General features: G+C 33.4%; 7 protein-coding genes across 8 annotated transcripts in view; 3 read left to right on the forward strand and 4 right to left on the reverse strand.

The window, feature by feature from the left end:
• Window positions 1-8,706: 8,706 nt before the first annotated feature.
• LOC108323098 (uncharacterized) lies at window positions 8,707-9,515 on the reverse strand. The gene is made up of 2 exons (XM_017555444.2): window positions 9,260-9,515; window positions 8,707-9,126 (listed from the first exon to the last, which is right to left on the reverse strand). The coding sequence occupies exons 1-2, from the start codon at window positions 9,370-9,372 to the stop codon at window positions 8,877-8,879; spliced, it is 363 nt and encodes a 120-aa protein (XP_017410933.1). The 5' UTR covers window positions 9,373-9,515; the 3' UTR covers window positions 8,707-8,876.
• Window positions 9,516-11,956: 2,441 nt separating this feature from the next.
• Window positions 11,957-15,398, forward strand: LOC108323082 (uncharacterized). The gene is made up of 7 exons (XM_017555424.2): window positions 11,957-12,208; window positions 12,279-12,388; window positions 12,902-13,116; window positions 13,211-13,302; window positions 14,420-14,522; window positions 14,650-14,792; window positions 15,074-15,398. Exons 1-7 carry the CDS (start codon window positions 11,996-11,998, stop codon window positions 15,182-15,184), a joined length of 987 nt encoding a protein of 328 aa, XP_017410913.1. The 5' UTR covers window positions 11,957-11,995; the 3' UTR covers window positions 15,185-15,398.
• Window positions 15,399-33,283: 17,885 nt separating this feature from the next.
• LOC108323093 (AT-hook motif nuclear-localized protein 20) lies at window positions 33,284-34,586 on the reverse strand. Its single transcript, XM_017555439.2, has one exon. The coding sequence runs from the start codon at window positions 34,379-34,381 to the stop codon at window positions 33,548-33,550; it is 834 nt and encodes a 277-aa protein (XP_017410928.1). The 5' UTR covers window positions 34,382-34,586; the 3' UTR covers window positions 33,284-33,547.
• Window positions 34,587-47,765: 13,179 nt separating this feature from the next.
• Window positions 47,766-51,053, forward strand: LOC108323070 (uncharacterized). Of its 2 annotated transcripts, XM_017555402.2 has the most exons (5): window positions 47,768-48,049; window positions 48,857-49,146; window positions 49,256-49,345; window positions 50,174-50,523; window positions 50,602-51,053. In XM_017555402.2, exons 1-5 carry the CDS (start codon window positions 47,854-47,856, stop codon window positions 50,864-50,866), a joined length of 1,191 nt encoding a protein of 396 aa, XP_017410891.1. In that variant the 5' UTR covers window positions 47,768-47,853; the 3' UTR covers window positions 50,867-51,053. The 2 variants fall into 2 exon arrangements, with proteins under 2 accessions (XP_017410893.1, XP_017410891.1); XM_017555404.2 differs by lacking the exon at window positions 49,256-49,345 and having other exon boundaries at window positions 47,766-48,049.
• A 2,257-nt stretch (window positions 51,054-53,310) lies between these two features.
• LOC108323083 (rubisco accumulation factor 1.1, chloroplastic) lies at window positions 53,311-54,945 on the reverse strand. Its single transcript, XM_017555426.2, has one exon. The coding sequence runs from the start codon at window positions 54,808-54,810 to the stop codon at window positions 53,470-53,472; it is 1,341 nt and encodes a 446-aa protein (XP_017410915.1). The 5' UTR covers window positions 54,811-54,945; the 3' UTR covers window positions 53,311-53,469.
• A 3,340-nt stretch (window positions 54,946-58,285) lies between these two features.
• On the forward strand, window positions 58,286-60,153 carry LOC108323077 (uncharacterized). The gene is made up of 2 exons (XM_017555419.2): window positions 58,286-58,767; window positions 58,953-60,153. Exons 1-2 carry the CDS (start codon window positions 58,286-58,288, stop codon window positions 60,151-60,153), a joined length of 1,683 nt encoding a protein of 560 aa, XP_017410908.2.
• An 11,064-nt stretch (window positions 60,154-71,217) lies between these two features.
• The window catches only part of LOC108323081 (uncharacterized), a 2,881-nt gene continuing 2,009 nt past the window's right edge, over window positions 71,218-72,089 (reverse strand). The window contains exon 7 of the mRNA XM_017555423.2: window positions 71,218-71,516. Within this exon, the coding sequence (XP_017410912.1) occupies window positions 71,481-71,516 (36 nt within the window). The 3' untranslated portion in view covers window positions 71,218-71,480. The remainder of the gene's footprint in view (window positions 71,517-72,089) is intronic.

Here is a 72,089-nt window from a genome sequence, read left to right on the forward strand (position 1 = left end):
TAACATCATAGGCTCAAGGTGAACGAAAGAAATCAAGGCTCAAAGAGGGTTTGCAAATGTAGCACAGTGTCTCAAGGTTGGCTATCTGGCTAAGTAGCTGTATAATCAATAACAAAGAGGGTCTTTCTCATCCTTAACCAAAAAGTGTGTGTATGTACGTAGAATCAAAATCATGCAAAAGCCAATTTCATGTCTAGACAACTCAATATCTCTCAATCAATATATGCTCTCAACACTCACAGATTTGGTCATATTCATACACACAGATAAAAATTTTGAAGCACAACAATCACAAACATACATTTCATCATTCTCAAGAATCACATAACTTAATCAGATACTGCATAATCATTAAATCAAAACACAATTGTCTTTATAACCACAAACATAAATCAACTAAACAAAGTTCCACATAATAACAACTGAACTAAAAAAAACAACATGACACTAAACAAAAAATAAGAACAGTCTTTGTCCATCTGCTCTACCAAGACCCATCTAGTCTTGATCTCCATTAGCTCTCGTGTGTATGGTAACTCTATTGTGTCCATATGGGATCTGGCTCCTCTTCCTCCTCATCACCATTGCCTGCCATCATGTCCTCATGCTGCTCTAGCTCTGACTCTGGTGTTGCTGGGTAAGCACTCCCCCACCTAGACTCTAGCCTGCCCTCAGGCCATGGAATATGTGCTGCAAACTGGGCCCCAATCATCGGGTATCGGCAGGGAAGTCAAGGATGCCAAGTGATAGGTTATATGTGCTCTTCTGTAATGACACCTGACCCTGCCTCATACTGGTGCACCAGTCACGGATGTCGTCCTGTCTAGCCAGACTCTGGTGCATGTAACTAATGAACATGTCTGGTGAAGGAACTGAGGGAGCTGAGGGCTGTCTGGCGGCTCTAACATTTTTGCGTGGAGGGGGAACTAGAGGATGGGCATTCATAGCAGACAACTCCCTCCTATTGGTGCAATTCCTATCAAAAAATTTCTTTTTGAGAGGGGTTGTAGTTTCAAAGTTATATCGAATACCCCAGCTACTCCACTTGCCTTACACAAGGCTTTCACCAGAGCAGGAATCTCCTGGGAGATATAAGCTCCCACATCCATATCAATCCCTGCCATAATACCCTACCATATACGACCATTTCAGGTTGATGTCGGAAGTGTGAGAGTTGGGATTGATGTTTGTGAAGGTGAAGGTGCTCTAGATGGTTGCCAGTGAATTCAGATGTTTTCTTAAAATTCTCACTAGCGTCCCACTAGTCCCTAGCTGATAACCATATCTGGGGAGGCACAAGGTGGATGCAATCAGGTCATGATCAGGATAGCCGGACATGATCAAGACTAGGAAAATTACAAAAAGTTCTATCAAGTCTTCTATTAATACGATGTATACCTCTCTAAAAGTTTTACCAAGTGTAGTAAGATCTAGAAGATGGAGCTACATTGAGCTCATTAGAATTGATCATAATAACAAATGAAATAAACTGACTAGTAATATCGATAATATCAAATGAGAAGTCATTTTTACCCAATAACCACAATTTATAAACCTTGGTAGAAAAATCAAAGGCAACCAACAACTTAAACTTCAAACTATAAAATAATAGCATGATAAGAACTAAAAGAAGTCATTGGTTCATGTAAGAAAAAAAAATTGGGTTGGTGCTCATTAATCAAATTTCATAGCATATTAAGAGTTTTATCATTAACCAACCCTCTTAAATTCCAAAAAATGCCTTTAAAACTCATGACTATCTTTTAGAATTCCTTGCTTTGGAGGATTTAACTTGACTTTCTTTAGATGTCTCCCCTTGCATGGTTTCCCAATAATTTGAAATTGGCACATCATTTTTTTAGTAGTACAATATCCCCTCTCTTCTACCACATTGTCTCAATTAAAATATAATTTAAATCCTTCTACAAGTTAAGCTTCCTCATACATAAAAGATTTATAGATTATTTGAGAATTTCTATTGTGCGAAAAAATTTGTTGTAAGTCTTGAGAATTATTTCCAATAGTATTAACATCCTCTAGAAAAGACATACCAGCCAAGGAATCAAATCCACTAACGCGTGACCAATAGTAGAATCAAGATTGTGCACAGGAGAAGACTCATCCTCAACACTAAGACCATCAAGTGAAAGGGTAAACACATAGATGCAAGTTCAACCGTAGGCTGAGATTGAGTAATAATCTACATCACAACAAGCTAAACCACATCAGACTGTACCGCAACAGGTTGTACCATAATAGTAGGCTACACCATTGTAGCAAACAACACCACAGCAGCAGACAACACAATAGTAGCAAGTTGCACCACAGTAGTATAGTGTTGCATCTCATAGTAGTTTGTTGCATCTTATTGAAAGGTTTTTGAACTATAGATCGCACTACCAGTTACTTAGACTCTACCAACACAAGAATCAAGTCTTATGGACCATCTGAAACATCAATTACCTTAAGGCGATAATGTTGTTGGATTTTCGCACCAACTATTTTCACCCCACCAAAAATCGCATTGGAATCTTGCTTCTTTCATCTACAATTAGATAGGTCATGACAATTCATTTTATAGTTAAAACAAAATAAAGGTAACTTTTCATACTCCACATCACAAATTCAAGCCTTTCCATCAAAATTTGATTAGGTAAATCAAATAATAAATCCATGTCAACTAAAACACAAGTAAAGAAGTCACGATACTTAATCATGGTACAATTATCCAAAGATAAATGTGTGTCAATAGCAAGTACGCAAGGGGTTTATCCCTTTTTGTCAATAGAATACGTCCATGCAAATGATTTTTACAATCTTGCAAATCAGTAAGATAAACTTCCTTAACAATATGTATAAAAATCATGTCGCCTTTAATACAAGGAGAAGGTAATTGTGATAAAGAAATAACACATGCAGTTTTGCACAAAAGTACATTTTTGTGCCCATACAATCAGAGATGATTTGGTTGAGGGCAAAGGTCTATGATCCTATAAACAAACCCAAGAATATGAAACTTTGAGGATAAGACCATACCCATTTAATCAAAACCACCGTGCAAGATTCCCAAAAGCAGCTAAAACCATGACGATGCTCAAACCACGCTGAAAATGGAAAGGTGTAACCAAAAAAGATTCGCTAGAAATTAAAGTAGTGGCTTAGGGTAATCAATGGTAAACGAATAAGACTTGGTTTGGCAAAAGCCTAGCAACGACAACAGTCGTGATGAATGTCAATGGCTACAATAAATATCTTGTCCTTTGTAAACACGATGGTAGAGAAACGCTCCCCGTGTCAACTTATTAATTTGTTGCGATAATTCGAGCTGAGAAAGGGCTTCGCTTTTTTAGGATTTAGTCAAGCCAAAATAGGACTTTTTAAAGACAATAATAGTTTTACACCTTAAGAGACACATTAAGGGATTCAAAGGATCAACAATGGCGTAAGGTTCTCTTTTATTTAGTTACTTATATTTTATACAAGGGTTCACTATATATTTTCTTTTTGAACACAACCATGATTATTCCATTTTATTGAAGTACTTTTCTCTCATGATAATTTTGATTATATAATGTTCTTATTTGTGTGACTTCTCCCGTTACTTATATTTTATACAAGGGTTCACTATCAATTTTATTAAATAAAATACTCTTAAGATACAGAAGTCGACATGGTATATTTTCTCTTGTCATAGTCTTTATTACATTTTGTTCTCTATGTGCGATTTCGTTAATATATTATATATCATTTTATAAAACACAAACATAAATTTTATCAAACAAAATAAGTTTTGGACCCATATGATATTATTTCTACTTCTTTTTAATATTTTAATGTATTCTTTATCACTAGTATAAAAACAGTCTATAACATCACACGTTCAACGTCTAACCACTGAATAACCAACGTTAAAAATGAGCGGTGACATTTTTGTAAATAAATGTAATTATTAAACGTAGTTTAGAATTGTAATTCGGCGTAAAATGATATAAAATGTCGAATGACTTTTAAATTCGACGTCAAAAGGTTAGTGAATTCAATAAAAATTTGAGCGGGAGATTGAAAATTCATTCACTTTATCTTAGCGCGCGATACCATCTTCTCTTCTTAAACTTTTCTCGAATGAAGTTTGACGCGCATTACATGTAATCTTTCTTTCATTTGATACAAATGCATGTTAATTAATTACTTGATGTATGATTTTTTTTTTGTTTTAATCGATTATTTTTGTGCTCTTGTTCTTCATAGGCGCATTTTGTTTTCTCTCTCACTATGACGAAACTTTATTCCAACGAACCCACCTTTTGAAGGTTAATTTTCGTTTTTGTTTTTGTTTTTGTTTTGAAGAACTTATTTGTTGAACTTCTTTGTTGTTTTTTTGTTGAACTTGTTTGTTGTTGTTGTTTAGTTGAACTTGTTTGTTGTTGTTGTTTGATTGAACTTGTTTATTGTTGGTTATTATTGTTTGTTGTTGATACTACACTACACGTTCATAGTTCATGCTTTATAAAATACCAAACACTAAAATTTGTTGTTTTTTTGTTTTTCAGGTCTCGTAGAATTGTAAAAAAGATCATAATTAATTAAAAAAAAACATAAAAAATTGATTAACGTTGAATATTGACAAAATTCGACGTTAAGTTAACGTCGATTTTTTTAAATTCGACGTAAATTTAACGTCTCCTGATATGACGTCGTTCGCGAATTCGCTATTAAAAGTTCAAAATATTCGATGTTGCACGCGATTTTTATACTAATGTATTCTTTTTTCACAGGAGTAACTCTCCATTTCAAGTATTTAATTGGGTAGATTTTTAGAATGTTTGTACTCTTAACACTGAATCATATGATAATATAAATTTTCCTTGAAATGAAATCAGACATTTGAAAAAATTTAATTAGAGTTTAATTATGCACCAAATTAAGATTTATAAATAATTAAGAATTAATATTTAACATGAACTTAACCTCTAATTATTTGCCATGTATTTTAAAAAATTATATCTTGTTTAGTATTTGTTGAAATAGATATTATGCCGTTAGCCATTTTAACACTTTTAGAAAAAAAAAAAAAAAGACCAAATTAAACTATTTTTACAAAAGAAGATACCATTTTGAACATCCCAAAAAAGGAAGATCATTTTGAACAAAAATAGCCAATTAGGAGACTAAAATAAATATTAAGCTTTTTTTATTGTAATCATTGTTCTATTAACTTACCTTTTGATAATGGTTATGATTTTCATTTAGGATGATGATTGTGTATGTTGTTAGGGAGTAGATGATGAAGTAGGTTTGGATGCATAACAAGGATAGATGAAGAGTATGAGCAATTTATAAGTATTAATTTTCTTTTATTCATGTTACTTAAAATTATTATGCAAAGACAATATATTTTTGTTTTCTCCCTTTAAATAAAGGTCTTTAATATTATTCAATTTAAGTATTTTTTTTATAAGATTTGGAAAGTGATTGTTATATACTTAAATATTAGACGACTTTTAAAAAAAGTGTAAACCCTCCCTTAGTCCTCATTTTTCTATGGAAATCTCAGTTCGGTCTTTATTTTTTCATCTGTCTCAGTTGGGTCATATTTTTTGCAAAAATAAACACATTTTACCCTAACCGTTAACTGGTCTCAGACGCCGTTAAATTAAGGCCACGTGGTGCCGAGAGAATGTGCTAATGTGTGATGTGACATTATTTACTAGAGTATTTTGATTAAATAAATAGTGGTGATGTGACATTATTTACTTTTCTTTATTTAATATTTTTAAAACCAAGTTTTATTTATTTTTTATTTACTTTATAGAAGACTTTTTTTTTTAAATTTCATCACCTAGAGTGGGTTAGAACACAGTTATTCTTCAGAATTAAATTAGTTTAGTTTTAATTATTTATTTTATTTATTTGATAACTTTTATTTAATATTTTAATTTTCAAGTTTTACATAATATTTTAATATTATCTTTTTTCTTTAAATATAAATACATAAATATTATTTTTTATAAAAAACTATTTAAAATATTTTTTTATTGAAATCATTAGTTATATAATTTTATTATTTGAAAAGTTAAAAATATAATATATATGTTGAATTTATTTAAATTTAAAAATAAAATAATTTTAAAAAAATATAATAAACATATTTTAGTTTAAAAAGAAATGTTTTCTCTCAAATAGTCATCTAAAAAATATTAAATAAGTTATTATTTTTATATAATAATTTGATATAATATAAACAATTTTGTATATTAATATTTAATTAAAATACACATAATTTTATAAAAATTTTAAAATTAAAAAACTAAATTTATAATAATTTAGTTCAAAATAATGACGAGTGAATATGATTAAATTGGATTATTAATTAAATTAATATATTTTTTAATATATTATTAATTAAATTGGATTATTAATATATTATTAATTAAATTAATATATTATCTTAATATAAAAAATTGAAGAGAAAATATGGTGATGTGACTTTTAGGATATTCACTTTAGGAATTTCAACACATTCTCTCTGCACGTAAATGAGGAACACACATCAACACATTCTCTCTGCACCACGTGGCCTTAATTTAACGCCGTTTAAGACCCGTTAATGGTTAGGGTAAAATGTGTTCATTTTTACAAAAAATATGACCCAATTGAGACAGATGAAAAAATGAGGACCAAACTGATATTTTCATACAAAAATGAGGACCAAGGGAGGGTTTAAACCTTAAAAAAAAAAGTTATTTTCAAAAATCATGTGTTTGAGAGATTTTATTAGAAATGATTGGTTGCTTATACCAGAATGGCTTTAAAAATATTAGAAAAAATAGGAATGTTACATTATACCACAAAAAGAAAAATCCTAAAGTGGAAAATTTAATTACTTTAACAATTTGAATATACTATGTCCTTAATCTTATAAAAGGTAAACTCATTAAATACTAGGTTGGTGAAAACTATTTTAAGTACAGTTATAATATCACGTAATTCATGTGCAATTAATGTTGTTATTTGGATGAGACCTCCAATTACTCTAATTACTCTACTTATGAACTATTTTCTTAAATAAATGTGGTTCCTAATAATCTCTTCATTTGGTGCTTGAAGTTATCATTGTATGTCATTTGTAGCATGTGTAATTTTATTGCATTTGATAAACAATAAAATTAGATAAAAGAAACATGAAAAAAGAAAATTAAATACTAAAAGAAATATGCAAATAATTTTATATTCAGTCATAAAATAAAGTTATGAAATTATATATATTTCATTATTACTCAAATTAAGTTAAAAATGTGATTTATCCTATTTTAAGAGGTTTACAAATAAGAAAAAAAAAACTAAATTATTAAAAAAAAATTATAATCACAAAAGACGTCTTACATTAATATCTATTATTAAACTTGTTTTTTAGAATTTAGGAAGCTTCTTGCGTCAAATTTGAGATTATAAATTTCTAATTCAAATATTGATAGATGTGACAAGTTTATATGTGTTTTACTAAAAAATATATTTCCTTTTATATGTGAAGTTTCATTCAAACAATGTCTTCCATTTCACGAAACACATAAATTAACACTTTTCTCAATTGTTTGTATTATTAGACTTAATCATATTTTTATTTTAATCTTTACAAATTAATTTTTGCAGTATTTTTTTTTTAAATTCCGGATAGGATAATACTGCGAGATCAACTTAAGGGGCTTTGTATGAACCACACATAACATAAAAATACTGAAATAGTAAGATTTAATATTATATGTGCATTAATTAAAAATACTGAAATAGTAAGATTTAATATTATATGTGCATTAATTAAAATAGAACGTGTATTTTGTAGAAATTAAATTGTTAAATATTAAAGCTGTCTACAGTCGTTTCAAAGTTGGCTTCTTATTGTTTTGTAATTAAGAATCGGTGAGAGAAATTTGAGATAAGGAAGAAATGTTTATTTTTGAGAAAAATTGAGTTGAGAGTGCTTCTTCTATCTATCTATATTATGCAGTCTTTTCCATTTGCAGTCAATAGAATCTAATCAAATGACACTTAAAATAGAGAAAACAACACAGACCATTAAATTTGCAGAAGACAAACCATCCGACAGGAGGCCTTTGGTATAAAGACAAAAATGTATTTCTTATCCAAAAACTAAACGCATGGCACCGTTGAAATTAAAATCAATTTTCATGCGCCCACAAATAATAGCAAATAAGCTGAAAGATGCATATATAGATGTTGCCCTCACCCAAAAAATAATGTAATGCTGGTAGCCTTTATTCTGTGCTAAAGGGTCAACCTAGACATCAACGGTGCAAATCTCCAGCATCAATTCCTAATCAATAAAGAATATGCTGCATGCAACATTTGCCTCCTATATTCTTGCACATGCCATAAACTCTGAGATTTTCAAGGTTGTGGTTCTGGGATCACATGCACAAAGATCAAAACTAAAGGAGGACCATCGTTATTTGTTACAGGCATCTATTCTGATACTGATAATTGCAGCATGTAATGTAAATAGAAGGCAAAGCAAGCTTCTTATTGCACACGAGGTAAACAACATGAATAGTAAATGGCCAAGAAATTAAAGCTGACCGGTCAAAATTAGCATCCGTAACACAGAAAAGTGCATGCATCCTGAAACACGAGATGATACAAATGCATGCTCTTTTCTTTCCTAGATAAGCTATACATTTTTCAGTCATATACAGAAGCAAAGACAACTTCAAATATTGAATTAGAAACAAACATTTATATTATATAGTTATAATATATAACCCTAATATATATTCGTTTCAAGTTCTACCCCTCCCGAACCCTTTATTAAAAATTCTTTTGCTAGTGAATATCAAGCACGATAAACAATAAAATAACATTCAGATATCAGTGATACATTTTGAGGAAGGTGTAGGGGTGGAAGAAGACTCGAACTTGTAATGTTTGTCCACTGCAACGGATACCTCCCATGTGCAACTAAGTCCCTTGGGTATGGTGACAAGGTCCCCCACACCAAATTTGACTGACTCAGACGAACCTTTTGGATAAACCTTCACTTTCCCTCTCAGAAAATAACACGTCTCTTGAGCGTCGAATTTGAGCATATACTTCCCAGGAGGACAACCCCATCTGAAAATACACAAAAATTCATCAGATCCATCGGTTAATCATCCACACACTAAGAAAAGAAATTCTCTGACACCCAATAAAAAGGAAAGGCAGAAAACAGATAAAAGATAAAGACTTGATAAATTTCACTCACTTGGGCCACGAATTTATACCCAGCTCGGCTAATCGTGATTTGGAAGGATTGTGTTCAACTGTGATAGTTAGTTCTGAACATGACCTTGGTGTGGATGTTGATGCCATGGACATAAAGGAAGTTGAGCAGAAGAACACGAGAGAAGAAGAGAAGGAACACAGTAGTTCAGAATCAAACTGGTTAAAGCTGTGGTTGGTTTGTTGTCAGATTTTTTTATGCATATATAGAAAGGGCACTGGTCAGAGGAAGAAAAATGGAATTTTTGTTGATCAAAGTGTTTATAGAAAGAAAAAAGAATCTTTTGGTCGGGTTGTTATTATATATAAACACAACTTTCTACAGTGTGCAACACTACAAATTGAAAGGAACTGTTAATTGTTTTTTGAGAGGTAAAAATATTTACTTGTGATTTCAAAAGTATTGCGCATGAACTTGGTGATAGTTCCCTAGGGAAAGAGACAGGTGAAAACGTGCTCCAAACTGATATATTCTGTGAAGATTTGTATGTGGAAGTGTACAGTTATGGAATAAGAATTTGAGAGTGCTTAGGTAAAGAATAGACATAATGGAGACAAAACACAGGTCAGTAACTGAGAAGAATGTTCGGAAATGGAAATATTTCATAGTGCAATGCTACAGACATGACCCACCCCTATATATTCCTTTTGTCTTCTTTACTTAATTTTGGTCATTAAAATGTTTAATGAATACTTTTAAACTTGGTTTTGCTTAATTTTATTGTTTGCCATGGATAGTAGCGACATTGTATTACTTTACTTTAGAACAATATATTTTTATAAATATATATACTTTCTTTAAAAAATAAATATTTTATTTTGTCAATGCTTTTCTCTTTTACTAGTTGTTTAATTTCAGAAGTTCTTGAAATTTATAAAATCAACGGATCTTATTAATATATCATAACTGTTTAATCTGGATGAATCAACCCGATTGATTCATCGTAGGTTCAACTCCATTGAATTAATTCAAAATTGATTTTTATTAATTTTTTTTCAACCTAACCTAATTCAAATTCATAATAAATCAAGTTGAGACAGATATTGAAACTTGTTTTCACAACCCTAATCATAAAATCAATTCATTATCAAAAGAGTTCGTACTTTTTCATCGAATAATGATTAATATGTGCTTCATTTTTCACAACATTTCTGTAGAACTTTTCAAGCATACCATGTGACGAGTAGTAGTTAAATTAAATTGTTATAATCAAGTAGAAAACAAAATAAGATGCATCTATACTAAAAATTTCATTTCGAGAAAATAGAAAACTGATGTATATGTGTATTAATCATTTAAATAAGAATTAGGTTGTCGAAGCAAACAATTCAATAATTAATAAAACAACTAATACTATATTAATCAATTGAATGTTAAAGAAAACTGATATAGTCCCCTCTAGTTTTAGTAAAACTCAAATATAACAATATAGTAAAATCTGTAAAATATTATATATATATATATATATATATATATATATGTATAAAATAAATTCTATTGAATTGGATCTTAATCTCAAATTCAAAAAACATGTTAAATCATAACAAATTAAACTATTATACTTATCCTTTTCTGATAATATTACTAAAAACTTTAGAATTTATACAATTTGTATTGATAATTATAACTAAGTTACTATACTATTTTCACGTTAAGAGAAGTACTCTTGTGTTTTTTTTGGTACAAGAACAAAATTGTTTTCTAACATTATGAAGAAAGTTAGATTATTTTAACATATACTTAACATTTCAATGCTGTGTTTCGTAAGACAAATTTTCTTAATTAAGTGTATTTAACATATACTTAAGACAAATTTTCTAAGTGTATTTCGTAATTTATATTTTCTTAATCATTTGCATATAAAATATTACACAACACATGGTAATCTTATTTTTTTTAATCCATGACAGGTTTATAAAAAATAGTTATTTTCATATTTAGAGTTGTCAACTTGATTTATGATCATAGGGCAAATACAAGGTATTTTTGAATATTTTTTTTTAAAGAGATCCTAATTGAAGTGGAAAATAAAACTCTAATCTTACAACTTTTTCAAATGAGTTAGAATTAAAGTGTATATTTGTTCAAAAGACTTTAGGTAATTCTTAAAAATAATACTTTAAGTTTGGATCATATATCGAGTCAGTCATCTTAGACTGAAAATCAAGAAGAATCAGAGTAGATGGCGGGATGTGTCGTTTTAGACTGAAAATTTAGATGAGTTCTCTGAGACAGAGTGTCAACATGGGTTGACCCTAGCCAAAGGTTGATAGCAGATCAAAAATTGAGATGGACTAAACTGAGTCCAAGATCAAGAATGATTGATTTAACCCAAGATCAAAATAAATTGACCAAAATTGAAGGTCAAGAGCAGTCAACCCAAGATTGATAATCAACACATACCAATTTGAATCAAGGGATAAGATCGAGTCAAAGATTGAAACAAACCAACTCAAACCGATAATTGAGATAGATCAATTCAGGACAATATTTATCCTATTCAAAATGAATTAAAAAGATTGTGAAGAGTTATTCTGAATTTGTCAAATGTTAAAATAACACTTGTCAAATATTAAAAAATTAAAATATAAACAAAAATAATTAAAATATGAGTGTTATAATCAAAAATTAAGAATGACATCTAAAATAAAATAATAACCAAAATGGGTTTAATAAAAACCCATTGGACAAGTAGAAGGAGGAAGAGGTGCAAAGCAAATGGAGAAAGGCACAACGAGCGGAGAAGCAGAAGCACGATACTTCTGCAAAGACTTCCACTGGGAAGACCTACGAGCAGAGGTGGAAGCAAACCCTTCCTATGCCTACCACTTTGAATCGGCGTCTTCTTCGTCATCGTCTCCTCCACCCGAATCCGACGTCCTAGCATGGAAGCAATTTCACCTCCGTCACGCATCTGGAAGATTCTTCAAGGTCCTTTCCCTTTTCCTCTTCGCATTTTTCGCTTTTAATTTCCCAAACCTAACTGCTTCTTACCATTCAGGAGAGACGTTATTTGTTGAAGGAGTTTCCAGAATTACTCTCCTGTCCCCCAAACTCTAAGCTTTTGGAAGTTGGTTGCGGTAATGGCAGCACTGCTCTTCCTATTCTACGGTTCTTTCTTCACCTTTTCCTTCTCTTTTCCCATCTGCGTCACGCACCGCTATTTATTTCATATTTATCGATAGTAGATTAAGTTTGTGTTTGGATGCAGCTCAAATAGTGTTGAAATACCCACTAAAGTGATTTTAAGACACTTCAGCGTTTGCCTTTGGATAAAAAACTGTGTACTGAATTTTCTTCTGACTTCTTTTTAGGAAAAAAAAATCTAAACATAAATCACTGCAAAAACAATTTTAACCAAAATTTTATTTGAAATGAATTATGCAAACGGTCACCTGAATTCACTAGTTAATTAATCTTGAATTTTTTTCTATTAGTGTATGATTGACTTTTCTGAACTTTTGCTTGAAGCTGGTGGTTTACCATTGCAAGATAGTGGTTTTGGGTCATTTGTAGTTTCCGAATTTGAAGATTAAAACCAACAACTTGCTTTTGGTCATTTTGGGATGGCCTTTTATTTTGTATCTTGCTGTTTTCTAATTCTTATGAAGCTTTCCTGTGCAGGGCCAACAAGGATTTGACTGTTTATGCATGCGACTGTAGTGATGAGACTCTTGAGAGGGCTAACGAGATTATAAGTGATGCCTCCACAGTTGCATCCTTTCAGCATCGTTTCCGTACATTCTGTTGTGATCTTTCCACTGGTGGATTCCCAAACTGGTTGGCATGCGACCCTTGTCGAGATAAATTTTTACAAAAGCAGTCATACTGTTTGTCAGGTTATTTTGCTATACTTTTTATGCTGTTGAATTATTCTGATTTATGCAATGGCTTCATAAAAAGTTAGACTTGGTTCTTTCTGTTTCTATCCAGATGTCAGAGAGGGTAATGGACTGCATTTTACCAATCCATATCCATCAGAAGAAGTTGAATGTTGTGTTGGCGGAGTAGATTTTGTAACATTGGTCTGAGCTTTTCTCCTCTAAAATTACCTTAAGTACAGTGATATGGTGCTTCCAGAGCATGAGAATGTGTTAGAGCCGTAATCTTTACCTTGGATTTAATGTAATATATTATTTCAAAAGCCTCTTTTTTCACAATGTCTCTTTGACAACGTATTCCGAATCCCAACCCAGCAATATATGTTAACTGACAGACCCTCCATTGCAAAATGTGTTTTTGAATATTTATGTTTTTTCACTTTATCTGTCATTTTAGAAAATTAAAGTTTTTATTTTTTATCCCAACTTTATCTATCTCTACTAAGTGGAATGAGAGAATGCAATCACATTGATGTAGGGCAATGTTTGAGTATTTTGGTTAAGGGAAAATGAAATCATATTTTATGATTATTCAGGCAAATAAATTGCTTTCTTAATCTTAGTATCTTGAATTACATATTCTTGAAAATGAGGATTATGAAAGTGGTTAGACTGCAGATTGTCTTCTCATTAAGCTCCGGAAGGTTCCTTTTCTATATTTGTTATAGTTTTGATTTGGAAGACACACGCATTCAAGCTTTAATACCAATTTAATCTATTATTTTCTGGCGTCCTTGTGATCTACATGTAGCTCTAATTTGTCAGCTGCTTCTTTGTTTGTTAAAAGAAGTACTCGTTGTTCATTCATTCTCCAATAACATATACATTCTTTCTTTTCCCATATTCTATTCATTTCCCATTTTGCTACCTATGGGATTTTGTTAAGCAACCAGAACATACTTTTTTTTGTCAGGCCCCTTATCTTTTTCTTGTTTCATTATGGGGCTAACACTCCATATCTCTACATAGCTATAATTTGGAGTATACGCATATTCACACTTACCTCAATTGTTTCCTATGTAGGTTTAAGTCTACTTTGGGACTCTTATTTTTCAGCCGGTTTAGTGCATACTTTAACTTTCTAAGACTTCTTGTTTATTATTGTTTAGCCTTTAGTGATGTTTAATCATTCTATATTAGCTCTCTAGATTCTTTGGCATACACAAACAACTTTATCTTTAATCTTTTGATTATATCATTGACTCGTTTGAATTTTGTAAGTTCAAAATTAACGACCTCTCATTTTGATGTGCCATGTCAGATCTTTACTCTATCAGCAGTACCGCTTGAAAGGATGCCAAAGTCTGTCAAAGAATGCTTTTTGGTGTTGAAGCCAGGAGGCATGGTTTTTTTCAGGGACTATGGTAATAAACAAACTTGCAAACTTACTGTGTGGAGCTTTTAGGAAAATCTTTAGTTATATGTAGTCCTTTATGTCTGTCGATCTTTAGAAACCTAAGGTGCTGGAAATGACTTAACTCCTATAATCAGGCCTCTATGATATGACCATGCTTCGATTTGAGCCGGACAAGCGAGTGGGATTCAGGGAATACATGCGGTCAGATGGAACAAGGTCATATTTCTTTTGTTTAGATGCTGTCCGGAACCTATTTTTGGGTGCAGGCTTCACTGAGGTACTTATCTCTTTTTATTGGGCAAGAACTTTTGCACATAACACATTGTTTTCTAATTATATTCTAATAGAAACATTAGTATGACTTGTGTTCCTGCACAAAGTTTAATCCTTCTTAAGTGTGTGGATTGAGTTTAGAATCTGTTGACTGTTACAATGTTTGTTCATGATTCTGAACCTTCCATCTTTCGTCAGTCTTCCTGTAAAATTTTACGAGTCTCAATGTCTGGAATGTGTCTTTCTGACATATTATACTCTGCTTGTATGTTATAAACTCTGCAGCTTGAGCTTGATTACTGTTGTGTTAAGTCTATAAATCGGCAGAAAGGGAAGTGCATGCAAAGAGTGTGGGTTCACGGGAAGTTCCAGAAACCTGCACTGAGAAATGAATAATATCCCTTGGTGTGCTGCGAAGTCACATGAAAATGTACACTTATTCAAGTTTATCATTGATTACTTTGTGCTACCCTGAAGAGTATACAAGCGAAACAGGTAGAAAAGAAATTTTAGGTCTATGCAGTCCTTTATTTTCGCTCCTAAGTTTTGGTGCGCTGGAAAATCTGAAATGATTATTTTTGGAAAAGCAAATATTGATCTCATGGTTGCAGTACAGATTAATCTATTTTTGAACTTTTTACATTGTATTGAATGAGAATTTGGGAAGCCGCCTTTTTCTTTTCCTTAAAAAAACTATTTTACTAATCGCGAAATTTACGGTCAAGATTAAACGAGGGCGTCAAATCTACAACCAAAAGTCTTGTACGCTTACAAGATTTACAGGCACTGTCGCTACGAGAAAACAATAAACTATAATCGACTAATAAAACAATAGTACTATATGAGGAAATTTGTGAAGCATTTTCAACTCAAAATGAAGGCCAGCACAATAACTTGAGCGTGTCATGTGGTAAATAGTTCCAGGGTAATTAAAGAAGCCTTCCCAGCTGGTTTGTTACACCCATTGTCAAATCCAAATCATATCAGACAAGATTTTGCTACGGATTTCACCTCCTTCCGATAGTTATATCTTAGTGGTCATTGATAGACTATCCAAATACTATTTGCTCCATTATAGACTGATCATACCAGTCTTAAGGTGAGAGAAGCATTATGCAAATGGTGGTGAAGTAACATGGGATACCAAAGAGTGTTTGTATCAAATTGGAACACGGTTTTCATTTGCAAATTATGACAACATATGTTTAAATCGAGTGACACTATTGTCTACCAATGTCATCCTCAAACGGATGATCAAACTGAGGCTTTGAACTAGTTTTTGGAACTACACTCGTGTTGATTTACTGACACCAATCTAGTGTCTTGGTCAGGACTGCTACCGTGAGTAGAGTTTTGGTACAAATCTCTATTCCTCATACTAGCAAGGTATGGTGATTTTAAGTCTATTGATTTACGGCAATATTGATGGTTCCCCACCATTTTCAAATACATGTGATACATTCAGTAGTTACTTGGGAGAATTGTCTTCCTTTCAACCACCTTAAGGAGACAAGGTTGCTTTCAATCGGCCCATCACGGGTTGGTCACTTAGTGAGCCAACCCAACCCGACTCATTTATTAGTGAGCTAGAAAAATTCGAACCCGGCCCGACCCACTATGAGTTGGTGGGTAAACGGGTTGGATCACTGACTCACTTAATTACAATTTTTTTAAATAAAAAAAATTACAAACTTTCTATAATTCAAATCTAAACAAATTTCACTCCCAGTGTTTAATTAATTTAAAAATAAGGAACTTAAATAATTTTTTCAAACAAAAACAAAATAATAAATATTGTTTTATAAAATGAAAATTAAATTTTAATAAAATAAAATTAGGTATGTGGGTTGGTGGGCCAACCCGGTTCACCACAGGTTCAACTCGTATGAGCCAGGTTGAAATCTGACCCGCATAAAAAAAATACAATTTTTTCAAACCCAACCTGATTCAAACCCGTTGTGGACCGGGTTGACCCGCAGGTTGTGACCCATTTTAACAGCTTTAGGTAAAGATAAGTAATGTTTGACTATTGGAGGAACCTAAATACAAACTATTATGACGAGGGTCATAGAGTAAGTGACAATTCTCTTGTGTCTATTCTTTCTACCACATCATCTTCTATATTTTTACTTATTGAAAATTTAAGTATGAGTTTAAGTCTTAATTAAATAAAAATAAAAAAGTGAAACATCATGAGAGTGAATAACTATTAACATATTGTCTTAAGGATTTAGATAAAAAATAATATAAATCTTTTATATTAAACTAAGATTTTATTGGTTTTGTATCTTCCAGTTAATCTTTCTTCATAAATCCAACCACTGATATTAGACTACTTGTATAAAAATATTTACTATTACTTCTCAATATGGTTTTAAATAATTATACCTTTCTCAGTCATTAAGTAATGCACACCTCCATTCAAGTTAATTATTTCATGTTTAGTCCTTTCTGCAATTTTCATTACTTAACATATTTCATAAGAATTTGTACATTTTGTTTTCATTACTGCTAGACATCATCATTACAATTTTAAAGTTCTTTTTCCAATTATTAAACTCCCTAAGGAAGAATTGCCTTTATGAGTGAAAAAAAGTTCTAATGTAAATTGCTCAATGATGAATAAAAAAATACTACTACACTCAAACACTCATTTCACAAATCATTTTATTAATATAAAAAATATATAAATACTTTAAGTTAAAAATAAAATATATATAATTAAATAATATTTGGAGCTGGATCCCAAATATATGTATGCATAAGATCACCCTTTTATGTTTTCAAAGATACATGTTCTCTGTTCTCAAGGTCCAATAAATCTTTCCCAAAGGACACATAAATCATATCAGTCCAAGTCTTTTTTGGCAATTCTCGGGGTAAAAACAAATTCGCACAAGAAATTATGCAGTCTAAAACAAGAATGCATTCTTAGAGTAATTAGGTAGCTATTTCATATTTATCTTACGACCCTCGAATTATATGTACCATTCACCCAAGACCAATTATGATTTGTGTTAATTATAAGAAAGGTATAAAACTTAAGTCAATGTTGGAATAACTGAATATGTTGGCTCAATAAAATAAATAATAAATTGTTAGAAGTTGCTCTTACTCTCAGCATGCACTTCCCTAAAATAATTACCCTCTGTCTTCAGCATAGGCTTAATTGCTTGGTTTGTCCCTAGTTTGATTGAAGTATGTCAAACTCGTCCCCTCTTTTAAAAAAGTTACTATTTTGTCCACATGTAATTTAAAAGTGTCAATTGTATCCAGTAATAGAAAAATCTGTGTCAAGAAAGTTCTCTCCGTTAAATACAGACTAACAGTGTTAAGTGACTGATGATTTGGCAGTTGAGAAATAAAACGTGTCAAAAGAGTGGCAATATTGGTAATTACGTGGGAATGAAATGTAGGGTGACATGGAAATAGGTTATTGAATTGGGGAAATTAAAATGATAATTGATTTAGGGGTTTTTATTTGTGAACGAAATAAAATTGGGGGCTTTCAAAATCAAATTAGGGCATTTGAGATAGAGTGTTTGTGAGTTGGCGAAGAGTGAAAAATCGCAATTGGGGCTTTCGAAAGCAGATGTGCGTTTGGTGATTTGGAAGTGCTTTTCGCATTGTTCGTGGGATATTTGGAAGTGCGATTCGCATTGTTCGTGGTCCATTCGAAGGTGCGTGTAACATTGCTTTCGTTGTGTTTATGGTTGCTTTGGTGTGTGTTTGCTTCGTGTGTGTGTTTGGTTTTGTTGTGGTCCCCCATAAAGTATTATTTCTGTTTGGTTGTCCCCCATTAACTATTATTTATGTTTGGTTGTTGTCCCCCATTATGGGTGTTTTTTGTGTGATCTCCCATTGTGCAGGTTAAAGTATTTCTTTATGCTGTGTTTAGGGTTCAGTACAAAATTCTTTTAATTGTTTATGGTGTGTTTAAAGTGTTTTCTGGAAGTGTAATTTCTGAGTCACTTTAGGAACCAAAAGACAAGAAAAGTGTGATGCAGACACAGGGGTAAATGACATACTAAGTATTGGTTACTGTAAACCATACAGTAACATAGGAAATGTTAAACTGCGTTATTCGGTTTGAATGAGTGTTGTACCCTGATGGGTTAACAGTCCTACTCTGATGTTTTGTACCCTGTTATAATGTAAAAGTAAGTGTTATTTTGGTCAATTAAATGTAGTGTAACAGAAGTTTGGAAAATACCTGATGACAATTATAAATTCCATAATCTATAGTTCTAAGAAATATTTTGAACAAACACCTTATCCATAAAATTGTTATAACAAGAATCGTGATCATGAGTTCCAACCTTAAAAGTAATTGTCATTCCTAAGAGATTATACAAAGATTTGTCAAATGGTTTTAAATTTAAATCTCCCATAATTCCTGTAAAGTAATTGGCAGCTCCACCAATAACGTCTTGATAATATTTGGCTTTCTCATTCCTCGTGAATGTAACACTATCCTCACACTTCAATAAATCATTACCCTGATATCTTGAACTACATTGAACTCAACATCATCACTGTGAGCAGGATTTTGGTAAGGTATAATCAGTCCATCTCTATTAGTTTTGACAGTAAGTGATTGACCTGCACTTGAAATATATCAAGCACATCTATATGAAGCACCAGATGTCCATACAGCTTTTGCTTACATCTTATATCATTGTAACATTACACTGTAACATTCAAAAATCCACACACTTCTTACATTACACTGCAAATTAGTTATTGAAAGCAGAATTTCAGATTTGTCATTCATTTAAAAACATCCGATTACAATATTGCGAACTTCGACATCACAAAAACTGTCTAATACAACACATTGTCTATTACAACACATCATGCAATTTTGAACAACATACAAACAAGGATGATGTTAATAAACTCCATAAAACATAACATCCATGCTAGTTGCTTCTCCCATTTCTGAGAAACCATAGCAGATTTCTCTAGACTAATAATTTCTCTCCTTTGTCTAGCAATAGTAGTATCCCTTTCATCCAAATTATCTTCATTGCGCCATTTAAAACAATTGCATCATTGAAGTTCTCCGTTTCGAGTCCGATGTTCAAAACATCCAACCACAACCATTTCATTACTCAAAAAATAAAGTAATCACAAAAATGAAACTACAGCCATTGAACAAACCTTGTAATTAGGGCATCCCTAAAATTGTTTGTCGTCGTTCTTCACTGTTTTAGCCACTCTCAACACAACAACCTCCCCACAATGACATATGTTGGTTCCAACCAATCCTCTCGATGAAACAGCACGAGAGCTCCCCCATGAGCAAGACGAACAACACTGATGATTCAATGACATTGCCACTTCCTAAGCCAACGCCAAAAGGACACAACCTCACAACAATACTTTCTCAAAGAGGGAAGAAGAACACAAAGAACAAGTACAACAACAACAGTAAACTCACCAAGCTTAGCAAACCCTAACCAAGAAGAAGACATCCACCATGATAAATGAAGACCCACTATGCATCTCTCACTTATAACCTCATTGGGGTTCTTCCCACTTACGGGAATCCACGTTTTGATCTCCTTTGCCAGCTAAACCAAACTCTTTTGCCACGTTTTAATTCTCTACTACGAAATCATCAGTCACTTAACACTGTTAGTCTGTATTGAACGGAGAGGACTTTATTGACACAGATTTTTCTATTTTTGGATAAATTGACATTTTTAAATCACATGAGGACGAAATAATAACTTTTTTAAAAGAGGGAACGAGTTTGACAGACGTGAACCAGGGGACAAAGAAAGCAATTCCTATATCTTAATCCAATGGTAAAGTTTTTAGGTTGAATTGCTCCACTGCATTAACAGTTACTACTTAATGTCAAACTATCATAGGGTTCCTCTATTATTGGTAAACTATATATCCACTACACTAAGAAATTCCGTCATGATACACGCCATCGGTGTGCCTGCTTATTATTGCCTCAAATTATTTAAGAGTGCTTACTGTTATCTTCATTACTATTATTACTTAATTATAAAAATATACTAAATAATTTGTAACTGATCAAAAGAACAAATTAGTTATATTTTCCTACGATTTAATCTTTTTGGACACAAGCCTATTTAAAAATTACTTTAAACATGTCTTAATTCTCGGAGATATTTACGGTTTTCCACTTTAGTCTTTTTCAAAATATTTTTTTAAAATTTGTTTGCATTTGTTCTTATTGATACTTAGCTGTTGTTGTTTCCGCCTCACACGACATTTATATAATTTTCAGATTGATTTACATAAATACATCTCTTTTTTATTTTATTACTTATATTTCGGAAAAACAATTAAGTTTTTAAGTTCATAATAAATATAGGTATCTTTCGTTGAGTCTATGTTAATTTTTTTTATTGAATATTTAAAACTTTTATATTTTATATATGAATCTCTATTTTTTTTAATTTATTTGTTAATTGGACTATGTAATTACTATTTTTCCATTATCTTGTGTGAGAGCTGAGAAAATTAAAAAAGATAGAGAAAGATAAGTGTATCAAGAGAGTGGACCGTTCGATTTTGACAGTGGTATATAATTGAAAGTTTCAAATTTATGTTCCACTTTGTTCTTTCTCCAACCTTTTGATATCTTCTTTCTCCTCCTTCTCTCTATAAATTATCTCTAGAAATACTCACTTTTTCTTCATCTGATCATCAATCAGGCCGTGCCTGAGCTTTCTTGATGTCAAAAGCTTCCTTCTTCACCAATCAAAAGTAATCTTTGAATTGGTAAGTTCATTCTCTTCTCCGAAATTTTGGTTGTTGTTACATTCAAGCCAAGTCTCGAGTTGCATGTGTTCATCAGATTTCTTTTCTTGTTTTTGACTTCAATTTTTGTCCTATGTTTGGTCTTTTCTCACCAAACGGTGATCTATAGGTGTTTATAGGGTTTCTTTCGGTGCAAGCTTCAAGTTGGGAATTTTGGGATTAAGCTGTTCATATTTTCTGAGGTAAGGGAAGCTAGTTAATTTAATTGTTTTGTTGATGATGTATGAAAACGTGGTTTGATGGTTTTGCATGTGGGAGAAATTGAATATTTGTGTGATCGAATTGGTTTGTTTGACATGTTAAACGTTGTGATTGTTGAGCTGTAGATTATATCTATCTTGGAAGGAATTCAGGGTTGAGAAAAATATTCAATTGTGGTAAATTGTAGTGTGTATTTCATTCTGCGGAATTATGCAGAATTATGCAGAATGTTGAGCGTTCGTTGTTGACCGCTCGGTCAGGTTTAGGTATTCAGTCTTATAGGTATTCATTTTCATAGTAGTATTCGATCTTAGTAGTGTTTGGTGTTGTATTCGTGTTCCATTTGAGTAGGACTTAGGGTTATATTAACGTTCGGTTTTAGTAGTATTCGGTTTAGTTATAATGTCAGTTTTTGTACTAGTATTCTATTGAGTCGTAGCAATAGGTCTTAGAGGGGTGTGTGGTTTAGTAGCGATCAGTCTTGTACCGGTACTCGGTTTCTTTGGGAAGTATGGTTGATATTGGTTCTTGGCCTTGTTTTATAATAGGAATATCATAGTATTTGATCTCATTTCTAGTAGTCGGTCAGTAATGGTTTGGCCAGTTCTTCAACATTATCTAGTGTGGACAGTTCGGTCTTGTTCTATGGATAGTGAAAGACCGTTCGGTCTTACACTAAGTATTTGATATCAACTCTAAGTGTTCGGCCTAAGTTATAGGTGTTCGGTCTAAGCCATAAGCGTTCGGTTATGTTCTTTAGGTAGTACTAGAATGATCGGTCTCCAACATTCACAAAGTGTTCGGTTGTTCTAGCTTTCGACTCTTCAATTGCTTTAGGATCGTATTCAAGCAATTCTTGTTAAAGGACCGTTCGGTCATGATCACGTGTTGTGAGTGTTTTCCGTTCGGTCATTCTCAGAGGTTGTGTTGTTGTTTGTTTGGTTTTGTTCTATGAAAAGGTTATTCGGTCTTTACTATTGATTTCATTGGTTGGTTCAGTTTGATTATTAGAGTTGTAGTGATATATTTTGTATGATCTATTGTATTAGAATTCCCATAAAGTATGATGTTTCAAATGGTATGAAAGAGAATTCCAAGGAGGAATGTCTCAGTGATCGGATAAGCAAAGTGGTGGTATAGTATGAGTATGGATAGCGAAATCTACGGCGTTCATCTTGACATTCTAATGATTACCAAGTCTCAAGTAAAGATGAGTAAGTCATGTCGTGAGAATAACAAGAGGCCCTAACCGAGGGGGGGTCCTACGGTGAGTGATAACGGGTTAACCTCGTGTGGCAGCTGATGGGTTTCCAGTTACTACACCCACGAGTGCACGAACGGCCAAAAGCTACATATTCATATTAGTCTGGACGGTCAGTTAAAGTGGTCGGTCAATATGTGTTATATGTTTTTCTACTTGTGTTTAATGATTTTATCTATTCGGTGTGTTTATATTGTATGTTCATATGATTTTTTTAAAGTTACATTAGCTTACCCTTACTTTCTGTTTTGTTATGTTGCCCGTTCGGTATTTTCTTGTGTGCAATGATCATCCGGTGGATGTGAGCAAAGGATTCTGAAATTTCGGTGGAGCAGGCACTGGATGGAGAGGACCCAGCGGTGTAGATTAGGACCGATCGATCATGGGAAGATTTGAATTTGGACCGATCGGTTGTGTTTATAGTTTTGGTTGTTAGGGTTTTTCTGTAAAGTTTTAATTTTATAATCATTTTTGATAAAAAATACTTTATTAATTAGTAGATGACTGATCTATTATATTATTTTATGTGATAACTCTATTATATAATTATATTATACTTTTGGGATGTTACATCTCTCCTTTAGTCTTGCGTTTTAAGAAATATGGGAATTTAAGATCATGATATTTATGACAAAACTCATTTATTATTTTATACTAGAGATGAAAATAATCAACGAAAAAGATATTAGTCACATTATAAAAACAAAATTTAAAGATAAATAGTCAATTAAAAATATAAAAAATTTGAATACTCAACAGAGAATTTTTTTTATATCAAATTCATTTAAAAACAAATAAATTTTTCATAAACTTAAAACTTAATTAAAAAATTAATATAGTTTATTACCTAATGGTGAGATAGAAAGTAAAAAAAGTCAAAAATATTAAAAAAAATTTAAAAAAGACTAGAAATGAGTAAAAGTGTGTTGATATTATTTGTTATCAATAAATTTATTTATTATTTTTAAATAAAAAATAAAAAAAATGGAAAAAAAATACACAATCAACTATTATAATCGACCATGAATGTTCTATATGAATTATATATACATATATAATACTTTAAATGAATAAGTGGAAATTATATAACATTTTTGTATTTTTACTTCATAATTTCAAGTTGAAAATATTATTAATTATTTTTCCTTAATATTTCATTTTTGTGTGTGTAATTTTAGTTAATGTACCCACTCGCATTTATTGAAATGTAAGCAACAATAAAGTAAAACAATAAGTTTTTATACTTATTTTATTTAGTAAATTTTTCTATCATATTTCTTAATTGTTTTTTCAAAACTAAAAACAAGCACTCCTTGCAAATATTTTAATCCATCAATGTTGACCCTTATCATTATTATTTGATACAGCGTAGTGGAGAAACACACCAGTGTGAAAGACAAGCTCCTGTCATGTCATATTACGTATTTAAAATAATGATCGATATCAAACAAAGAGATAATCATAATTATTTGAGTTTTTCTGAATTATTTTTATGAGCAGATCACTGCAAATTCTGGTGATAAGACAGTGGAAATGATGTGATGCATGATTAATTTCAAGAAATGAAATAAGAAGCTGTGTTCAATTTCATTGCTATGCGAGTTACTATTTTCATTCAGTTGCATTAATTGTAAGCATAGCTAAGATGTAACTGGAGTGAATGAAAGGAAGAAAAGTATGAATAATTCGGTGGGGGAAGGAAAGTATATTGAGAGGTAACCTTCAACGTGAGATGAGGTTCTTCATAAGCAGTTTTTCCTCTTATATTTAGTATTTTTTAAAAGTCAAAATTTTCCAAATAAATGAAAGAAATTTTCACATTTAGTTTCCTGGCACTAAAAAATAGGTCAAAAGTTATAACAACTCAACAAAGTGCAGCGAAAATTTAATTTTCTTTGTTGCGACAATTTATGGAGCACACAAAAATAGAGTAAAAAACAAAAAAAAATCAATAATTTTTAATGTAGAAAAGTTTTTAAGATAAGATAAAAAATCAAGAATCTTTTATTCTATAGAAAAATTCACTACTATTAATAATAGGATAGAGAAGAGACTTTAATAAAGTCTAAATGTTTTCAATCAAACTAACTAAATATAAATACTTATAAACGAGAACAAAGAAAATAAAACTATTGTGAACTTATTTTCTCTTCAACTATATCTTGGATAATAAACGGTCACAATGAAGAATCATATATTTAAAATCTACTGTCCAAAAACCAGTCACATCCAACATAAACGACTTCACGATAACACTAATGGAGACTTTTTGTTATATAAAAAAGACTTTCTCTCACTTGATTTCTCTCTCTTCAAATGACTCTTCTCATACTTACTAATATAACATCTCTCCATTAAAACAAAGTGAAACATAATAGTCTTCACTATTTGGGTCTATTCTCCACACAAGAAGGAAACTCAATAATCTAACATCTTGTTCTACTTTCCTTATATATACATGAACAAACCTTACTAATTAGTGGAATTTGTATTATTAAGAATGATAGATTTGCATAAAAGGATAAAAGGAAATTGTATTGTATGGTCATACGGCTAGTCTAGGACTATTTTGTCTAACCAGTCAGGAAAATCCAATAGGCCAATCGGTCGGACAATATGCATTGAGCGATCGGTCTTAAACAACAATTAAAATTAATGATAATTAACTTAAGCCAAAACACGATCATTATCAATTGGATCGTAATTAGGTTGATATTAATCCGAAGTTCATTTTAAAATCTATAAATACAAGTTTGAGATAATAAGATAGATTAGTTACATTAATTATGCATTTATTGCTCACCGCCATTTTGACATCATAGTGTCTTCTATAGGTAAACTCCAAATATAACTGAGCAAAGTGAAGACACTAGTGCAATCAAGGTATACTGCCTCGGTCATTTTCACTTATAGACACCGGTTCTACGACCGGTGCATATTCAAACGAGGTAAAAAGAATAGATTTTTTGACTCGGTTCTTAACCGAATCAAAAGAATTCAGATTCTGACTCGGTTCACAGACAATCGAGGCAGTAAAGTTTTTTAATTTTTTTATTTTCAACCGAGATCTGTTGTATATGTTTGTTTGTTTATTCTCTTTGTGGTTAAACTTCTTTCTCTTTTCTGCAATTTTTTCATCCATGTCTTTGGACAAAATTACTTTGTCGCCTAAGAAGGGGAACAAGAAGCAGAGAGAGCAGACGGGAGATCCAAACCAAAATCAGAGAACCAAACACAAAACAAAAAATCAGAGATCCATTTCCCCACCCACCTGCAAAGAAACAGAACCAAAAACCAAAAATCAAAAACCAAAAAACGCAGAAAAGGGTTCCGTCATTGCAGCCGCCGTCGCGGGCTGTCTCGCCGCACCATCGCGGGCTCCTGCCGCACCGTCGTGGGCTCTCGCCGCACCGTCGCGAGCTCCCTCGTCGCGCCGTCGAGATCTCTCTTGCCTCGTCGTGCCGTCGAGATCTCTCTCACCTCGCCGCGCCATCGAGATCTCTCTCGCCTCGCCGCGCCGTCGAGATCTCTCTCGCCTCGTCGCGCCGTCGAGATCTCTCTCGCCTCGCCGCACCGTCGCGAGCCGTCTCGCCTGGCCGCTCCGTCTCGCCTGGCCGCACCGTCGCCGCACCGTCCTGGGGATGCAGAGGGAGAAGTCATCTGGTGAGAGAATGATGGAGTTGAGGCAGAGGGGACTGGAGAATGGAAGGGGTTGCAGGAGAAGAGGGAGGGGTTGCAGGAGAGGAGGGAGGGGATTTGGGAAACTGAAACGTGAAATGGGAAATGGGAAATGAAACGTTTAGAAGAAGTAAGAATAATGGAAGGGTTTGAATGGAAAGCGAAAAGGTGCAACACGTTACGCCTCAGTTCTGTTATTAACCGAGGCCGTAACTCGGAAACCCTGCTTTACTGGAAAACGTGCAGGTTCTTGTGCCTCGGTCCTGCATCAATCGAAGCAGTATCAGATTCTTATGCCTCGGTCCTTTATTAACCGGTGTCGTAAACGTTTTATGCCTCGGTTCTTTGTATAACCGAAGCATATAACTTCATCTTAATTTCCAAACTGCCACCGCGTCTTTAAATGCTTCGATTTTTACAAAACCACAGCATATATCACAATTTAAAAATGTGTTTTTTTACTAGTGAGAACAAGTAGTGACAGAGACAAACATTGAACATACAAGACTTAAAAGACTTATAATCTCGATATCCCAAACCGAATAAGACATATTAAGTGACATTTAAATTTATTTTTGAATTCCTAATAGTCCATTTTTCAAATGAATCTTTTTATATAATATAAAATTTAAATTCATATTTATATTTCTAACAATCATTTTTAAATGTGAATCACATTAATACTTTTCATTTGAGTTAGTCACGAATATTCTTAGTTATAGGGTGAGACATTCTTACCTAACATTCCGTCATGAAAATTTTGATATAATTTCAAATCGGTTATTAAAACTAAACATTTGTTAATGGATTTTTTAAAAGAAAATACAACAATGCTACACTTTACTTTCTTCCAACCTAAAATCTTAATAATTTATGGATTTTCATTTTTTTAATTTTTATTCAGACGTGAGACTTAACTTTTCAATTAAATTTTCATCAATATTTCATTTATAATTATTCTAAACACTGATAAATACCATATGACTTGTCTTATAGTAAAATATGACGTTAAATTCCAAATGATTTAGTATTTATAAAATTATACCGTCAAAGCGATTTGTATATTAGTTTTTCAACGATCATATTATATCTGCGATGTAAAATCAACTGTTTTACAAATTATTTTTAAACAACCTACACTGATAGCCGTGTACTTCACGGCTACTTCACGTTGTCAATAAAAAAATAGTTAAAGCATCCAGTACTTTGACAATCAATTTCGGACATTCACTCAATTTTCAATTCATGCCTAATAGCTCCGTTAATCAATGATGAACCACTATCAAAATTTTCTTTTATATTACATACTTTAAACATGCGAGCACTTGTGCTATATAAAATGTTTAATGTTTATGAGTGCTTGTTCAATGAATTTATAAAGTGGAAGTAATTAGTGTTGGATATATTAAAGCCGAGGTTTCATCGAGAGACACAAACACTAATAACATCTGAGTCCAACTATATAAAAAATTGACACCACTCTCTATCTAAAACTTGGTCACCAAAACAAATCATTGACTCTGATACCACTGTTAGCTTTATTGAGAAGGAGGTTCACTAGAAGATACAAACACCAATGAGATCTAAGTCAATCACATAAGGAATTGACATCACTCTTTATCCAAAATTTTAAGGTCTTGAATTATATAGGTCTTTCATTTTTATATAATATTCTACTTTTATTTCTATCCAATGTGAGACTTAGATTCAAACTTAAATTCTTATCAATTAATTTGGTTTGTAGAGTTTCACATATCATCGTTAGTACATTTGGAGCAAAAATTCTAGCTGAAATGAGGGAAAATTTGGAGGGAAAAAAGGGGATAAAGCATTGGTTGGCAAGTCTTTATTGAAGTGTTATCGTTACTTTAAGCAATTTGAATATTGTTTCGTCAGACCCAAATGGGATCCAGCAAGGCATATCTACATACTTTACCCTTAGAATGTTGCAAAAATGAGTAAGCACATGAATAATATATTAGGGTTTCATCAACATTGACACGTGATGCCTTGTGAATTGGATCCTCCATGTTGCTTACTCTAAGATCCCTTCACCCAACAAAATCCTTCCAAATTAATCACCTCAACATCTTCTCTTTAATATCCTCATTCTTTTTTCATGGACAAATTTACAATAACTAAGTTATACATGTATATGCATAAAAGTTTACTGTTGATCTTATTTTATATTCTATAAATTAACTTTATGTGAAGTTTTCAATGTAAGCACCAGCCATGTTCTATATCAGTAGAGACAGGCACATTCGAGAAAACCATACTGTTGTGTCGCGTGCGTGAAGGGGCTCTTGAATTATTGGGTTGCATGTAATGCATACCTACTAAATCATGAATACATAGGGGAAGTTTATTGCTGAGATTTTGTTCTTAAGTCTGCATTATTTGTTGCAGTAGCTAATTTTCGAACAGCTTCTGATGAATTTTGGAACTGATTTTCTTGACAGAAACTTCTTTTATGTGTATGGCACGAAATCCTCATAACGTGTGGTTTTAACTTGGAATTAAGCATAAATGTAAAAACGATCATTTCTAACTTTAACTACTCTTTCTCCACAGCTTGTGTCTGCTAGTGAATATGTTTACCCCAAGAGTCAACATCAATGGAGAAAGTAGCATCTTTATACAGTATGACTAATTTCATAAGCTTACATTAATGGAAAAACCTTGCGAAATACTGAAAGTTTTGGATTAGTCACACCATCCACTTGCCAATTTTGTCGGTCTATTTTGCTTTCCTGTGACAAATCAATGTCCTATTTTGGGAGTTTAAAGAAGCGTGTAACATTGGAAACTTTTAGATACTCCCTCTATTTTACTTTTAAGTTGTTCTTCCAAATAAATAAAGAAAGCCACTATTCTTAGAGACAATTATGAAGATTTAAATTTTTTTAAAATATAATTCCTCTCGTTTTTAGTTTCTATAAAAGATTACTAAGTAAAAGAGGTAAAATTCAAATAAATAATATAATATTTCATTTTATCTTCTTTTTTCATGTTTTTTAATAGACGTGTTTTTAGAAGGATAATGATACTTGGACAATATTTTTTTAACAACATTTTAACACCATTTATGTGTCATTCTGTGATTGATTTATGTTAATGTTTATGATTATTATTATTGATTGTGAAATAATTTTATACTAATCACATAATGATATGTAAATAATGTTAAAATATTGTCAAAAAGATATTGTCAAAGTATTATTATTTTTTTTTTTGGAAATGTAATAAAATAGGATACATATGTATTAGTTTTCCTAAACAAATTTATTTGAATTTCTTTCTGATGATGTCTTGGGTATAACGTGATAGAAAAAGGTGAAAATTATAAAAAAAAAAAAAGTAATAACATTGATGAGTAAAATTAGTGTCGTTTGTCATCATTAATGTAACTATTGGCATTTCAATGATTAAATTGGTTTGAAGAATATTGTAAATAACAGGTTCTGTGCGTTTGGGACATGAATGACGACATATGCAAGTTTGCATGTATAGCTAAAAGTTGTATGTATGATTTATTACCACTAGAAAAACCACATCCATATCTTTAGGATTTCGTCTCTCTTTTGTTATTCATTTTCAATTCCTTGCTTGTGTACATAATTTAATTAGTTGTGATTTACTGAAACCTACTACATTAATTATTGATATGACATCTGAAGTTCTCCTAATCGCTATCACCGAAATTAATATTTGGACTTTAAGGACGCAGACAAAACAGCAATTTGGTCGTACATACCTTCATGGATTAAATTAAAATTCATTCCGTCGATGAATAAAAAATATTAAAAAATCAAGATAGTACACTTTTGTTGAGAAGATATTCCAACCTCGTGTAGTTTATTAGATTAAGAAGTTTTTTTTTTCTCCAAAAACGGCAAGTTCAGGGTTCCAATATTCACCCTTATAAAACACAGACACAATTCGTTAACTACGTGCGACAAACCTTTTTGGATAAATAATAGAATGGGAAAACGAGGTTTTATGACTACTACGATTCACTTGTCATATATAGTAAATGATGTAATTACAAGTTTGTAAATATGAAAAAGTTACTTTAATATTTTATCCGTATTATAATGGTTAAATATTTAATTATTATAGAAAATGTTTTTAAGAATAAAAAAAGAGATATTTAACTTCGTGTTGTTATATTGTTTTTCTTTTATGTTCCATCACTTCTTTTTTTCATCTCCCATTCATCACAACATTGTCCACGATTTATCTTGGTATTATTTGCATGATTTTCACTTATATGAAGAAGGTTTAAGTTTCATTGTTTAATTTTTCATTTTAGTTCTCCCATCCATACTATTTTAATTGTTAATATCTAATTAGTTTTAAAAAAATAAAATAAAATTGATTTATATAACTTATTTAATAAAAAATCACATAAGCTATGTATTGACTTTTTTTTTGTGAGTATCGAATTTAATCATTTAAAGTATATTTTGAAGACATAAATATAATATTTATATACACATCCCCTTGTCTAAAGACACCATAAAGTTTAAGACTCAACCTTTGTTTTTCTGATAATAGAATAAAATAGGGACCTAAACACAATATGTTTTTTTTTATGTCGAAATTAAGTTCAGATTTATCTATACTTAATAGCAACAAATTACTTGGGATGAAACACTCAAGTACTTTATTATATTAATTTGTGAAATTAAGTTATGTTAGATCAAAATTCGTCTTCAATAGTATATTTCTCAAACTTAAGATAAGCCTTTCTCCTACTACATAAAATTTATTTAATTTTGATCTTAAAACATTTAAATAGATCAATAAACTAATTACATGTAAATAAATTTATATGGGACTCAAACTTTTATATAAACAACGTGGTTTAATCAAACATTAAGTCAATATATATAAATTTCAAAATAGGAAAGTGAAAGTTAATTTTGTCCTTAAGTCACACTACTGATCCTACCCATTTGGGATTTAATTTTGTCCTTCCAATACTTTTAAATTTTAACTCAAATTCATCTTAATTTTAAACTTTGATATATTGTTTCAAATTGAAATATATTTCTTACTATTAAAATTATAATATCATGGAAACAAGTCAAAATAATATTATCCAAACAATATCATAAGTCAATAACTCATTCAAAAAATAACTAATATTGTTTTTTTAAATGTAAGATAAACTGTATTTTTGGTAATTATATTTCTGATATTTACACATATATAACAAATTAGAATACAACCTTAAATGTGAAATTCTCACATCTAAATATTATCTTTTTACAACCTCTGACATATTACTCCCTTAGCCACACAATATTACTATGTGAGTCACCTTAGTAGAGCTGATAAAAAAACACAATGTACTTAAATTAATCCTATATCATAATTTAAATCTTTTAAAATTTAAGTAGGTAGTAAGGATATCGATTTTTTATGATTGGGAAGAACTAAACCAATATACCAACTTAATATTATTAAAAAAATGATATATATATATATATATATATATATATATATGATGAGTCATTCGCCACATTTTTTTTTATGATCGGTATACTTTTTGCAAATTTTAAATAAAAGAAAAACACTTGTGGAATAGTTGTAAAAATACAGAAAAAATTTAAATAAAAGAAAAACAATATGATAATAGTTAGGGCAAAAGACGAAGTAGCAAAGCAGTGAACGACAGAGAAAGGAAAGAACTTGAAGAAATTGAAAAAGAAATCGACAATGTGAAGATCTGACAAAAAAAAACATCACAGGCAATGTTGATAACGGCAACGAACTCACCGAGAACAAACTCAGGGACAAATAAGAGTCTCACACCTAAACTGGAAACAGCTATTTATAATCTTGTCTATAGCTATATATAGAAGCAAAACCAGTACAATTGCACGAATTATCTTAATAGAAGCAAGTCCAATGAATATAATATATTTTTATACCCATATTTCAGCACCTATTAATGTAAGTTCCAATTATATAATATGAAACTTATATTTTTTTCAGATTATATAAAGGATGTTGCTTAAGTGAATAAAGTTTATTAACAAATAATCTTGACCAATGATTAGATATATTCCAGCAATCGATCAGCACAAGGACAAACAGTATTAAGAAATCTACATGGTTGTCCCATGTCTGAAGCACTGTGTGTGTTCATGAGAGCTAAAACGCATTGCATACAAGATAATATTATAATAATCAATAATTGATTACTTCATTTAGATGTAGTATAGTTTGTTTAAGATTTGGTGGTGGAAAGAAAAAACAATTTTAGTAACAGGATGGATATACTATAGCTTGTTTAAGATTTGGTGCTTCTTAAATAGTATTGGTAACTATATGGATCAGAATGGATGGAAGAAATAGTGAGTTCCCTGTTCTTGAGTTTAATTGTCTTTGAATATTATCGGTCAAAGTAGCATGATCTAGAAGAAATTTAATTAATAGGTGTGATTAAAATTGATATATTTAACATTGTATTATTTCAGCAGTGTATTAATTGTCGTGTATGTGAGGAAGGAAATAGAAGCAGAGGTTGGAGTGAAAAGTAAAAGTAAGGTAAACCAAGGAAATTAGATTACAGAAAGAAGCAACCCCATGGTCACTCACTGTCACAGATAGGTTGCTTATTAGAGTGAGACAAGTTGGATGGTAAATTAAATATACAGAAACACAGATATTAATATTATTCTTATATTTAAATAAAGTCTAGAAGGTAATTAATTAACTGGCTGAACTAAGTAAGACTCATATATGATCCTTCTGAAGAGTAATATAGTGTTTGGTTGATTTGAGAAAATCCATGTTCATCTTTAGAAAGGAGGTCTGGCATGAGGAGCATGACCCCAAGGAGAAGAATAAGCTTCATGGTTCACCTGTTGTCCGTTTGGAAGACCCAGATTCGGAGGAACATTATTATTATACACCGAAATTGACGACGAAACTTCGCCAGGACCGCCTCCCATCCCCGGCGGAGACCCACCGCCACCACCCTGCTCCTGATCATCCTCCTCCAAGGGCAATCTCTCGTAAGTTGCATTGGAAAACGTAGCCGCCATTATCAAAACTGGACCAGCCGCCACCAGTGGGCCCACCACCCCGCCGCCAACGATCTGTCCCTGGCCTCCTGCGAGATAGATGGTGAGACCGGTGGCACCGGGAGGGGATGGTCCGGGGAGAAACGAGCCGGTGAGGGAGAGGATATCGAAGCGGCCGTGGAGAGCCATGACGGCGCCAGGAGCCGTGGGCTGGCGGAGAGTAACGTTCACGACGGCCCCGCTGCCGCTGAGAATGGACACGCCGCGCTGGCGCCTCCGCGCGAACTGGACCACGCAGTCGGCGATGTCGGCGCCGCTGGCAATCTCCATGACGTGGCTTCGCATCGCGTTGGGGCTGTCTCGGGTGACGAATATCGGCGGTTTGGGCTTGTTCTTTGAGCCCGGTGGACGACCCCTCGGGCGGCGCGTGTTGGCCACGTCAATAGCTCCCTCTTTGGGCTCGTCGCTGTTTTCTTTCTCCTCCTCTTCTTCCCCCGCGTGGTTCGCAGTCACCGCACTCTCGTTCATGGAAAATCCCAGATCCGGTTTCCTCATCGAGTCACCCGAGTTCTCAAGACCGATGGACCCGGTCCACCACCGGTTGGCCATAACTCAAACCAAGAAAAAAAAATGAACCGACCAAAACTGAAGTAAGAAGAAAGTGAATTATATATAGATCGGAGAGAGGCGAGTAAACAGGAAGAGTGATATAGTATAGTTTTTGGTTGAGTCAACAGAGAGGAAAAAAAAATATATGGAGAAGATGATGAAGAAGGAGGTGTGATTAGGGTTTGGTTTGTAGGTTTGTGTGTTATATATATAATATATATATATATATATATATATATATATAATATTTTTAGATGTGTGGGGTGGGAGAGAAGGTGGGGTGCACGAACTTGCTCACTTCCCGACAATATTGATATACACGAGAGAGACAGATGGAGAAGAAAACTACTACTTCTTCTTCCTATTCAAACAGTAGAGCACACACACAGTGACAGCACAGCTTGAGTTACATGTTTGACCATTTTTCCCTTCTCATCTCTGCGATGCTCTATGGAAGCCTTACGTAACGTTATTTTAATCACCAAAACCAAAATAATAATAATAATAATAATAATATTAGAAAGTTAATGTTTTTTAAATATAATAATAATAAATTTGGGTTTTTATTTAATATTTTTTGGTTTTCCCTTTGACTACTGTTGTGGATATATTTATTATTGCTGAGTTGCAGCGTAGACCAGACTTTGAGATGGGTCAATAGGGAGTGTTTGGCTGGGGTTTTGCCCCAAGTGAAGGTAAATTGAATTGGAATAAGGTAAAAAGAAGAAGGGTGACGAAAAACGAAAAAGGAGGCAATAGGTGGAAAGAGATGAGATAGCAGAGAGCACCCCACCATCTTTTGGTTGTTGCTAGTAATTTGGGTGGGACGGCGATTCTTTGCTTAATTTGCGTGTGGCTGTGTGTCGTTTCATATGTGGATGATTTTATATATTATTCAACTCCTTCCACCATCTTTCTATTTTCCGCTCGATTCTCCTTCCTTCTCCCACCGCTTAACACCTGCTTCTCGTGTCCGCGGTTAACCCAGAATCAATCTCCCTGCCGTTTTTTTTTTCGATTTTAAGCCTCTCCAATATTCTATTTATTTATTTTTTTTAATTTTAATTTTAACCACTTATAAACATCTTCTTTTGTCTCTATCATTTTAGTTTCTTTCTCGTCTTTCTCTCTCTTCAATAAATATAAAATAAAAACTTATCTCCTTTTCTTTTACCCTTTTATTTATTTTTTAAAACTTCTAGTTTTGTTAGTATTTTAGTCTTTTACTATTTGATTATTCCATTCTAATCATTGCCTCTTGTTTGCATTCCAATCCATTATTGTTATACTTGTCTTTCTTTCTATGGATAATTGATAGTATATTTAAAAAGTAATAAACTAGTTTGCATTACATAAGACCAAATTAATATATATATATATATATATATATATATATATATATATATATATATATATATATATATATATATATATATATATATATATATATATTTAAGAAAGAGACTAAACAATTTGATCAGGGTTTCAAATTGATGGATTGTTATATTTCCCCTCCTTACGTACGAATAATCAGAGTTTGAGAATATTTATCTTATCTTTTATTTTCATAGTAAAATATATTGATTGTTTAAAATTTTACCACACTGACTACTCATTTAAACTTAACTCCTTTACATTTTTCGTTAATAAATTTTTTTTAAATTACTAAAATTAAGTTTGTGATCAGACTACATTTTTAAATATATTATATTCTTAAATGTGATTATTGCATTTTTTTTTGAGAAAAAAAAATAGTTGATATAACATTCCAAATTTTAACTATTTATAACTAATAAAGTAAGATGTTATAAAATTGATAAAATAAAACATATTATCTCAATATATAAATAGTGTTAATATAATTATTAAAATTAAATAATTATAATAATAAAATATATCTAAAATAATTACAGAAAATCACTAAAATACTGGATCATTGTCTTCTATCAAAGATGTTTCAATATTTAACCCCTCACATGCTTATACTAATAAGGTGATTATTGCAAAAGAAACCAACAAACAAACATGAAATGAAACATCAAAAGAAATGACAAGATAAATTAATATGTAAAAGAGTTTTTATAAAACAACTATAGAATTATTATAATACATCATTCATTATAAACAATCATATCAAATATTAGAGCTCATTATATAAACTCAATTTTCGAATACATATTTTGACATTTGATTTCACTATGCTCCTATAACCAAAACAGTCTAGTGGCTAAGATCTCTTGCCATTAATCCCCCCACCCACCATTTTCTATATAAGTTGAATGGTTAGTAATATTTCAGGATACCTCCTTACTGAATCCTTAATGTCAATGTATACACTAAGATCTCCTCTATAAAGAATTTCTCCTTTAAATTCTCTTAAGACCATCACCAAACATTTTCACAACAAAATCTTCATTTCCATACAAAGCCAATATACTTACAAAGATACTTCAACTTCATTAAGTCAATCTCAAATAGCCAAGTAAAAAACAAATTTGCCCATGGTGCTTAGAAATGAGGCCGAACCCTAGACTTCTCGCAAAAGGTATCGCTTATAGTCATTCTTCTCACAACAATTTGCGTTCAACAACATTTTTTAGCGCTTAGCACCCTATAGTTAAAATGTTCCACACCTACAATACAAAGATGGTGTTCAATGACACCTTAACATCGCGTAGCGCCAAACCATTTATAAAACTGTGTGCTCAACGTCACCTAGGCACCGCTCAGCGTTATCCCATTCAAAAATAGGACACTGAACGTCATCCTGACACCGCTAAGCACTGTAACAAATATTAACACTTGATATTTTGTGCTTTTAAGGAAACTTATATTTGTTCAATTAATCAATCTAGTACTTCTTTCTTAGTGCATGTGTTCAAAACAATTTAAAACATGGAAGCTCGTATACCACCTAACCAATTGCTCGAATTTAAGCTTTTTTAATCATACAAAACCAAGTTCAAACCAGCCAAACAACCAAGAAGCAAACATTCAAATCACATAGGCTAAAACATAAAAGAATCATATTATAAAATCTTCACTAACTCAACAATTTCATCTTAAACAAAAATCAGACAACAATTTCACGTTTCAACATATCACAATCATCACACATATCAATCATTTAGTCAATTTATCATACAAGCATAAAATTATAAATTTGAAAGTATTTATAACTTAAAAATATTGCAATTTGATTTTCTTACCTGAGAGACAAATGAACTTGCTCTTAAGGAATCTATAATCCCTACAAGCTCACATGACCTTAACCTGCCAAACTCCTTCTAATTTCTAAGATATTTTATCTACACATAGAAGTTTTATGAGAACGATCGATACATATCATTATGATCATTAATCAACAAAGGCTTATATAAATGACTTAAAAAACGCATGCAAGTGAAAGAGGACTCACTTGCAACATATAATAAAAAAAGACCAAGAAAAATAATTGAAACTCAACTTACAAACTAATCGGTCCATGATGTGTGAATAAAACGTAATTGCATTCATATCTTAGTTTAGGCCATTTGCATACATAATTGCAATTAATTGAATGATTTCATCATGCATTATCTTTGTTTCAAATCATACATTTGGATTTTGTGTTTTTCTTGTAGATTGGTGATTCTAAGTGTCAAAATCACAACTTAGGAAGAACTAATGTCCAAGATGCAGAGATGAAACTAGTGAGTTTCGTTGTGGACAGTTCCACAACTTGTGGATTTTGCTCCAAAATGTAGAGGCAAAATAGAGAGTTCCACAACTGAGCTGTGGCTTTTACCACAACTTGTGGATTTACTTCAGAAAGTGCAGAATTGAAACCAGAGAAGAGCACAAGACAGTTACTTAGAGGGAGTAACCACTCTCCTAAAATGGGGAATGAGTGGAAAAGAGATATAAACATTTTTGGGACATGATTTTGGAAGGAGGAGACACACATCAACGTTCACGGAAGACATTGTACACTTCTTCTTCTTCTTTTAGAGTTTCTTTTGAATTTTACATTATGCAGAACTAATTTTCTTTTTGTTATAGAATTGATGTAATACTTTGGATTATAATTTATGAACCTTTTCAATTGATGTTTTGTTAATTTTAATTATCTCAGTGTTCTATTTATGTTCTGATGTCTATTCTATGAGCAGTTTCACAATTGAGAAATTGAGGATTGTTTGCGATTATAAATAGAACAGATTAGATGTTGTCACAATATGGAAATTTGGCATCGCTAATTAGTTTGCAATTGAGAAAATAATTGTTCTTCATGATTTTATTGAATTTTATAACTAACCTAAGGGATCAGGGTTAGAATTCAATAGATAAGTTTGTCTATCTAAGGAATTACGGGTAAACAAGCTCTTAATAAACTAGTGGATAATTACAATTCACATGTCAATTGGAAAGAAAGGAATTTATATGAAAACGTATGAAATCAATTCTCTAACATTGTTTATATTATTTGAATTCTCATCACTTGTTTATGTTCACCATTTCACTTGATATTTTTGTTGCTCAAAATTATATGAATTAGTAATCTAGTACTCAACTCATTCAATCCCAAAGGACAATATTTTATTACTACAATAACGATTTATCAAACGTTCATCAATCCAAATGGAAGAGCTTATTATAAGAATCAATCTTACTATCTCAGTTCTTCAATCAGACTAGCAAGAATAAAGAATTCTTAGAGATAAGTCTGAAAACTCTACAAAAATAATTTCTATAGAGATAATATTTTTTAAAACAACGAATTTTTTTGTAACCAAACTATTTATATTAAAAAAATTAATATTAAAATAATTAAATATTATTATTTTTAAATTACTATTATTTGTAAAATGTTAATTTCTACGTCGTTACCGCAAATGTTTTCTCCATTAAAATGATATTTCTAATATTTGCATTGATAATACTATTTTTTTAATGTCAAATTTGGATTTTTTTTTTCTTTCTTTTTAGAATATCATGTTTTTAACATTAGTTTACCCAAATATAATTATGAGAGACTAAATTGTGAACTAATTTTTTTGACAAAAATATATTAATATCGTTGAAAAATCGATTCATCAAAATCCACATTATAAATTGTTATAATAAATTATATCATTTGAATAATTAGTCAGGAAATATGTTTTTTTCTTCGGCCATCTTTGGTCAAAATTTCCTCAGCTTTTCTATTGACAAAATTAAACTATATATTATATATTAGGAACTAATTGACGTCCCGGCATGCATATCAAAAACAATCTTAATTGGGTACTCTATTGCAGCTTCATAAATTCCTCACCAAATTATTTATAATTTAACCATGTTGTGTTAAGTATATTATCAATTATTTCTTAAAGCAGTATACAAATCATGTGGGGGGAAAAGTACTACAAATTACAGAATCCTACCATGTAAATACAAAAATTCAGGTTCATCCCCAACAACTAAAAGAAGAAATTAACAACGTATATACCATGAATAAGATCCTTTTCCAATTACTATATTCATACACAATATTGTCTGAGATTTTTTAAAAGTTTAATTTTATTATTATTATTACTACGTTGCTATCTTTAAATTTAACTATATTTATTAATTATTGAGTGTTTAATCTCCAAAGTCAAATTACATCCTAATTTATTTAATTATAACCATTACTGTTACAATTATATTATTCAGTTGAAATTAAGTGTTTCTTTTTCTATTTTTATATTAATTTGAATAATTTTTTACAAGAAAAACTGACAAATCATTTTTCATATAAAAATATATATAATAGAGTAAATAAGCGGTAGGGTGCACTGTTAGTAAGACATTTTCTATTGTACATTTAAAGTTCAGATGAGATATTCTACCCACGCTATCCTTGTGCGACTTTTAATGATTCAACACAAAATATCTCATTTCAACTATTCAATGTAGACAAATTAGGCACTTGAGTTGATTAGGGCCATCGGAGATGGCTTTTATTTTCACGTTCATTTCGTTTTCGTTTAATTTTAAACCTTTCGAAACTTAGCACTTCGAGACGAGAGAGAAAGGTTCTGTAGTCTTTGCAAACTATCGATTGCTTCGGAATTTCACTTCCCCTTGTTGAATAGTATATATATATATATATATCAAATCACATTTACTTGAATTTTAACCATTGGAAATCAAACTTCAATTCAATATCAATGAATTTTGTGAAACATCGTGTTATTGACAATTCAAGTGATAATTCATAAATTTTTATTAAAAAATAAATTTTAAATCTAATTTAATATCATATAAAATTATAAGTGAAATTTATATATATATATATATATATATATATATATATATATATTTTAAATTGATTTTATATATATAACTTTTAACTATCTCTTCAAATTATATATATAATTAAAACTCTAATATAATGTTAAAAGATAAATTTTAAGTTTAACTCAATGTATAGTTTGTAATGTAAAATTTGTAATCACTTATGTACTTTAAATTAATTTTATTTTCAGTGAACGTGGAAAGATAAAAATTTTAAAATTAAATTATATTTACAAGAACTCTTTATTTTATATTTATTGAGTTTAATGTAATTGTCTAGGTGACATGATATGTGTGGTACATAGAGCAGAGATGGAAGAATTTATGGAAACTGTATTGTAAAGGAAGAGGAAATATTTAGTAAAGTAGAACAGAAAAGTTTGGGTGTGAATAAATGACAGCACTCCAAAGTTCTCTTTCAGACTGGTGCACGAATGCAGTTCTAAACCTGAAACATCAAGAATCTGCATCATGTAGAATATGAAAGGGTGGATAAAGGTGATGACTAGGGGCATGGAGACAGACTGAAATTCTGTATTATGCATATAGGTATGCAAAATTGGCACAGTGAAGCATATGCTGGCGGAATCTTAGCTTAGTGTACATCTGAATGTTGAAGGGATGAGTTACAAAGTTGATCGGCTTTTAAATTTAATTTAATTTTACAAAATCAAATTTAAAACGTAATATATGTTATAAGTTCGTGTTGTTTTTAATAATATTAAATTCTCTGAATTAAAAAAAAAATAGAAGCAATAATGGAGGTGAGGATTGATATTGGAATGATGGTGAAGGAGGTAGTTAGTTGGATTACTCTAGGCAGGTGAAAAGAAGACTTTGGTTGCATAATGTTGAGTCAACATATGCATTTACAGAAAGATAAGAGTAGAGGAAACTGCAATGACAGGGACGGTACTGCAAAATTGTAGCAGAACAAACTCGACAAGTAGCAACTAAGGAAGCAAAGCAGGACAAGGAAAATGGAGGGTTATACATGGAAGTTGTTATAACGGGTGAATCTACACAACCTTAATCAAACATATTTCCTCATAGAAACTCTGATATAGTTTTCTAACCCAACTTATGTTTTCTCTTCTGCACATAGGTCTTGTTTTATAAAAAGGTTGGGATACATCTAGATCCACTCAAGATCCAAACAATTAAAATTCTTGTTTTTGCCTTTAAAATAAAGATTTTAAAAAAACTCTTTTAGTGTTTGTTGTTTTAGGTGTAAAAAGAAAAATTAAATTTTTTAATATTAATTACTTTAAAGTTTCAAGAAAAATTGTCTCAAAAAAGTTTCACTTTTAAATTTGTTTTAAATGTTTCAATTTTAGACGTTAATGGTTACACTTATTAGTATACTCAAGTGTTTCTTATGTGTCTATACCAACGAATCAATGTAGCGCACGATATTTTTAAAAATTATATATTTATTATATTAATTTAAATTTTAAAAATGTAATTATAATTTAATAAAAATATTTTATTTTAGGGTTAAATATATGTTTTTAATCCATAAACTATCAAACGATTTTGTTTTTAGTCTCTCTTTCAAACTAAGGTATCTTTTGATCCTTCATCTTTAGGAAACCATAATTCTTTATCCTCAAAAACTAACGGCGTTAAAAAGAAGCTGAGATGGCTAACTGTGGAGTACCACGTCATTTTTTTCTGACACTGAGTCAATCTGTCCCTTACCGTACGGTAATGTCGAACGGTATTGGTAAGGCCAAATGATTATGATGACTGAATGACCGAACGGTATTGGTGGTGATCGAACGGTATTGTTAATGGTCGAACGATATTGGTAATGGCCGAATGATTATTATGAACGAAGGGTGATGATGACTGAATGATGATGGTGACCAAACGGTGAAGGTCAAATTGACTCAGTGTTAGAAAAAAGATGACGTGACACTCCACCGTTAGCCAGCTCAGCTCCTTTTTAATGCCGTTAGTGTTTGAGGACAAAAAATTATGTTTTATTAAACGAGAAAGACTAAAAAGTACCTTAGTTTGAAAGAGGGACTAAAAACAAAATCGCTTGATAGTTTAGGGACTAAAAACATATTTAACCCTTTATTTTATAAAAACAAAATCATAATATTTAATTATTTTAATAATAAAATTATATTTAAGTATTATATATATTTTTAATGAAATATATTTTATACAATTATTTTAAACAATATTTATAATTGAATTAAGTAAAAAAAAGATTTAAATGAAATAATGTATACCAATTTAACATGTTTTAAGAATTACAATTTATTTAATATATATATATATATATATATATATATATATATATATATAAGTTAGTGATAAATAGTTTCAACGTTGCTTTTTAGTATTTTTTTTTTCTTTTTTAACAAAATATGTACTTTTTGTTTAGTTAAATCAATTTTATTTTTATTTCTTCGTTATTATCTTATATCTAACTTTTAAAATACTTCTATAATGCTATATTATTATATAGCGTTATAAATAGTGGCAACCGACATGCAATTACGAATGTGTAAACACATCTTTTTACTTAAAAAAAAAAGAAAATACATACTTCTAGTATTTGTAAATTATTTTTTATATTTTTTGAATATCAGCTTGTTCCTTCTCCTTGTGTTTTATTATTTTATTTTTTTATCTTTTTTTACTTGGAAATAATTTTTTCTTCCTCTTTCAGTATATGTTTAGATTTTGTAATGTTAACATTTAAACTTTTATTTCCATATCCTAGATAATAGCTTTAATTGATCAACAAAATACCCTCCTTAAAATCGTACATATGCTTCCAAAGGTGAAAAATAAAAAGTAAAATCTTTGTACTATCCCTTCATTCTAATTAAATTGATTAGGTTACAATTATAAAATGATAAATCAATAGTTAGAAGTTTTGAGAATTTTGAAAAAGAAGCATAAGAAGAGTGTTTGGTTTGTTCCTTTACAGTTTGTCATAAAATTTGGCTATTTGTGGGTTTGAAGGGAGAAAAATGGTTGTGTGTCTTGGAAGTTGTTGACCAAACCTTAAGCTGGCACTTCTTTTAGGTATAAAGAAACAGGTTACCTATTTCCAAAGAAAACCATGCAGATGCTGTCATCTTATGTCTCCTGCTCCAATGTGACTCCTCTATGTCAATCACTCACATTAAAATTAACTCATTTTTTCTTTTTCTCAGACTAAAGAAAAACAGCTTCAAGGGTAAAGATTTAATAAATTGTTTGAATGTAAAGTAATATAATTGAAATAAAATGTTAATATTTTATTATTTATTAAAAAATTATTACTTAAAATTTATCATTTTTTTAAAATACTCCTTTTTTGTCTTTCCTTAAAAATTATGAAAATATGTCGTCTTCTTTTTTCTTAAAAAAGTTCACCAAAAGTCTTTTAAAGAATATTTGAACATTTCATCCTATTATCAATGGTTTATAAGTATATTTATATTTATCTTCTGAGTAAGTTTTATGGATTTTAATTATGTATAAAGAATGAGGACTTTTTTCAATTAAAGATGTGAATTTCTTTTATTATATTTGGATTATTGACTAGAGTTTTCTACATGGAAATTTAGTTTCTTAGTAGTAGAGGTGTCAATTTGATCCATGATTCTAGGGTTAGTCCTAATCCACTCTTAAAAAAGCCTCCTCTTAAGAAGTTCCTCAAATGGGGGCCAAAAAAAAGTCTCAACTCCCAAAGCCCCCTCTCAAGGGTGTTAGGGTCAAGATTAAAGTGGGTTTAGCCCACTAAATTTTTTTTGAAAACTAAATTTCAACATTCTTAATAGTAACTATTAAAAGTTTTAAATTTTATATTCATGTAATTGATTTCTTATTTCAAATTATTAAATAAAATTAATTAATTATAGTATAATAGAATATTTAATACTCAAAAGAACCACTTTTTTAAATAATTAAAAACAATTGCAAATCACACACTTAATTTTATACAACTAAATAGTATTACAAATTTATTTTACTGAAATATTATAAAAATGCTTTATTTTGTTGTCAATTTTAATAAAATTATGTCTTATATTGCAGACACCAATTATTAGAAAATTATATATAATTAGTAATATCAAAATAACCACAAAGAGAGATAATAACATATTAATTTGATTTAATATTTGCACTGCTTTTACAATTCTTAAAAAGAATCACTATTTTGTTTCCTCGACTTCTAAAATATCACTCAATCTGTTTTTAATTATTTAAAATTAAAAAAAATTCAAAAAATTATTATCTAAAATTTTTGGATCAAAAATAGTATTAATATTTTATGTGTAAATTAAACTTATGTTTTATTTTGTTTTTTTCTCTCTGATAATCTTTTCTCAAAATCACCATAAAATATATTATAAAAAGAAAGTTAATTTCTTAAAAATTGATAAAAAATGAAAATTTTAAATAGACCTAAAGTACTAAAGAATGACAAATGTTATAGTGTTTCAATTCTTTAACTAACACATTAAATAATTTATTTTTAACTTTCAATTAGAACACATAACATAAATGTATCTTTATGTTTATGTTTATATTTATGTTTATGACATTTAAAATGTAAACATTTTGAGTGAGTAGTACGACGAGATTGAATTCTATGGGCGAATACAACTGCACAAGGTTTATGAGTTTTTTCTTTTTATTTATTATTTTTGTTATGAACATGATTTGTTGAGTATAAAATGAAAAAGAAAATCATTTATATTTAATTTATTGTTCAATAACTTTCTAAGAAAATAAAGAAGCCTCATTTTTTTTAAATTAAGAGTTTCAATTAGAGAAAATTTTCTCTTAAATTTCAATTAGGATAATTTTAGATAAAAAGTTAATTTCTTACTTATAACTTTAAAAAAAGTGAAATTAAATATTTAAATTTCAAATTTATAAAATGATCCTTTAATTATATACTTAGACAATCTAAGTCAATAAATATTGTCATTTTGCTTTTGCTTCTTAATTTTAGAACTCTCCTCTAATAAAAATTTTAATTTATTTTCTATAGTAACTATTTTTTGTAACAAATTAGGAGTTAATTATATTTTTTCTTGTATTCAAAATGAACATTTTTTCTAAAAAAAGGCCCATGGGCTGACCCTAGCCTATAGGGTTTTTGAAGATATTTTGGCCCTGTAGATTTTTTCTAAGAGGAGTTTTTTGGTCCTGTGGATTTTTCTAGTTCCAATCCACGTGGGTTAGGATCAAACCATGTAAGGAGGACCAAATTGACAAGTCTACTTATTAGATACTTAGAGTTGAGAGCTGAAGTTTGAGCAAAACAAGCCTCATCAGAAAAATGAAGTTTTTATAATTTTAATAATACATTAGGATAAAATATTTAAATTTTGGCAAATGTAACTTGGTCACAATAGTAAACATTTTATGTAGAGACGTGATTTGATAAAAATATGTTAAATTTATATATTTTAAAAGTGTAAAGATAGACATTTTGATAAATTTATATTAAAATTTTGTTTTTACGTTGAAAAAGTTATCAAATGATGTTAAGCTCCGTTAAATTATAAGAAATTGTTAATTTATCAACAGAAAAAAATATATCAATAAAATGCATCAATATTACTAATAAAATTATTCGTTACTAATGGATTTGTTTATAGTTTATAATTTGGATTATCAATAGATATTTTTATTAATAAATTTTGTCAATAAAATGATGACAAAATTCATGTTTTATGTTTTAATTATTTTACATAAGAAATTTTGATAATTTTATATTAAAATTTTGATTTTGATGTTGAAAAAAATTATCGAATGATGTTAAGCTCCGTTAAACCATAAGAAATTGTTAAATTATAAAAAAAAATTAAAAATTGATAGATTTATCAATAAAATTTATCGATGTTATTAATAAAATTAATTGTCAGTGATGATTTGTTTGAGGTTTATAATTTGTATTATTAATAAATATTTTTAACTATAAATTTTATAATAAAATGGATGACAAAATTTATGCTTTAGGTTTTAATTATATTATAATAAAATCTGGTAAAAAAAATATTCAAGTTTTTTTGAAATTAATTGACAGAGGATATTTTTAAAAAAATCCATTGGTAAAACCATTGATAATTAAATATTTTAAAGAAAATTTAATAATACAATTGCTAAATATTTTATCAAATCCAAAAAAATATTGTTTACAAATTAATTGAAAATAAGTGAGAAGGAAAAAATAAAGAGAAGAAAGATGACACTAAACTGAATGAGGAATAAGAGGACGACAAATAAATAAAGAATAAAAAAAAAGGAAAATGATGAAGATGAAAAATAATAAAAGGAGAAAAAACAAAATTGTGATATTTAATTGTGTTAAATTTTTTTAAATAAGATTTTTTAAATATAAGATTATGTTTCATGAATAAGTTTGAGCTGTTTGAAACTTTAGTCAAACTTTACGTTTTATTAAGGGATTTGGTCTCCCTTTGACAATCTCCAACTCCACACACCAAGTTCAAGTGACTAAGTTTTTTAAGGGACATTGGTTACCTCTCCACGGCCACACCACTTTTGTTTTTTTTCAATATTTATAAACTAATATAAAAAGTAATGTTTTTTAAAATATTTAGCATATTTTTTATATGTGGTATTCTAAAAAGTTTCACATACTTATTTTTTTCAAAATAGGTTCACCAATATTCAACTTAAATATCATTTCAAATCATCACTTAATACATTAAAAAGATATTAACTAAAAATATTAACTTATTAAATTAAAAAATTATATTAATTTATTATTAAAGTTTAGATATAAAAATATATCAAAATTTAAGAAATAAATAAATTTTAAATTTTGTGAACTACAAGCACGTTTAATATTATATATTATTTTATTTTTTCTTTTTATAATATCCTCTACTTTATTTAACAACTGTTTTTCTTTGAATTAAGATTTACAATACAATGTTGTAATATATTTGAAAGTATTATATTTAATGTTGTAATTTGAGTTATAGTTTATTCTTCAGAATAAAATCGCCATTAATTTTGTATGATTGAAAATAATATTATTTGATAAATTTGATATTTTATCATTGTTGGTTTAATAAGCTTCTACATTAATCTTACAAGGATTTGAAGAAGCGTCTTAATATTTTTTAGTCGCTGAAAGGAAGAGTTTTTGAAGGAGAAGGAGAGCAAAAAGAGAGATTGTGATGGCAGACGATCTGTTTGAAGGATTGCCACCTCCTTCATCCAACACTGTTCCTCAACATCATCAACCTCAACCAGAACCAATTGCTGTTGCTACCAACAACGATGACAAGACGGAATCCTCTGCAGTTCCGCCTCCAAAGCCCATCCTCAAAAGTGCCCTCAAGCGTCCCAACCCTACTGAACCCGACACCCAAGGTCAACTTCTTCTTTTCCTTTTAATCAGATTTTTGTTTTCGACCTGTTCTTCCAATTAGGGTTTCTCCAATTCCAACAATTTGTTCCATTTAACTCGCATAGTGTTTGTTTTTTTCTTTGACTTTCTCACCTCAACCCTAAGTTACGTAGATAGGTTTTCCATTCCTTTTACTTGTTGTCTCTTCGCTTTTTATGCTTCAACTATGGAACCAGTTGAAAGGGCGCCTTTTATCAACTCTACCTACGTCCATTTGACAACATGGGCGCATGGGAAAAATGTCTACGTCCATCGTGGTTAGAAGAATGGATAAAAATGGTCATTTAGCATTCAATCGAGACTGCAAAATTCAGCTTCAAGATCCGTTTTCCATGAATTCTCTGATTTTTCCTTTCACGCTGTCAACTTTAATGAGCATTTACTTGATTATATCATACTTTAGCAGTTCCGTATATTTTTTTTCCAAAAAAAAAAACTCTATTTGAGCTTGCCTTGGTGTTCCTAAACTAAAAGAAATCTGTCAGGTATCAAATTGAGCCCTCGCTTGTCTCTTTGGAATGAGGTAAATGTAAGTTTCTCTATAAAAGTGCTTTTTGAGACGGAGATTTTTCTCTACGTTAAATTGGGTGCCATCCCTTCCCCTTGAGTTTACTTAACAAAACAAAGGATAATAATTTTATTGAATTTTGTCTTGGTTTTAAGAATGCTGCTATAATTGCAGTTATTATTTTTATATTTGCTTCCCAGTTTTAAATGATGGAGTTGGGATTTTTTTTTTGGAAATTCTGAATCATCTGTTGTAATTTCAGCTGCAGCGCCTAAGAAAAGCTTGAAATTCAAAACCATGACGGATGCTTCTGAAGCTCAAGTTATTGATGCCATGCAGAAGATATCTTCGCACATCAAGAACCCTTCAAAATTTAGCAAGGCTGCAAAGCTTGCTGTACAGCTCATTCAGGCAGGAAGTGTAAAGTCAGAAATTAGTGATTATTTTTTTGCTATATTAGAAGCTGCAATGTCATCATCCATAACTTGTTCAGATCCTTCAGTTCGAGCAGATTACCATTGTCTATTCTCAGCAGCTCAAAACGCCAAAGAAGTAAGATTACCTTTGTGTTGCAGATATTCATAATTCATTGTTAGCAATTGTATTTTCTCAGCGAGGATTGCGAAAGATTTTTTGACTCCGACCTATCCTTTAACTTCAGCACCTCAATAAGAAGCAAAAGAATCAACTGGAAACATGGACAATTAATGCTGTGGTGGCAAATGATTTATACACAGATGACAGCTTTGTGGTATGATTCTCATTGAATTCTATGTTGAACTTGGTGACAACAACGTTCTTCCTATTTGAGACATGGAGAAGCATATTGGAATGATGTGCAATTCGTTTGGACATGTAATGCTGTTCCAATCATCAAGATGAATAGTTTTATTTGTGTCCTTTTATTTGTTCATAATTTCATAATATCCATGTTCAGTTTTCATTACTTTAATGTAGTTATCTTCAAAGTTGTCATTTCACATATCAATTCGTTAGTTTTTCATCCACATAAATTGTGGCAAAAGATGGATCCAAGTGTCTCAACGTAGTGTTTTGAATATTTGCTCTTACTGGCTGAGTAAAAATGGATTTGAAAGGAAAAGGCTTTTGGAGCAATGATAAGAGTAATGGTCAAGTATATGATATTGATAAGCACAGTGATGTCCAATTCAGCCATCCACTGTGTTCACGCTTTCTATACTTTGTGATAGATGCATAATGGGGCGTGGGAGTTCATTGGTGCGTGACTAGTTATGTCTCCTCTCGCATGTTGACACAAATTCACTCACGCAGGGGACAAACTATTTTTATTTTGGGCTAGTGGGAGTTTGTCTTGGTTGCAATAGCAATGTTCTTCATTTAAGTGAACTGTTGAATTCCCTGACATGGTTCTCTGCTAGCTAATACTTTGACTTTGTATATTTTTGGAGGGACTATAGATGTGTAAAATTATTTGCAACGAAAAAATTGTCTGGAATATTGTTGTTTATTATAGATCGTATTCTGTTTACCAAGAATAATTAGATCTATAAACATTATTTCTTTGTTACTCATGAACTGTTTCCTACTTTTTGTGCAGTTTTCTAAAGCAGCTGGGAAAATCAAGGAAATTATATCTAGTCTTCCTGTTGCAACAGAGCAGGAGGATGCAGAGGAAGAAAAGTCTCTGAAAGATGGCACAGTTATAGCAGATGAAGGGGGTAAAACACCTGCCACGGATAATGATAATGATGGGAAGGAAGCTGACCCATTTGGACTTGATGCTCTGATTCCTAATTCCACAAAGAAAGTTGAAAAACTAAAGGCAAAGAATGAGGCAACTGTGGAAATAAGGGAGGATGAGGAAGAAACCAAGAGATTCCTCAAGTCACAAAGAGAAGCCTTGATAACTTGTTTAGAGATTGCTGCCCGGCGTTATAAGACACCCTGGTAAGTGCTGGTACAGTTTCCTGTTGTATTGTCTTTTACACACATTTTAAAATTGCTTGTTATCATTTTTCTATCCAGGTGTCAAACCGTGATTGATATTTTGGTGAAACATGCCTCTGATAATGTGTCGAGATTTACAGCTAGTCAGAGGGATGCCGTTGGGAAATTGTGGGCTTCAATACGGGAACAACAAACTCGTAGGAAGCAAGGGAAGTCAGTTAATGGAAAACTTGATGTAAATGCTTTTGAATGGCTTCAACAAAAATATGCTAATGAAAAGATTAGCATTAGGCATTCTGTTGGAGCTAGCGGAGACCGTCGAGCCCAACAATGGCTTGGTTAAATATTCTTTTGAGGTCAATGAAAATGATAAGGATGATGATCACTGTAAAACTGTTCAAAGAGTGAAAGAGGATGCGTCCTCGCGAGTTCATTGAGTGTTGTAACATTAGTAGCTCTCGGACATGTCTCCGGACTGTGATTTCTTCAGAAAACAATTTGGTAGTAACGTATAAAATGTGATTTCTTTATACCCTTTTTATTTGTGCTGATATAAGCCAGTTATTTGTTTCAAAACATGCATAGTCTGCCCAGGCATCTATCTACATCAATTTACTCAAACGATTCGAATGGACTTTGATCCCGAAATAGTGTTTGTTGATATATTAAAAGGTCCATTTTAAGGTTAATTTAATCTTATAAAATGAACTTGAAAGATAAGATTTATATTTATTTATATATTATAAAGGTTTAATATTTTGATAGGTTATTTTTTTTCGTCTAAAATTTTAAATAGGTCTCTTAGTTATTTGGTGTCTCAATTAGGTCCTTATTTTTTAAAAATACAAATAGAGGGTTGTCGTCAAATTGGACAAATGTTATATATTCGCTTAAGTTAAACTTTTTTGCTTGGGCGAGATATTCAGAAAACTGAAACACAAGTTTTGTTTATATATCATTTTATTAGGATGCAATAGATGATATTAAAGTGAGTTTGTGAATGAAAACTCAAATAGCAATGTATTTGATTATCTTGAATGAACGAAGCTTAGCAATGTATTTGATTATCTTGAATGAATGAAGTTGTGTTATATTCAGTTTACTGTTTGGCTCTCTTGGTAGCTGTTTCAGGGTCGAATTTCATCAAAATATACTATGTTGTGTAATCCATGAAAATGAGCTACCTTACCTCAATACTAGTAATGATGTTAATGGTATATCAAAAAGTAGGAATCCTAATATTTAGGGATCATATTCCTATGGAAGCAAAACCCCTTTTCTTTCTGTGATAAAGTACTTATGTTTTATTTATTCATATTTCGCGTCCTATAATTTGAGGAAAGAAAACACTGTGTTTGAAAGAAAGTGGTTATGAATCAGTCTTCCTTTTCTGAGTTTTAATATAGGGTTGCATGGTCTTACTTAAGTTAAAACTTTTCGCTTAGGCTAGATTGACGAGACAATAATTTTAAAAGGATTTGCCCAGGCGACTCAAGTTTCGCCTAAGCGAAAAAGTTGCAGTGGCTCAACCTTAGTTGGAGGTCACTGTCGTCTAGCCGAGCAAAGTTTCGCCTAAACGAAAATATTCCAATGGGCACCCAAAGTTTTAGCCTAAATCTTATCTAGGCAACTTATTTTGATAATCAATTAACATTGTGGCTTCAAATTTCACTAATAAATTGTTTATACCTTCTTATCTATGATACTTTTTTAATTAAATTTGAAATTATCATCTTGTATACTTTTTAAATTTAAGATGTTCAAAATATTAACGAATTATAAAAGTTATTTGAGTCACTATATTAATATACTCTCGACATTTTGTACTTGAGTACATTTATTCCAATTAACTAAAAATAAGTAAATAGCAGTGATACAACAAGAATATATAAACAAAATGATAAGTGATGTAATAATAAGAAAGTTAAGTAAAAATGAGATGAAATGGAAAAAAATAAGTATATGGTTATAAATTAGTTATTCTTAAATATATAATTGTAAGTCATACATGGCTTTGTGAACCATGTATTGTTCCAGAAAGTGTATAAGGAGACAGAGAAGGTGGGTTCAAGGACATCAGAAACAATTGCAGTGGATGATTGGAGGGGGAAAGCAGAGAAATGGCGCTGGCTGAAATTATGTTGGTGGGATATGATGAACTCGTATACAACTAAATGTTAAATACAGATTTTATCATGTTTAAATGATAATATTTCTGTTAATGATTTATGAACCTAATCCTTAATTCAATTTTGTAATTTCAATTCATAAGTTTGCCACGCATCCCATGGATGTGAGGAGCAAATCTTCCCTATCATGGTAACTTATGAATGGTGGAGTTTCTCAAATATAAACCATAAAGTACTAAGTTGTTGGTAACAGTCATCCCAATTTTCATTAACAGTTCCTCGTCACCCGTGTACTGATGTTTTTTTCATCAGTCAGATACCGACAGAATTTTTTTTCAAAAGTCTGAACATAAATTACTGATATTTACATTGGCGTTGATTAAACGTTTCATGCACAACATCTGATACATCTTATCCACCTCTAACTTTCTTACAGATAATTCATATATACTTTACTGATAAAATTGCATGACAGATTGAAACTGGTAAATCAAATGGTTATCGACATTATGCAAAAACTGGTAACATGATATTGCTACATCCATTCCTTTCTAAGATTATTATATCGTAATATCACCCCTCATGACACACACTGGCTTACCTGTTCCAGCAAAACAACAACACGATCAAAGATTTAAAAGAAACCACTCCTGCATTAACCACATGAAGATAACGTAGAAAAGAGAATTTTAATTATGTATGAAAAACAAAAGATAGTTGCATGTGATCTCAGATGAATATAATCTTATTTTGCATGACACAAAAAAGAGTTGAAGTTGCAATTCATGAATGGAGAAAAACAAATATATAGTGAATATCACTCCCAATCTTCGTCACTCAATTGATCATCATCCTCTTCTTTAGGAGGTCTAACAACCAACAACACAGTTCCTAAACTCTGAGTGAAATCTTTTTCCTTCAATGTGAAACCCCTCTCCACCTTCAAACCCTTACCATCACCACCATTCACAAGATAAAACCCATCATCAGCACCCACTTCTATCTTACTCCTGTCAGCAACCACCAATATGGCCTCTTCTTTGTACCACCTATTAGCCTTCCACGGCAAAACCCTCGCATCCGCGAACGACACAACAACACCCCCTTTTCCCAAACCCACCAAAGGATCCCACCCAGGCAACACCACCCACCTCCCCCACCCCTTCTCCGACACCACCACCCCAAATTCCCCTTCACTCCTACACTCAAACGGCGCCTCCAACACCTCCCTCTCATCTGCTGCGCAAACCGGCAACACTACCACTGAACTAGCCTCCGCCACCTCCCCAATCCTCAACCTCACCACCGGAACACGCGTCACTCCCTCCACATCCTCTTCCTCATCCTTCTCCTCACCACTCCTCTCCAACTCCTCCAGCACTACGTTCCTCGCCCTCTCCGTCCCCGCCACGCGCAGCGCCTGCTCCAGCGCCAAACTTCTCTGCTCCGACGGGTTCCTGTGCTCCCTACCCTGCCGGTAGTACATAAAAGAGAGACAATCTCCTGGGAGAGTGTAATCAAAGCTCTCCCACCCCTTATCCCCGCGCCTGCTCGGGAAATCCTTCATTGCGCGCGCCAGCTCCTGCGCCGCCTTCCCGTCACAGCGATTCTCGACAAGGAAAAGCGCGGCGGCCACCCGCTGCGAAGTGCTGAGAAGGCGGATCTCGTAGAGGAGCTCAGCGCCGCCGGTCTCGAAGGCGGCGAGGAGTTCGGGGTCGGCGTTGGACTCGACGAGGGAGTCGCGGACCTGCGCGGCGACTATGAGGCGATTCTGCTCTACGCCGGAGATGCCGGTGGTTTCCTCGATGGTGGGAGGGGAGAAGCCTTCTCGGATGAGGGAGGATATGAGGGGCGCGTACTGGTACCAGAGGCCGAGGCGGTTGGCGAGGATGTCGATGCGGCCGGCGATGTCGAGGTTGCCGTATTGCGATGGGAGGGGTTCCGGCGGAGGGCGAAAGGGTTGGTAGACTTGCTGCTGCGGCGGCGGCGGCAGCGGTTGCTGGTTCCTGAAGGAATAAGGGTTGATTATGGCAGATATGGGTTTGATGGAATGGCGACGGTTGGTGAATGATGGAGAGCTTATGAGAAAGAGATCATTGAGATTATTGGGTTTGAGGCTGAGAGTGTTTGCAGTGACAGAAGGCGAGAGGGAGAGCATGTTGCTTAATGTCTGCAGAGTGTTCGCAGAAGGAAGAAATTGCTTCTCCTTACCTTATCTGATGCCACTCTCTCTTCAGATTTTTTTCTTCTGCTCACTCAGTCATCTCTTTCTTAACTATCTTTTTCACCAGAAATAACTATATCATCAAATATCTTATCCCCTCCTTCTTTCTAACATTTTATTAACAATTTAATTACAACAATAACTAACTTATCGATATTTTTTCGATATTTTTACAGTTCACTACCATCTTACTGCAACAAGATTGCTAAAGTTTAAAGTTTAACAAGTTTTATCTTAGCAAAATTTGCCATCTCCAATACCATGAAAAACTTAATTAGTAGAAATTTTTTTCCAACTATAGTACTCAAGTTTTATATTATATTCCAGTATGATTAATATTTACTTTCGCGTTCAATATCTTCCTCACTCAAATGGATGAAAAAACTCACCTTCCAAGCTAGATAAGCAAAACAAGCAATGGAGATGATAATAGTTTATTATTTTCTTTTTCTTTGGTTAAAAAGGTGCTTTGTAAAATGCATATTGTTTTTTTAACAGCTAGATCTTTGAAAAATGACAGGGCATGTTTTCGTGCAATTCGTGTAGGAGAGAGCTTTTATCAAACTGCTGTGTTGTACTTTGTTTAGTTCCGCATAATTTCTACTATTGGTTTTTTTATTCTTTTGAATATCGAAAATTAACTTTATTGATTTCATTCTTTAAAAATGCTGATAAAAATATAAGTGCGGTTAAAACTTAGAATCCCGTTCATCAAACTCGTGATAGGTTTGCTCACCAATCTACCTAATTTAATTTAATTATTTATTATTTTATGTTTTAATATTATTAGTTAGTATTTGTTTATTATATTATCGATGGGATAAAAAAAATTCAAAAGAGAAAAATATTATAAATTTATCTATTCAAGACTATAATATTATAAATAGATAAGTGATACAAAAATTATCAATGTTAAAAACTTATTTATTCGTCTTTTATACTTGTTTTTAGATTACATTTAGATTGTATGATATATTTATTTATTTATTTTGAATTATTTTTAGAGTTAACATGTCAAATTTATTTAGATCTGAATTAAAAAAAAGCTGCATTTGGTTTTTAATTGAGAGACTTAGATATTAATATTTTTAAATTTAAAAGAACAATCAACTTGTTAAAAATTAATTGATAATACTCCAAAATATTATTTACTACTTTATTAAGTGAGATCACAATATTATTATAACAAAATAATAAATTATTTTTTCAAACACACACATATATATATATATATATATATATATATATATATATATATATATATATATATATATATATATATATATATATATATATATATATATATATATATATATGGTTTGCTAACGCGCGCCTGTGTTTCAGTTGGTACATTTTAACAATGTGTACCGGGTTTTAGTAGACAAAAATACCCTTATATAACATGAATTCTAAGTTTTAAGGTTAAGGGTATTTTAATAATTTTCATTCTCAAAAATAAAAAGAAAAAAGAAATCCCCAAACCCTTGCTCACCTCTCTCATTCCTCTTAACTCTTTCTCTTTCATCTCTCTCACTCCAACATTTTCTCTGTCATCTTATGGTAGCCCCAACTGAAAAAAATCAGAAACACTTGCGGTTAAATAATCTTACAAAAAATGATTTTATAATGAGTTTTCATTTTATAATTTTTGTCTTATCTAATAACTTTATCCAATTTTCACAAACATAAAGGAATTGGTAATTGACTTGGAAAAAAATCAGAAATACTCGTTGTTAAACAATTTCTTACAAAAAAATGATTTTATAATAAGTTTTCATTTTATAATTTTTGTCTTATCTAATTTTTTCTATTTTTCACAAGCATAATGACATTAAAGGAATTGGTAATTGGCCTGAAAAAAATCAGAAACACTCATGTTAAACAATTTCTTACAAAAAATGATTTTATAATGAGTTTTCATTTTATAATTTTTGTCGTATATAATTTTATCTAATTTTCACAAGCAATGACATCCCAAGGAATTGGTAATTGGCCTGGAGGGTTTTTTTAGAGATGATGATTCAACATATGCAGATGATGAAATTATTAGAGAGGTTAGTGAAGATGATGAAATTGAAGATATCTTGAATGAACCTTTGAAGGACAGAGAAAATGTTGGAGTGAGAGAGATAAAAGAGAAAGGGTTGAGAGAATTTTTTTTTTTAGTTTTGAGAATGAAAATTATTAAAATACCCTTAACTTTAAAAATTAGAATCATGATATATAAAGGTATTTTTGTCTACTAAAACCCGGTACACATTCCTAAAATGTACCAACTGAAAAACAAGCGTACGCGCGTTAGCAAACCCCTATATATATATATATATATATATATATATATATATATATATATATATATATATATATATATATATATATATATAATTGTTTAAAAATATTTCATGTACTTAAAAAATTGTAATAATTTTTTAAAATGACTTAAATATTAAATAAAAAATAATATGTTGAATATATAATATAGATGAAATAGAATTAATAACATGGGATATAACTATATAATTTATATATGATGTTGTTACTACCGAGGGTGGACAACCGACCGGGAAGATTTGGACACAACCGATCGGGTGTTCCAAACCTGGTATGTCCGATCGGAACTTGTAAGCACAACGTAGCCGATCGGGCAGTTGTGTAAAATTGCGGGCTGGAGACAGCAGTCGAATGCTCATGAATGTGTGGTTAATGAGGTAACAGTCCTTGTCGAGTATTTAAAGTGTGCATTGAAAGCCATTAAGAGGTAAATTAATGGGGAATATTCTCTGAAATTATATAAATAGTAGTCAAAGGAGAAGGTAAACTCTCTGTTCTGTGATAATTACATAGACTTGCTAAAACTCATTCTGACTTGAGCGTCAGAGTGTTTGCTGCAGGTCAACCCCTTTGCGTGGAGGACGAGCGTGGAAAGAGAGAGAGAGCAAGCGTTAGGAGCGAAGTAAGGAGGAACCGATCGGAGGGAGATGAGTGTTTCCGGGCGGAGGTAGCAGAAGTTTCCCCGGTCCCATTCAGCAGAAACATTTTGGCGCCCACCTTGGGGCCGAGGATAGTTGAAGACAACCTATTACGACCGTAAGGATGGAGTAAGACCCGACAGCGTTTTTACAGGAGATGAGAAGGAGAATGGAGGCAATGTAGGCGAAAATTGAAATGCTGAGAGCCGAGCGTGATGCGGCTGGAGGGGCGCAAGCTAATCGCCAATCCTCCGCGCGCGCTCATACACCGCCAATTGTAGAGATGCCGGAAACCGAGCCGGACTCAGAGGAGGACACAGATCCCAATCCTGATAGCTATTATCAGGGGGGAACAAAGTGAGGCCGGCTCGCATCGAACTGCAAACCGTCCGGCCCCAGCTGGTCGGGCTCGAGCATTGCATCCGTTCACAGCAGTGATCATGGAGGAGCAGATTCCGGATAGAGCATTCCCGGCCTTGGAGAAGTATGATGGCTCGGGGGATCCGGAGGAGCATTTGAGGTCTTTTGTTGATGCGATGACCATTTACTCCCCCAGGGAAAATGTGTGGTGCAGAGTTTTATCTTTGTCAATAAAAGGAGAAGCTTTGGCCTGGTTCCACTCGTTAAGACCCCGAACCATTAATAGTTTTGCCACCTTGAGGGATATGTTTGAACGGCAGTTTTCGGCGGGTAGAACGCGAAATCTGACGTATCTAGAGTTGACTAACATAAAGCAGGAGAAGGGAGAGAGTCTTAGGGATTTCATGGACAGGTTCAACAGAATCGCTCGGCAAGTAAGGGGGGTAGGCAAGAAGTTTACCATTAGTACTTTGGCTACTGCGCTGAGACCTTCCCCGTTTGCTGATAACTTGTTCGCGGAACCCCCATTAAACCTGGACGAGTTGCAAGAGAGGGCCGCTCGGTTCATTCGAATAGAAGAAATGAGGGCGGTCCAGAGATGACAACAAGATCAAGGTACGAGTTCGGGGCAGGAGAATAAAGAAGGCAAGAAACCGTTCGTTCCAGGCGAACGACCAAAGGGCCAGAAGTTTAGAGATGGCCCGAGGGGGGTAGGTACGAACGGTACACCCCATTGAATGTGCCAAGGGCAAGGGTGCTGGAGGAAGACCTGAGTGCATATTTATTAAAGGTAAGACCTTCCCGGTCATCACCTAAAGTAGATGGAACTAAGCATTGCACCTATCATCTGAACATAGGGCATAACACAGAGGACTGCACGGTGTTGAAGGATAAGGTGGAAGAATTGATCCAGGCGGGTCATCTGAAGAGGTTTGTCAGGGAGGAACGAAAGACGAGAAGTCCACCCAGAAGGACTAGGGTGGAAAGAAGTGACAGGAGAGAGGACAGGCGTCCCGACCGCAGGAGGAGTAGAAGTCACAGTCATGACCGATCACTGCGAGGAACGATAAACACCATCTCGGGTGGATTTGCGGGAGGGTCGTCGGCGTCCGCAAGGAAGAGAAACCTGAGGGAGCTTAAAAGCGTCCACAGAGTAGATGTGAGAAAGCGTTCTATGCCGCCCATCACGTTTACAGATGAGGATTTCCACGCTTCCGATCCAAATGAGGATGACCCGATGGTGATAACGGCAGTTATTGCCCGATATAGTGTGGGAAAGGTGTTGGTGGACCAGGGCAGCTCTGTCAACATTCTGTACTGGAAGACATTCCAACAGATGGACATATTTGAAGATTTGATCGCCCCTTACAACGAACAGATAGTAGGGTTCTCGGGGGAGAGAGTAGACACCAGAGGATATGTGGATCTCAGAACGTGCCTAGGAACCGAACGGAGCAAGGAGGTGAAAACCAGGTTCTTGCTGGTGGATGCGAGCACCTCTTACAATGTGCTGTTGGGACGACCATGTTTGAACGCGTTCGGGGAAATTGTTTCCATACCCCACCTCACGCTTAAGTTTCCATTGGATAATGGAAATATCTGTACCGTTCGGTCCGATCAGAGGATCGCACGGGAGTGTTACATGGCGAGGTTAAAGGTGCAACCATCATCATCAGATCCACCCGCCTGGCAAAGGAGGAGACGATCGGAAGTAGCTATGGCAGACTTGGATCCAAGGACGAATACTGACGATCGGATAGAACCGATGGGAGAGACCAAGCCCTTTGGCCTCGGGCAGAGGGAAAAGCAAGTTACCACCATCGGGAGTGAGTTGGAGGAGGATCAAGCCAGATTAATTGGCACTTTGTTAAAGAAGAACCAAGACTTATTTGCTTGGACTGCAGCTGATATGCCGGAATCCATCCAAGGGTTATGTCACACAAGCTGACATTGTTTAAGGAGGCTCGACCGGTGGCCCAAAAGAAGAGAAGATTGGGGGAAGAAAAGCGGTCGGCAGTAGCAGTCGAAGTAAAGAATTTGTTGGAAGCAGATTTCATCCGCAAAATCAAGTACACAACGTGGCTGGCGAATGTTGTGATGGTGAAGAAGATGAGCGGGCAATGGAGAATGTGTACGGACTTCACGGATCTGAATAAGGCTTGCCCTAAAGATTCTTATCCACTACCAAGTATTGATGCGTTAGTGGACGGGGCCTCAGGGTTCCATGTGTTAAGTTTCCTGGATGCGTATTCAGGATACAATGAGATTCCCATGTTTCCCCCGGACAGCGATAAAACAGCGTTCATCACCGAGCGGGCGAATTACTGCTATGATGTTATGTCGTTCGGGTTGAAGAACGCAGGAGCCACTTACCAACGGCTGATGGATAGGGTCTTCGCTGATCAGATTAGCAGATGCATGGAGGTGTACGTAAATGATATGGTGGTGAGAAGCCGTTCGGTTGAAGACCATGTGAGAGATTTGGCGGAAGTGTTTCACCAGGTTCGCAAGTACAACATGCGACTTAATCCGACCAAGTGTACTTTCGGGGTGCCGGCGGGAAAATTTCTGGGATTCCTGCTAACAACTAGAGGCATCGAGGTGAACCCCGATAAGTGCCGAACGGTATTGGAAATGAGGAGCCCGCAGAAGCTGAAGGAGGTTCAGAGGCTGGTGGGTAGACTGACTTCACTATCTCGCTTTATTCCAAGGTTGGCCGAACGGATAAAGCCGATAGTAAGAATTATGAAGAAGAGTACGGGAGCGGATTGGGACGACCAGTGTGAGCGAGCCTTTGATGAAGTTAAACGAATACTGGTCAGCCCACCGGTCATGGGGCGACCTGATGCAGGGCATGCACTACAATTATTCCTGGCAGTCTCGGAGGACACGGTCATCTCGGCGTTGATACAGGAGCAACCTGAATTCAAGCTTGTGTACTTCGTCAGCCGAACGTTGCAACCGGCGGAAACAAGGTACAAGCGAGTTGAGAAGATCGCTTTGGCATTGGTGATGGCAGCGCGGCGCCTAAGGCCATACTTCCAGAGTCATCAAGTGGTAGTCCGAACAGACCACCCAATCGCGAAAATCCTGCACAAACCAGATTTGGCCGGGAGAATTGTAGGATGGTCTGTGGAGTTGTCTGAATTTGGACTCCAGTTTGAACCAAGATGGTCGATCCGAGGGCAGCATTTAGCTGATTTTGCAGTCGAGTTACCTTGGGAAGATGAAAGTCACCAGGAGTGGATCCTCTATGTGGATGGCTCCTCGGAGAAGTCTAGTGGTGGAGCAGGAATAGTGTTGGAAGGACCGGACGACTTTGTTGTGGAACAGGCAATTGTCTTTCGGTTCAAGATAAGTAATAACCAGGCCGAATACGAAGCAGTACTAGTGGGGCTCGAGTTGGCTAAGGACTTGGGGGCAGTCTCGGTCAAATGCCGAACGGATTCCCAATTGGTGGTCGGGCAGCTGACGGAGAGTTTCCAGACAAAAGATGATCAGCTACTTCTGTATTATCATAAAGTGAAGGAGTTGGTAAAGCAATTCCAGACGGTGGAATTTAAACATGTACCGAGGGAGCAGAATGTGAGGGCGGACGTCTTATCTAAACTTGCCAACAGCAAGGGGAAAGATCACTTGTCGTCCGTCATAAGGCAGGTTATGATGAGCCCGTCGGTGGAATGTTTGGCGGTTCACGAGGTCTCTGATCGGCCTGATTGGAGGAAGGAAATAAAAGAAGTCATTCAGAGGCAGGAGAATGGCTTGCGCGTTCGAGTGGCTGAGGCTAAGAAGGTCGCTCGGTATTTGCTGATAGGAGAAGATCTGTATAAGAGAGGTTTCTCCTCGCCCTTGTTAAAGTGTGTATCGTTGGAGGAAGCTGAGTATGTGATGAGGGAGCTGCACGAGGGGGCGTGCGGAATGCATACAGGGCAGCGGGCGTTGCGTGCCAAAGTAATAAGAGCGGGCTAATTTTGGCCGACGGTGGAGAGAGACTGCAAAGAGTTTGTGCAGAAATGCTTGAAGTGTCAAGAGCATGGCAAGAATCTTAATCTTCCACCAGCCGAGTTACATAGTCTGATGGCACCATGGTCGTTCGCGCAGTGGGGAGTAGATATTGTCGGACCCTTTCCTGTGGGCCGAGCGCAGAAGAAATTCCTACTGGTGGCAGTTGACTATTTTACTAAGTGGGTGGAGGCAGAACCGCTCGCAACGATCACGGCGGCGAGGGTTCAAAAGTTTATGTGGACGCTCATCTGCAGATTTGGAATTCCCAAAGTTATAGTCACAGACAATGGCCGACAGTTCATTGACAAGGGCCTAGGAGAATTTTACAGGAAGTTGGGAAATAAGCATGTCACGAGCTCGGTAGAGCATCCCCAAACGAACGGCCAAGTGGAAGCGGCCAACAAAGTGATCGTCTCCGAGTTGAAGAAAAGGCTGGGAGAGGCCAAGGGCCTTTGGGTAGATGAGCTTCAGGAGGTCCTGTGGGGATATCGCTGCACCCCGCACGGTACAACGGGAGAAACCCCGTTCAACTTAACATACGGAATGGACGCAATGCTACCGGTTGAAGTAGGAGAGCCCACTATCCGAAGGGAAGTCCACAATCTGCAAGATAACAATGATGAGATTCGCGTGGAGCTTGATACTCTGGACGAGCGCAGAGAAGTGGCAATGATCAGAGCGGAGGCTCAAAAAAGGCTTTTGGCAAGACGTTATAATACCAAGGTCAAACCTCGACAGTTTGTGGAAGGAGACCTTGTATGGAGAAAAACGGCAGAAGCCCGACGAGACCGATCGACGGGGAAGTTAGCTGCGAATTAGGAAGGCCCCTTCAGGGTTGTAGAGAATTTACAAAATGGCACATACCGCCTACAGCACCCGACGGGAAAGGCTATACCCAACACATGGAACGCGTCTCATTTGAAATTTTATTTCAGCTAAGAGCTTTGTACTTGTTATGTCATATCAATAATACATTGTTTATCACACAATTTTCGTCATGTGTTAACAGCCGAGCGGGTGAGAGAGATTTCTTTTGTGAACTCTCACCTTGGTCTTAGGGCACGCTTCTAGAGAGCTCCTAAGACCTAAACCGAGCGGGTGAGGCAGATTTCTTTTGTGAACTCTCACCTTGGTCTTAGGGCACGCTTCTAGAGAGCTCCTAAGACCTAAACCAAGCGGGTGAGGTAGATTTCTTTTGTGAACTCTCACCTTGGTCTTAGGGCACGCTTCTAGAGAGCTCCTAAGACCTAAACCGAGTGGGTGAGGCAAATTTCTTTTGTGAACTCTCACCTTGGTCTTAGGGCACACTTCTAGAGAGCTCCGAAGACCTAAACCGAGCGGATGAGGCAGATTTCTTTTGTGAACTCTCACCTCGGTCTTAGGGCACACTTCTAGAGAGCTCCTAAGACCTAAACCGAGCGGCATTATTACGAGGCAAACGAAGCGTGAAATGAAAAGCTATGCGCGGGAAGACAAGTAAAACAGGAAAATGCAAGTAAAAATGGAGAAGACGGAATGGCAAAAAGAACTTGAAATTTTTCATTAAATTTCCAAAAGTTGTTACAAGGTAAATTGCAAAAGCAGTAAAATCCTAAGTCTAAAAACTTAGGATTGGCCTTCAGCTTCATCGGTCTCCCCAACCACTTCGACGGCAGCTTCGACATTCTGGCCGACCGGAGGAGAAGATGGGGGAACATGGATGGGAACCAGTTTATCGTCCACCACCATCATGCTCACGTTCAGACGGGGGTCGTCGGTAGGCACTTGGGAAAGAAGGTGACACTGGGCGAGAGCCTTGTCAAAACCGAGCACATGCTCGTTCACTACTTCGTCACCCAACAGCTTGACTTTTGCCTCCAACTTGGTTACCTGATCGAGAAGAGAATCCCGTTCGATCGTCAATGTTGTGTTGGAAGCAGTGGCCTTCTGAAGGTCCAGTTGTGCATCATCCAGAGACCGTTGCATGCGACGCTGAGCAGCACGAGCCTCAGCCAACAGCGTGCTGGCTTTCTTCTTGTCCTCTTCCGACATCCGTTCGGTCTCAGCTAGCCGAAGAGTAAGGTCCTGGTTGACCTTAACAGTAGACTCGAGCTTTGCTTGAAGCGCTTGAAGCTCGGCGGAAGCAGAGGCTTTTTTATGGGCGGCGTAAGTCTGACACAAGGCCGCCCGTGCCGTCAGCTCCAAAGACATGTTGGAGGCCTCTTCCTCGGTCATCCCACTGACCAGGGCCTTGTCCTCGACGAAGTGGTCGAAATGGAGATGCTTGGCCACCCAGGAGTTGGGACTCAGAAGACTGGGGAGAGGAGGCCCGTCGAGCAAACTCCTCTTAGCATGCTTGGACTCGGCCAAAGTCTTCCGAGCAGCCTTTCGTTGCCCCTTCTTCTTCGGGGGGGACTTGGAAGGAGGAGCTGGATCGGCCACAGTCTCGACCGGAGGTGGAGGAATGGAAACCTGTGGCACTGAACGAGGAGTGACAGGTCTGGCGGTGGTGGATGGGGCGTGGGACGAACTCCCGCCCGATTTTCTCACATCGCCCCCCCTTTGAGCGAACAGGCGGGCGAACGTGCTGTTCTTGGACGGGTCCATCTTCGAGAGATAATCTGCAAAGCGGAAGAAAATTCAGATAAGTTCCAAACGGCTGCTCAATGAATGGCGATCAAAAATAGCTTACCGAACACATTAGATGGAAGATTTTTGTTGCCCAAAAACCCGATCAGAACACGGCAAGAGGATTTGGGGGGTAGCTGAAAAAAGCTGGTTTATTAAGTCCAGATCCTCGGGAGCCATCTGGGGTTTAGGCCAGGAAAGGACTTTCCGCGGATCTCGGGTCCAGTAGAAAGGAAACTTGGCTTCTCCGGTCGGGGAGCAGAAGCTCTGGTAGCCGGTTTCCGTCGGCACGACTTTAAAAAAGTGATTTTTAAAGTCTTTGTAGGAACTGTTGTAGAGGGTCAACAGATGTTTGTTCCCGACCGTCCAGAAGGAAACCCAAGGCTTGGATGGATGAGGCTGTACGTGGAAGAAGTAAAGGAAGGCGGCAGGGGTCGGTTTGAGAGCTAAACCGGAGCAGATGGCGGAGAACGCTTGCATGAAGGCCCAATCGTTCGGATGAAGCTGAGTAGGAGCCAAGTTAAGCGTTCTCAATACACTCATCTGGAAATCAGAGAAGGGCAGAAGAACCTTCAAATCTTTGAACATTGTGGCATAAACGTAAAAGAAGCCAAAGGGGTAGTTTCCCCGACCGTGGCAGACGCGCTCGGTCCTCTGACAGATGGCCAGTTTAAAATGCCTGGCATCGGCAGCAGACTTGACCAGGCAGATGTGGCTGATTAGATTGCGGAAAGTCTGGCGATCGTAGAAAGAAGAGGGAAGTTGCCTAACTTCATGGGGCACCCATTCGTAGCCGGGAACAGTGGCCAAGCTCGGGGCTTTCCGTCCCAAGCACCGGTCGAGTCCACGTGGATGACAACTTCGTTAGGAGCATCACTATCAACCAGAAGATCGGAGGAGTTCCCGGAAGGGGAGGCCCTAGCACCGGACCCGGAAAATACAGCCAAGGAAGAAGAGGATGGACTGGCATTGTCATTATCAGCATACCCCCTACCCTCGTCGCCGGAGAAATCAGAAGACATGATTACCTGAGAAGTGGAGAAACAAAGGAGCAGAAGAGGCTTCAGAGGAAGGAGAGGCTGGCGACGGCGAGGAGATGAAAGTGAAAATTAGGGTAAAAGAATGGGTACTTTTACCAAGATTAAAACTGACTCAACGGGTATATCCGAAGCGCCAAACGTCAGGAGATCTAACGGCCCAAGTGACTTGACGTTTCGACTACGAAAAGATCTGACGGATCAGGCGATCTGACGTTTCAGTTTTTCACATTTCCCGCCTAAAAGTTACAGGCGGGACTTTACAATTCTCACCAAAGCAAGTGTTAGCGTGTTAAAGACTTGTCGCAGCAAAGAAAGATACCGGCCGAACGGAGATCACTTCAAAACCCTACGCAAAAGTATTTTTGCTAGGGCTTGGGGGACTTGTGTTACTACCGAGGGTGGACAACCGACCGGGAAGATTTGGACACAACTGATCGGGTGTTCCAAACCTGGTATGTCCGATCGGAACTCGTAAGCACAACGTAGCCGATCGGGCAGTTATGTAAAATTGCGGGCTGGAGACAGTAGTTGAATGCTCATGAATGTGTGGTTAATGAGGTAACGGTCCTTGTCGAGTATTTAAAGTGTGCATTGAAAGCCATTAAGAGGTAAATTAATGAGGAATATTCTCTGAAATTATATAAATAGTAGTCAAAGGAGAAGGTAAACTCTCTGTTCTGTGATAATTACATAGACTTGCTAAAACTCATTCTGACTTGAGCGTCGGAGTGTTTGCTGCAGGTCAACCCCTTTGCGTGGAGGACGAGCGTGGAAAGAGAGAGAGCAAGCGTTAGGAGCGAAGTAAGGAGGAACCAATCGGAGGGAGAGGAGTGTTTCCGGGCGGAGGTAGCAGAAGTTTCCCCGGTCCCATTCAGCAGAAACAGATGTGATTATTTTATTAAATAATTGATTTAATATACACATGTAAAAACAATATAAAATTCAACATTAAACTTTCTTTAGAATACATTTAAATTAATTTTAAAATCATAAAATATATATAGCAGGCAGAACTAAAAGTTTTTTAAAAATAATAAAATAGACACATGTGGAGTGAGATGAATGCCTATATAAGGACTTGACTTAGATCTAGTCGCCATTGGAACCACAAAGGACTATCCAAGGTTATTCTTTTATGTTAATAAGCTTCAATTGCATAGTAGGAATTGCGAAAAAAAGTTTTTTTTGTATACTTATAGTTTTTCTTTGGAATTATTTGATTTTTCCAATTTCTGCAATTACGTGGATTATACTTATTTGAAGAAATATCTCGACGATTCTCATTCGTTAATATGTAAAATCCAATAAGCATATCTTGAGTTGGTACATAAATTAGATTCCCATTCAAAATGGTTTTCTTGCGTATTATTGATAAACCAAATGATGGATCTTGTTATCTTATCACTAGTTTTCTTTCTTTTCTTTTCTTATTATAGTCTTGTTTGATTATTAGAGGGTACACTATATATGTATATATATATATATATATACAAAAAAGATGTTAAGGTTTGGGAATTGAAAACTCATAATTCTTTGAGCATAGTAATATGCTTTTGTATGGATGAAAGTCCTTACAGAATAGGGTTTTCGTTTTTCAATAAAGAATTCTCATTTTATATTTGTTTATTTTTATTGGACATTTGTTCATTTATTATACATTTGTTATTAGGATTTTTATTGTACATTTGTTCATTTATTGTAATTTTGATAGTCCACTTATCCGCTGAATGATATCCACTTTATCCTCATATTGTTCTCAGTTATTATATTCTCGCTTCCGCTACAAAACATTATCTCAGAATGGTGCAAAGACAACGAAGTTGACCTGTCAAAACCCGAACAACTAACCAAGGACACCGTTTGCGTTCTCTGCTCTTCAAGTTAAGAAATGCAAAGGAGCTTCGTCAGTTAGAAAAAAAATATCCGTTCGAGGACTATGTGGAACCCGAGCTTTTGCGTCTGTTATCATTTGTATCTCATGCGGATACTGAATTCCAAGATGATTTCAAAATTACAAAATAATAATTATACCAATTTCTATTAAAACGTTATATTACATAATAAAAAACTATACAATAAAATTCTGAAACTATAATTTTTGTTGGTATTTAAAATTAAAGAAAAACCTGAAGAAGAAAAAGTTTATATTAATAAAATATCATATAAAAACTGCAATACAGATATTGCAAAACAAATGAAAATAATAATTAAAAATGTATTAAAAGTTATTTAACATACTAATCCCATCCTAATCTTTCCTGAATCTATTTCTGAAAAATTATTTAAATGATTAACTATTGATTCTAAGTTATGACAATGAATCAAATTCAAAATGTTTTTCTTATTGATAAACCTGTAATGACGGATCTTGTTATCTTGATTACTAGTTTTCTTTCTTTTACGAACAAAGATGTTAAGGTTTGAGAATTAAAAATTCATAATTGATTTTTGGTCTTTGAGTAGTAATCTGTTTGTTTATGAATGAAAGTCCTTAAAGAATAGGGTTTTCGTTTTTCAATAAAGGAATTCTCATTTTACATTTGTTTATTTTTATTGGACATTTGTTCATTTATTGTACATTTGTTCATTAGGATTTTTATTGTACATTTGTTCATTAGGATTTTTATTGTACATTTGTTCATTGATTGTAGATTTGTTCAGGATTTTTATTGTACTTTTGTTCATTTACATTGGTTTATTAGGATTCTTATTTTTTTCATTTATTGTACCTTTGTTTATTAGGATTCTTATTTTTGTTCGTTTATTATACATTTGTTTATTAGGATTTTTTTGTGTACATTACATTGTTTATTAGGATTCTTATTAAACATTTATTCATTTATTTTATTATACATTTTGTTCATTATGGTTCTTATTGTACATTTGTTTATTTATTGTACATTTGCTTATTGAGATTCTTATGGTATATTTGTTCATTTATTGTACATTTATTCCTTAGGATTCTTATTTTACACTTATAACGATTCTTATGGTATATTTGTTCATTTATTGTACATTTATTCCTTAGGATTCTTATTGTACATTTATAACGGTGAAAGATATATTGATAAATATTGATAAATGATCATGGCACATGCAGACTTTTGATCGTCCACTTTTCTAGAAATGGCGGAATGATATGACCGAGTTTATCCTCAGACCCATGTTAATCTCAGTGACTGTATTCTCGCTTCCGCCCCATGACGAACAACTAACCAAGGCACATAGACACCATTTTCGTTCTCTGCTCTTCAAGTTGTCACTTGCAGAAAGAAATACAAAGTTAGAAAAAAATGTCCGTTCGACCACTCTTTGGGAACACACAAATGATTGAGCTTTTGTGACATCCGTTATTATCCGTATCTCCTGCGGATACTTTTCAAAATTACAAAATAATAATTATACCAATTTCTATTAAAACTATCTATCTTATATTACATCATAAAAAATTATCCTTGTAAAATAAAATTCTTAAACTATAATTTTTGTTGGTATTTAAAATTAAAGAAAAACATTTGGAGTGAAAAAGAAAAAAATTATATCAATAAAATATCATATAAAAACTGCTGAACAGATACGGCAAAACAAACCAAAATAATAATTAAAAATGTATTAAAAGTTAACTAATTTAGATTTGACATACTAATCCCACTAAATCACTTTATATGAGATTTTGGAGACTGAAACTTTTAAAAAACACCCTTGTTAAGTGGACTAAAAATATAAGACTTATTTTAGAAGAAATTATAATTATGAATTAAGCACTCAAATGACAATTCTACATTTTAGACGACTAGTGCAAAATAATGTTTTAACTTGCATTTTTGTAAATAAAAATTCATTGAAGTCGCACATTGAGAAATTTGACGTCGAACATTGATAAATCTGACATCATATTGATTAAATTTTGCGAAAATCTTTGGCACGAAAATGTACTTATACATGATGTCGGATGTCCTAGTTTCAAATGTCAAAAGGATATAAGACATTTGGATATCACTTTTCAAACATTATATGTCAATGAATTCAATAGAAATTTGAACGAGATGTTGAAAATTTATTCATTTCATCTTAACACGAGACTTTCTTATATACTCAAACTTTTCTCCAACAAAACTTGGCGACCAACACATATATTCTTTCTTTCATTTTATACAAATACATGTTTATTAACTATTTCAAGTATGATTTTTGTTTGTTTTGACGGATTAGGTGCGTTTTCTTTTCTCCCTCACAAGACTTTATATAACCACTTATATATTTTAATTTAAAATAGAATTATATAATAATTTAAACTATTTATTATAAATTTAAGATATCATTTATTTTTTAGAATTATAACATAATTTACAAAATTATAAGTATTATTTTCTATAACTATTGTTCAAATAAAATTTATGTCTGCAATAGGTGAACGTATAGTATTTTTAAATAGGAAAAAAAAAGTCGACACATATATTAATTAGTATTTGAGCCTTATTAAAAAAACACAAATATAATTTAAAATAAAATTATTATTTTGATTGATGGTATAAAAATGGCTTATGAAAAATAATGAAATACTTTTTTTTAATATATCACTTTTACCCTAGTATATATATAAATATGTTATTATTATTTTTTTAACTTTTTAATCTTACAAATATATTATAAATTCATCAAACACTCCTAAATTCTTGTACACATTATACTTAAGCATATCAATAGACACGAATGGAAATAAATAATACAAAACTTAACATCAACAGTATATCGTGTGCAAATGAACAAGCCGAAAGAAATAATAGTTGGTGCATATGAATAAAAAGTATGATCGCAAAGAAAACCCAATAAATAAACTATGACAAAAACGCCGCAATAAAATGGAATTCAGATAACCAAAAATCAGAACATAAATGTATTTGATGCTTAACTACGGTGTGAAGTCATGATGAGTTGAGTTTAAGATTGAAAATCAAATGTAAAACTAAAGTAAATAATTTGGAATGACGGAAAACTTATCTGAGAGTAAGTTATCTCATACAAAGAGATGAGATTCATCAAAAAGGGAGGTGAGTGTTCAGTATTTAATGTTTGGATGAGAAGAAGGTCCAACTGATTACGGCTGCTTAGTACAGTTCCACCACACACATGGGATCAGGAGATTCAAGGAGAGAACTTCAACTTCAATTGTCGATGGTGAGTGTTAGATGTGAAATATGGTTTTGATTGGGTTTTTTTGTAAAAGGAGAAACAAAAATAATCTGGTTCAAAAACATTGGCCACCGTGTCTGATTTTATCTGTCATCTGATTTGTTATAAATGAATTGAGTTAATATATGGTTTGAGCATATATTACTGGATATGCCAATATGTTCTAAATGGACGTAAAACAAAGATTCATTTTTAACATTATGCAGGCAAGTTTCTGGCCTTGGATCCGATCCAATCCATCCTCCCATTACCTACATACTACAATTTTGTACTACGAATTGTACATGGACCTAAATTAATTTAGAGACTCTAACATCGAAACACTTGCATGAGCGCTACCACTTTCAAGCTTTACTTCAGCTTCAGAAGTCACACTTCACAATGATACAAATTCACATCCAGACTCCAGGTGATCAGACTCCTTCCCTAATTATTGCTTCAGGCTTTTCAAAGCAGCAGCAAAAATCTAACAAAAAGAGAACAAGCACAAGTTAGCAGTATATTATCAAAACTAGTATTAATTTGTGTTGTGACAGGCTAATGCATTCTTTATTGTCAATGCATAACTTGAATTAAAACAGGAAACATGCATAATGTTATCATACAAATAAAGCCTCACTCAAGCAAAACATGTTTTACAACCTATGAATGATAAAAGACTCATCCTTTGAGCATGTGCCAAATTCCTTGAATTGCTAGCACAACTTTGCATTCAGACACAAAACAAGGTAATAAATGCATGAGTGCACACATGAGCAGCTTCATTTGACTACTCCATAACATGAATCAAGATTAGATACACAATGATGCAAGAAACAAATGGAAGGTGCTAAAAAATTAAATATGAACGATGGCTCTAACGGGATAGATGACAAAGCCACCACATCTGTAAGGACTCAGTGTACTTCGTGGGTAGACATGACCCAGCGTCCCAAACTTGCCCAGCTTAATGATTTAATTATTACGCATTGCATAATCTATTCTAGACAATAAGCAAGTATGCCATCCCCCTCCCTCAATGTTGAACGATTCCCAGGTC

This window comes from Vigna angularis, chromosome 3, assembly GCF_016808095.1.
Source record: "Vigna angularis cultivar LongXiaoDou No.4 chromosome 3, ASM1680809v1, whole genome shotgun sequence".
NCBI lineage: Eukaryota > Viridiplantae > Streptophyta > Magnoliopsida > Fabales > Fabaceae > Vigna > Vigna angularis.

Coding starts and splice junctions, on each gene's coding strand:
- LOC108323093 (XM_017555439.2), bottom strand. CDS start 34,381: ATGGCCAACCGGTGGTGGACCGGGTCCATCGGTCTTGAGAACTCGGGT.
- LOC108323083 (XM_017555426.2), bottom strand. CDS start 54,810: ATGCTCTCCCTCTCGCCTTCTGTCACTGCAAACACTCTCAGCCTCAAA.
- LOC108323070 (XM_017555402.2), top strand. CDS start 47,854: ATGGCAGACGATCTGTTTGAAGGATTGCCACCTCCTTCATCCAACACT. Junction 48,050..48,856: donor TACTGAACCCGACACCCAAG/GTCAACTTCTTC, acceptor TTGTAATTTCAG/CTGCAGCGCCTAAGAAAAGC. Junction 50,524..50,601: donor CGGCGTTATAAGACACCCTG/GTAAGTGCTGGT, acceptor TTTTCTATCCAG/GTGTCAAACCGTGATTGATA.
- LOC108323082 (XM_017555424.2), top strand. CDS start 11,996: ATGGAGAAAGGCACAACGAGCGGAGAAGCAGAAGCACGATACTTCTGC. Junction 12,389..12,901: donor ACTGCTCTTCCTATTCTACG/GTTCTTTCTTCA, acceptor TTTCCTGTGCAG/GGCCAACAAGGATTTGACTG. Junction 13,303..14,419: donor GAGTAGATTTTGTAACATTG/GTCTGAGCTTTT, acceptor GTGCCATGTCAG/ATCTTTACTCTATCAGCAGT.
- LOC108323077 (XM_017555419.2), top strand. CDS start 58,286: ATGGAGGAGCAGATTCCGGATAGAGCATTCCCGGCCTTGGAGAAGTAT. Junction 58,768..58,952: donor TTGCAAGAGAGGGCCGCTCG/GTTCATTCGAAT, acceptor GAATGTGCCAAG/GGCAAGGGTGCTGGAGGAAG.
- LOC108323098 (XM_017555444.2), bottom strand. CDS start 9,372: ATGTCCATGGCATCAACATCCACACCAAGGTCATGTTCAGAACTAACT. Junction 9,127..9,259: donor GGTATAAATTCGTGGCCCAA/GTGAGTGAAATT, acceptor GTGTATTTTCAG/ATGGGGTTGTCCTCCTGGGA.